We start from the raw sequence: 72,089 nt of genomic DNA on the forward strand, positions 1-72,089 counted from the left end.
TTTCTATAGGTATGAGAAATGAGGCTAAACTGTAACACATTGGTCAATGACTATACAGATCACATTGAGAAGGATCTGTAACAGAAGCCTAGACATGCTCATTGACATAAGGCAAGTACTAAGTAGCAGATTCAATGCATATGACACAAGAAATTTCAGTCAGGTAGTTGAACAGAGCTGATATGGGAAAAGTGTTAACTAACTAAAGAAATTAGCCCAGGTATATGGTCAGTTTCTTGGGGGAGTTTGTCAGCAGGAGGATGAGAACCATAGGATTGAAGTTTAAAGTTATGATAGTATTACTATAGAGGAGAGGTATATGGATATCAGAAATATTTCAATATAAAAGCACAATCATGGGTTTGGGAACAAGACAGGGACTGTCAAGGGATCTGTAATTCAAGTTGATAGCTTGGTCATGTAAGAAGCTGAGATGAGGAGATGTTAAAAGGATCTATTGAGATTTTATTTTGATAGGAAATCCCAGGACTATATGAATCCTGACCTATCCAAACTATCCCTCCTTTCAGTGAAGTCCCTGAGGTAGATATAGGCACAAAGAAAATAAACAAAAATGCTTTATTGTTAGCTGAGAACTTGGAACCAAATATTAAATAAGAACTCTAGTAGACTGGTGTGAGTCACATAGAAAAACCTCTCTCTCTCTCTCCCTTCTCCCTCACTCCTTCTCTCTTTTAGCCTAAAGAGTTAAGTGGCTTCCTTCCAAGCCCAAACCAGAACCTCTGATGTTACCTTCCAATAACATGAAAGGCCACATCTCCCAGTTTCTTCAACAAATGGTGGTGGGAAAATTGGACAGCCACATGCAGAAAAATGAAATTGGACCATTTCCTTACACCACACACAAAAATAGACTCAAAATGGATTAAGGACCTCAATGTGAGAAAGGAATCCATCAAAATCCTTGAGGAGAACACAGGCAGCAACCTCTTCGACCTCAGCCGCAGCAACATCTTCCTAGGAACATCGCCAAAGGCAAGGGAAGCAAAGGCAAAAATGAACTATTGGGATTTCATCAAAATCAAAAGCTTTTGCACAGCAAAGGAAACAGTGAGCAAAACCAAAAGACAACTGACAGAATGGGAGAAGATATTTGCAAACGACATATCAGATAAAGGACTAGTGTCCAAAATCTATAAAGAACTTAACAAACTCAACACCCAAAGAACAAATGATCCAATCAAGAAATGGGCAGAGGACATGAACAGACGTTTCTGCAAAGAAGGCATCCAGATGGCCAACAGACACATGAAAAAGTGCTCCATATCACTCAGCATCAGGGAAATACAAATCAAAAGCACAATGAAATATCACCTCACACCAGTCAGAATGGCTAAAATCAACAAGTCAGGAAATGACAGATGCTGGCGAGGATGCGGAGAAAGGGGAACCCTCCTACACTGTTGGTGGGAACGCAAGGGGTGCAACCACTCTGGAAAACAGCATGGAGGTTCCTCAAAATGTTGAAAACAGAACTGCCCTATGACCCAGCAATTGCACTACTGGGTATTTACCCTAACGATACAAACGTAGTGATCCAAAGGGGCACATGCACCCGAATGTTTATAGCAGCATTGTCCACAACAGCCAAACTATGGAAAGAACCTAGATGTCCATCAACAGATGAATGGATCAAGAAGATGTGGTATATATGCACAATGGAATACTATGTAGCCATCAAAAGAAATGAAATCTTGCCATTTGTGAAAACGTGGAAGGAACTAGAGGGTATCATACTTAGTGAAGTAAGTCAATCGGAGAAAGATAGCCATCATATGACCTCCCTGATATGAGGAAGTGGAGATGCAACATGGGGGGTTAAGGGGGTAGGAGAAGAATAAATGAAACAAGATGGGATTGGGAGGGAGACAAACCATAAGTGACTCGTAATCTCATGAAACAAACTGAGGGTTGCTGGGGGGAGGGGGGTTCGGAGAGGGGAGTGGGGTTATGGACATTGGGGAGGGTATGAGCTGGGGTGAGTGCTGTGAAGTGTGTAAACCTGGCGATTCACAGACCTGTACCCCTGGGGATAAAAACACATTATATGTTTATAAAAAATTAAAAAAATGGAATATGTGGTATATTTATAGAATGTAGTATTATTTGGCCATGAAAAAGAATGAAATCTTGCCATTTGCAATGATGTAGATGGAACCAGAGGATATTATGCTAAGCAAAATAAGTCAGAGAAAGACAAATATATAGTTTCACTCAGATGTGGAATTTAAGAAACAAAAGAGATGAACATGGGGGAAGGGGAGGAAAAATAAGATGAAAACAGAGAAGGAGACACACCATGAGAGACTCTTAACTCCAGGAAACAAACTGAGGGTTACTGGAGGAGAGATGGGTTGGGGGAGGGGGAAACTCAGTAATGGGCATTGAGGAGGGCACTTGATGTAACGAGCACTAGATGTTATATGCAACTGATGAATCACTAAGTCACCTCTGATTACATGTTATTTAAATTGAATTTAAATAAAAAATAAAACCTAGGTGAAGTGATCAATAGGTTAATTAGCTTGACTGTGGTACTAATCTCTCAATATGTGCATATATCAAAACACTACATTGTCTACATTCAATTATGCAATTTTTATTTTATCAATTGTACCTCAATAAATCTAGAAAAAAATCTTGTGAACTGTATTGCCTTATATAAATCACTTAACTTTCCAAAGTTTCAGTTTCCATATCTGTTGTCAATATTGATTTAAAAAATCTATATCATAAAGTTGCTATGAAGATTAAATTTTACACTTGAAACATAAAGGATTCTCAACAAATGGTATTTATTATTTTTATATTGTAGTTGTTTCCAAACATACATTTATAGAAATACCTTAAAGAGGCCTGGTAAACCTGCCTTTGTTAATCATTGGAACTCCTACCAGTAGAAATCTCTTTCTTTTCTCTAATTATGAAAACCATCATTTTAAAGGAAAAATGCTATTAGAGTTCTGCATTCCTCTGGTGTATACTTTCTGCCAGAGAAAGAGCATACATCCATACAATTTCAACCAACTTTTTATGAGGAGAACTCAAATTGTCATCTCTCTGGAATATAGGCTGCATTGTGAATGAAGTGAAGTCATATAAAGAAGAATAAACAGCAACCACTAGAAAGTGTTGAAGGGGAAGCAGTGTAATTTCAGAGTGTTAGTTCCAGAAGTGGAGAAATAAAATAGAAGTTCCAAGGGGCAAGGGAAGAGTTTTGGGAGAGAACACAGTAGAATAATACACAAAGCAATGTGTAGCACACGGGCACATTTGTCAATATTTCTTGATATCGATAAAGATTGCCTCTATGATTTCACTCATACGTGAAGTTTAAGAAATAAAATAAATGATCATGGGGGAAAAAAGAGAGACGCCAACCAAGAAACAGACTTATACAGAGAACACACTGTTGGTTTCCAGAAGGGAGATGGGTAGGGAGATGGGTGAAATAGGTGATGGATATTAAGGAGGGCACCTGTGATGAGCAGTGAGTGTTTTATGGAATTGTTGAATCACTACATTGTACACCAGAATTTAATATTCACTGTATGTTAACCAACTGAAATGAAAATAAAAACTTAAAATAAGAATGTGCAGTATATCTGAAAAAGTATGCAAAGATAGAGAATGAAAAAGAAGAACCAATAGAATATCCAAATAAAGAGTATTTATAGGGTCATATTTGCTCTTTACTTTAGCCAGACTATGGTTACTGTGATTATGCTCAAGCCAACAGAGTCTGAGGTTTTATTCTCTGGAGATGTTTCTGAATTGCAGCATAAAAGGCACATACCCTCACCCTCACCAAACCTAGCTCTAAACCTAATCCTAACCCAAACCAAAACCATAACCATAACCACTAACCCCTAACCCCTAAACCTAGCCCTACTATAACTCTAACCCTAAACTTATCTCTCTGCAGAGTCTCTCAACTATAGGATAATAAGCACATATCATCACCCTGGCCCCAAACCTAATCCTAATCTGTATTTTAGCCCCAAACCAAACTCCAGTCTTGAATCTGAGAGGGGAAAAAAAAGATTTGGCACATATGCAAAGGAATACTACTCAGCCATAAAAAAGAATGAAATCTTACCATGTGCAATGACATGGATGGTGCTAGAAAACATAATTCTAAATGAAAACCTAATCCTAACCCTAACTCTAATCCTAAATTTATCTCTGTAGAGCAGTATCTGAACTGCAATATAATGGGCATATAGCCTCACAGTGGCCAAAACCATAACCCAAACCATTATTCTGGCCCTAAAGTGAACCCTAATCCTAAATTTGAGGGAAAAAAAATTGGTATGTATGTACAATGGAATATTACTCAGCCACACAAAAAAGAATGAAATCTTGCCATTTGCAATGACATGAATGGAGCCAGAGAGTATTATTCTAAGTGAAATAAGTCAGTCAGAGAAAGATAAATACCATATGATTTCACTCACATGTGGAATTTAAAAAATGAAGCCCATGAACAAATGGAAGAAAATAAAAGGAACAAAGAGGCCAACCAAGAAACAGACTCTTAACCTTAGAGAACACATTGATGGTTACCAAAGGGAGGTGGCAGGTGATTAGTTACACAGGTGATGGGGACTAAGGAGGGCACTTGTTGTGGTGAGTACCGGATGTCGTATGGAAGTGTTCAATCGCTAAGTTATCCACCAGAAACTAATATTACACTGTATGTTAACTAACTGGAATTCAAATAAAAACTTTAAGAAATAAAAAATAGCCATATAAAATTTAAAAAAAAGAAAGGCTGCTCCAACTTAACTCCCATGATGTCTGTTTATTTATTCATTCAACAATAAAATATAATAATGAGGTAGAAAGATATCCTATGCGGGGAAAATGAAGCAAAATGAGGATAGAATGGTGAGTAATGCTGATTTAGGATGGTCAGGGAAGGCCTTGAGGAATTGAGATTTGAGTGGACTCCTGATTTAAGTGAAGGACTGGACCATGTAGCATGTATGTAGTGCTTTATAACCATGATGGAAATTATGAATCTGATTGTAAGAAAATGGGAAGATCATTGGGTATGTGCCTTGCATGCTGCAATTCAGAAACATCTCCAGAGAATAAAACCTCAGACTGTTGGCTTGAGCATAATCACAGTAACTATAGTCTGGCTGAAGTAAAGAGCAAATATGACCCTATAAATACTCTTTATTTGGATATTCTATTCAAGATCATTGAAGGATTTTATGCAGGAGAAAGACAAGATCCAGGCTTCAGTTTTAGAACAATCACTCTCGTTTCTCTGTGGAGATTAGACTCTAGGGGAGGGGTCAAGAGTAGAATCAAGGAGCTCCTGCGGTTCAATGAAGGAGATAAGGGTGGATGAAACCAGGTAGTCACAGTGATAATGGAGAGAAGTATTTTATTTTGAGTGTAGAGCTAACAGGATTTGTTGGCCAACTGATATGAGAAAAAGGTAGGAGTCAAAGATACCTAAAAATGGTTGGCTTGAGTCATTCGAAGAATGGAGTCATAATTTCCTGAGATGGGGGAAACAGAGAGGAGCAATTTTCAAGGGTATAGAAATCATTTATCACTGAAATATGTTGTTTTATATTACTATTAAACTTTTAAGTGGAGATTTTAAGAAAACAGTCTGGAATTCAGAGGAGAGGTTAGGGCTAGAGATATACATTTGGGAGTTGTGAGTATATAAAAATGGTGCTTAAATGCAGGATACGTGATGAAATCATCAAGAAGGTGAGTATAGATAGAGAAAAGAGGAAGATTAAGAACTGAAATTTTGGGCACTCTAATATTTATAGTTTAGAGAGATGAAGAAGAACCATAAAAGGACTTGGAAAAGGAGAGATCACTGAGGCAGGAAGAGGACTAGGAGAGTATCATGTGCAGGATGGCAAGTAAAGAATATATTTCAGAAAGGAGGGTGTGTTGAAAATCTTTAATGCCCCACGTCACATGCTCCTGGACCACATCTTTTTCGGGACACTGCTGTAGCAGCTGTATGCAGGGGCAATTTGATGCTACCTCATTCAGCTATTTCTTAAACTATTTCTTCCTGCCTTGGGGCTTCTGTGCTATCACCAGGTAGAACACCTGCAGGGTTTCACCTGCTCAGTGATTCTAGTTCATGAACAAACCTGCAAGTGCCAGTGAGTTAATATTCTCTCAGATTACCCTTGGTCAATGGAAGATAAAATATGATGGATAAACACCCATCTCTTTTATATCTGATGGAAAATTCTAAAGTATATCTCTACAGTTTCAAAGGTAGTCCTCATTGGGAATAATCCACAGTTGCCTACATTAGTAAACAAATTAATAACATATCTTTGAATTGATGTTACCTCCTTTCCTGATTCATTCTTCTCAGTCACCTTTCCTGTTTCCTGAGTCAGCTCCGCAAATAAACTAATTGCATGCAAGTCTTTATCTCAGATTCCGCTAGGATTTTGGGGGAATGTAAGTTAGGATAGAGGGCATGATCAGCTGGGACAAGAGCTACTGACAAGTTAAGTAAGATGAAGACTGAGAATTGGATTTAGGAAGGTAGAATCATTCGTGACATCAATAAAAGCCATTTCAGTGGAAGGCTGGTCCAAAAAGCCTGGCTGGAGAAGTTTCAGGGGAGAGTGTCTCTATTTTCTCAATGATATGTGCCTAGGTCTTAGACAGAGTGAAGGTATGAAGGAGATAGTGGTATTGGATGAGTGATGAGAGAAGTATGAGATAGCCTTTTTGAAATTTGGAAAAGAAACTGAAGAGAGAAATAAAGTAGAAATGTCTGGTGGTACTGAGGGCTCACTTCAAGTTTATGGTTGTGTATTTTTCTCCAAACATATCCCTCTGTTTAGATGAAAATGTGGGACAAGTGGTTTTATTGAACTTAGGTTTAGATTTTTTTATAGCAAGTGTGCTAGGGAGAAAAAAGGTCAAAGGTGTCATGATGGACCAGGGAATGCAAGCTGGGTAAGAAAGGCTTTAAAAATGGGGGCAGGGGAGGTCAATTTTGGATGGTGTTTGAGGATAATAGGAGCAATGGGCCAACACTGAAATTACCGAGAACTCTTTTCATACAATGATTTTTATCAGAGTTAGCTAATTAAGCATACTATTACATATTACATCCAAGTTATGTCTGGATAAATTCTCAGAATATAAGAGGACACCATTAAATATTCTGGGAAACAGGTATCAACTGAGACTGTCCCAGGCAAATTGGAACATCCTATGACTTTACTCATATAGCCATTTTTATTTATACAGAAAAGAAGTAGATTATAGTAGTTAAGAGCACAAAATATTTAGAATCATGGTTTCTAGGTTCAAAACCAGGCACAGAAAGCCTAAGTAACCTACCAAAGGTGGCTAACACATAGTGGAATGACCTATAATTCTTTGGATGAAATTCATCAAAGTTGGCTTCTCTCATCTCATACTGTTTTGTATGTTATTACATTTCTCTTCTGATTCTAAATTCAGTGTTGCTTCTGTACTCTAGCTTATGCTCTAGTCCTTTATGGAGTAATTACCCTTTATTCATTCTCCTCAGGTCCAATCTCCATTCTGTTTATTTCAAGTTCTCTTGAAAGAGATTTCAATGCTCCTACTATTAATGTACAACCAAATTTGACCATTACTTTAGAACTAGAAATAGTCTGATTTCTCATTCTGTCCACATGCTATTTTATGCAGCTCATTCTAGGTTTTTGTGTTAATTGTTGTTGGGCAAAATACAAGCACTTCATCGGCAGTGTAGAATAGCAAGGAGCTTTCTGCATTATATTTGCTAGGATATCATAGACCCCTGAAACATGGCTTCTAACAACCCACATTTTCCTAAGCATAAGTCACCATGTCTTAATTACCTGAAAGGTAACCCTGCCTGAAGCAGGTCTTGATTATAAGCTCCCATCACTATACTGTTAGGCATCTTGATTCCTTCAAATTCCTTGTGTCTCTGCCTCCCCCCTAAAAAGGAGGTATTTCAAGATGAAATGATGATATATATATACTAAGTAGACTTTTAAAAAGATTTTTAAATTGTACTTGAAAGAGAGAGAGAACAGAGGAAGAGAGAGAAGCAGGCTCCCTGCCTAGCAGGAATCCTGATGTGGGACTTGATCCCAGCACCCTGAATTCATGACCAGAGCAGAAGACAGACGTTCAACCAACTAAGCCACCCAGACGTCCCTACTAAGTAGATTTTTAAAGCTAGTTTGTAATGTGACATATAGAAATACCTACTTTAATCATGGCTTCTTTTTAATTTATTAGTATGGCTGAAATACAAGGATAAAGGAGTGCTTTGTTAAATAAATATATTTTTGTATTAAAAATAATTTTCAAATAAATACTTAAAAATCATTGGCAAAAATGAATGATGCATTAGGAATGTGCATTATACTTTCAAAATAAGGAAGACACAAGAGGTCCATTTTATAAATGGTACAGAATTCCATTTTTACCAAATAAACAAGTAGCCAGATGTATGACTCCTAGGGGAATAGAAGGGGCCTCTTCTGGAAATTCCTAATACCTGGGGTGGATAAGACAGGAATGGGTCTAGAACTCTGTGCTGGGGCCCTGGAATTCAGAAAATGTGTTCCTTGTGGTTAATTCTCTGTCAATCTGGGGATACTAGTATATCCAAATAATCTACTTCCTCAGATCAGTCAAATCAGGAAACGTCTTCCCTCCTGTCTTGCTTCTTTAGCAGTAGCTCCTCCTAACTGGAAGCCCTCCCCTTGTCTTTCCATGCATCTGTCTGCCTTTCAGAAGAGACAAGGTTTTTTTTGTTTTTGTTTTTGTTTTTAATCCCTTCCCTCCAACGCCTAACTGTCCTCAGGAATAGAAACCCTGGGCTAGTTCAGTCCTAAGGCCATGTTGTAGTTGACTGACTATAAGAAGTCCAGATATCTCACTACTTTTATATTTTTTTTAAAATTCCAATTGCAGTAAGGGAAAGAGAAAGAAAAGAATGAACTCTCTCATCAACTCTGAGTTTCTTGTCACTGACACCAGGTTAAGTTTAAAGGTACACACAACCCACACAAGAGGTCCTTCTTGATATATGGTATTAGGGTTAGGGTTACAATACCCAATACCCAAACAACTGACTGATTAAAATAGGAAACAACTTGTTTTATAGACTCAGCTTCACATATGTGTTGTATATTAATTCCCTCAAGTACAACATTCTTCCATACTTTCACAGAACCTTGTATATTAGAGATTTGTCTGTTTAATGACTCTCACAAAATCTCTAGGATTTATTATCTTCATTTTCCAAATGAGGAAAGCAAAGGTCCAGAAAGCACAAGACAGAAAAAGAAGTAGTGTAGTATGAAGATAAGGCCTCTGGCCTAAGAGTCAGCAGACTTGGGTTTTCATAACTCCTAACTTTCTTTCTAACTCACTGTGTGGTCATAATTAAGTCACTTCCCCTCTCTGAGTTTCAGTATCTGCATTTGTAGAATGAAGTGATTAGGCTTTCTCAACACTGTTTGCATATTATAATCACCCAGGAGCTTTAAAAAAATCCTTTCTTCAGCCCTACCTCCACAGATTTTTATTTAATTGGTCTCAGGGTACTATGATTTCCACAATACCATATTGACTTAGAAGAAGCCAATCCAGGGAAAGCCACAAATCCAGTCTAGTATTTCTGAAGGAAAGAAATCTCCTCATTTAGTGTAAGATCCAGGTACTCTGGTACAAGTCCTAGAAGGGAGTTTGAAAGGCTGAGAGTGTTAATGGGCATACTCTTAACTTAGAACCTCTAGGGGAGAGCTCAAGCTCCATCCACATCTCTCTCTCTCTCTCTCTCTCTCTCTGTCTCTCTCTCTCACACACACACACATGCACACATGCACAGACACAGAGAATCATTCCAGCAGATGTGCTATGGGAGCTTGAAAAAGAAAGAAGAGTAATGATAAATAAAAGTCAAGGACCAAAAGGAGTTCAAGAGACTGGTGAAATGGAGTTTTAGGTGAGAGAAACAAACTGATTATAGAGCTTTTTTTCTTTCATATGGCTCGTTTTCTTAATCTTTAAAAAAATTTTCTCAACCCATGTTTAGTATTACTCCTCACTACAGTTTCTTTCCCTACTTTAATATAGCTCATGTATTAATATAGCTGGAGACTTCTACTTGGAAGGCCTTCACTCCCATTGGGAAATGTCTCTTTCTTAGAGTAAAATTGTTACCAACTAATTTCTGATATTATAAAAATTAGTATTCTTTTCCTTGTATTTCCTTTTTAATTTTTTGTTTGCTTATTTTGTTTTGTTTTTGTCATCAGAGTGGTAAGAATTTGAAGGTAAGACTAAAGTGTGGACCTAAGATAAGATGGCCAATTGAGTCATTCAGTGTCCCTTTAGTTTAAGCATTAGAACATATGTTCAAAATGAACCTTCAGAATGCTTGTATAGTTCACCTCATCATGTCACAGTAGGAAAACATACGGGTGACTTGAGGTTAAAACCCTATATTAATAAACCTAGGGTGTTTGCCCAAGTGACTGTCTCTGTTTTCTTTCCTTAGTAACCTGCATCAGCGGTGTTTGTTAGTTCCTAAAGGCCTTGGGGGCTTCCAGATCCTTATCATCTTTGGCTTTTACCATCAGAGACAGGACAATTATATGGTATAATCGAAAGAGTTGCCTGAATAGTTGGAGAATGACAACATGTGGGTCAAGATTACTACTTTTCTAGTAGACTGGCCAGTAATACATTTGGGAGCAACATACATAACTTTGATTGTGATGATATCAAGATCTCTAGACAATGAGCGGTGTCATTCCCAAGATGCATGTCCTTGAGGGCCATGTGTCCTGTCATTCTGGCCTTTGAAAGCAGCAAGACTAGTAGAGTGTTGATCAATTTGAGGGTCAAGATAAGGATGTGGGCCTAGATTAGGATAAAGGTACAAAGGATTTTAGTCTTATCAAACCTTAGGCCAGAGGTTCAAAAGGGTACTAATGACCACATGCTAAATCATCAGAGCAAAAGGCTAATTGAGGATTTAGAGGTTGAGAATTTCAGCTACATTTATAACTAATAAAATGCCTAGTGGATAAATACAAAGTTTTTTTTAATCTGAGCAACTGTAAATTTGGAATTGGCATTTAAAAAGATATGAAATGCTGCAAAAGTCAGGTTTCAGGAGAGAAAGATTAAGAGCTTCATTTGAACATATTATGTTTGAAATTCCTACTAGATATCAGAGTAGAGATGTGAAATAGGCAGTTGGATATGAGTGGGAAGTTCAAGAAAGTAGTCCAGGCTGGAGATAGAATTTTGAAAGTCATCATGTAAATGGTACCCAAAGAGCATATTTCAAAGACCAATCACTGGGTTAGTTGAATATGAAGAGGTGAAGAAAGTGAGGGAGTCCAACAGAGAATACAGAGGAGGAACAGAGAGTGAAGTAGGAGGAAAACCAGAAGAATGTGGTATCCTGGAAGCCAGGTGATAAAATGAGCAACTCTATCAAATGATATTGTTTGTGGTGATAGCATGATCCCATTATGTACCTGGAAGACTTCTTCAGAATTTTCCTATGCTTATCCTTTCTTACATGAAAAAAAAAATTAAATCAGTGGAATGCATTCAATGCTTTTATGACATTGTCCATAGATATGAAACCATACCAATGGGATGTTTTTGTTAACTAGATGCATTGACTTCATGTAAGAATGGTCTATAGGGCACAGGGAACTATTGTATAGTGTAGCACTTAAAATGTGTCTACGTGATATCATCATAATTAGTGGCTGAAATTATACTGAACAATGGTCATCAGTGGATTGCTTACATTTGAATCAGTATAATCAATGAATTTAAATGTTAACAGTTCCAACTAATCTCAAATTCTAAAAATAGTTTTAGTTCTACTTTCTGCAGAAACAAATCAAATAGTTTTCCTGGCCCTATAAAGAAAAGGTCACACTCTTAAAAACTCTTCCCTTCTCCTGCACAAGTGAAAATATTTCTCTAGTAGCTACTGTAAACTGTCTGAGAAGTGGTAACTGGCTGCAAACATGTTTTCGAAGGGAGTAGTGGAGAAGTTTCTAATGCCGCCATCTTAGGAGACAAGACAGCTAATATACGATATCTGTTAACTATTGCTTCACTGCTAACATAGGAGCCCATTTGTCTCAACTCTTAGGCTGCAGAGGGTAAAGGACTATTCACTGTTTGAGGCTTGTTTTACACCAGAAGGATATACATTATGTTCCAGACTTCTATAGCTAACTTTGGAGCCCAGACTTTGGACTCAGACAGTCTAGGTTCAAATATTAGCTCCTTCACTGACAAGCTTTGTTACTGCTGGCAAGTCAATTAACCTCCCTGTGCTTCAGTTTTCTCATATGTAATGTAGCAGTTGTAATTATACCTACATCTTAAAGTTAGTGTGAGAATGAAATGAGCTCATATAGGCAATGCATTTATAATAATGCTTAGCACATAGTAAGCACTATAGAAATGTTCACTATATTTATTATACCCATCGTGATGAGGGAAGATGAGCTGGAATCAAAGGAAAACTCTTGACTAAGCCATGTGAAATAAATATATCAAGGAACAAATATGTGGAAAGTAGTAGAATTAGGGGGTAACAGATGACTTAATTGCAAAAAAATGCTAAGCAGGAAACATCCTCTAAATATTCCTACTTATACAGTACATGACACAAGGTAGAAAAATAATGAAAACAGACGCTTTCTGCAGGATTTAGACTTCTTTTATATATATTTTAAATATACATGTGCAATACATTAAAATATATAGAGATGTGTGAATATATATATTTACACACACACACACACACACACACACATATATATATATACACACAAACATATATGTGTATACATATATATACATAAAATTTCACAGAAGGGTACATATGCACACTCACACTTCTGTACACATACCCCAAAAGGACCCATCTATACGTAAACCAGATGCAGCCCGTATCAGGCCAACTTGGACACAAGGCAAAGCCCTGACTCAGCAGCAGATTGCACATGGCAATTGCATTTGAGTAACCCTTCAGTTTCTTCTACCAAGTGTAAGGCCATTTAGAAATACACTGAGAAGAGCTCTTCTGGGTGTATGGCAGAGCCCAGGGCCCCTCTGGCAGTGCACAATTTGCCTGAGTAAGGACTGCAGGATTGGGATATCAAGGAGCTATGAAGGAGGAGGGACTTGTGTTGTTTGGGGCCCTGAAACTAATAAGCAAACATCCATAGAATAACTTTAGCTCCAGGAACAATGCACTAGTGTCATAGAACCCTTATATATCTCAGCTCTAAGCAAATTTCAGGCATAAGCGGGGAGAAGGGTGTGTTGCTACTCATCACCATCCAGCTGGATCCAGCCAGAGAGCTGGGCACAGCTTTTAGGAGTAGATAAGTCAAAGTTCAATCAGGCAGACTCGTTAAGATTTTAAAAAGTTACTTAAAATGGAAGGATCTGAAAGCAACTTAAGAGGTTACAGGTATTGGTTTGGGTTTATAATGTTCCAAGAAGCCAAACCTTATATATGGCACCATTTGCAGCAGTATCATTAACATTATTAATAATCATCATAACATATTTATATATACAAAAATAGAGCAAAGCAATTCTAGAAGAGGAGGCGAAAGTGAAAGCATGGGGCTGTGTCAGTACACTTCAGGAAGATTCAGAACCAACACAAAGTGAGTGGCACATATTTCTATAGCATATATCCAACAAAGGGATGTGGATGTTCCCTTCTTCCCCCTGTGTATGACTATACATTTCTCCCACCTCGCCGCTCTGCAGTACACATCCATGCACACTTTAAAAGAGATGATCTATAAAGTTGGAGTCTGGAAGTCTTAAACTAAGTTGGAGCACCTTGATTTCAAGCAAGTGCCCTCAATCTCTGAATTCCTCAGTGAATTTTGGATTCACTTACAGAGGGAAACTGGATCTAATTCTTGAGTCTTCAGGAGCCTGCCATCCCCAGTGCAGCCTTTTCCCATTGAAGTGGATTCACAACACAGGCTCTTGGTATATTTTTAAAAGAGAAGTCAGTTCTCTGCTTTATATGTCCTTCATCTCAGTTTTCCAGCTGCTGAAATTTAGGTTCTCAGGCAATTGCCATCGCAGACAAAGCCAGGAGCGAGTACGACATGTGCAGCAAAAAGTAGGCGAAGATAGAGCTTGGTTAGGGATTCCTTGTTTTGTTTTGCACACTGGCGCTTCTGCAGGTGACAGAGTCAAAGGAGATGTCCACTGCGGGCAGCCTCAACACCTGATAGTTAATTAGCTACCCACTATGCACTGCATAAAGACCACCACACTAACTTGGCGTGGTTCCAGAAAAATTGAATGACAATGGCTTTCTGTCACTGTTAATAGAGTCCTAAGAGAAAAGTCCCATGACCTAATGTGATGTAGAGTACAGAATATTGAACTAGAAGTCAGAAGACTTTTTTTCCAGTCTCAACCCTGCTATGATCTCAGTGTGTGGCCTTGGGAACAATCCCTTCCTATCTCCAGGCCTCAGTTTTCCCATCTGCAAAATAAGGGCATTGAACTAGATTAACAGTTAAGATTCCTTCCAGCTCTAAAGTTTTATGACTTTTTATGTCCATAATTAAGGCCTGAGCCATGCAGTCTAAGAGAGAACAGACCTCTGTAATGTCCCTTGCTTTGTTCATTTAGCTATAAAGCACGTCTGCCTTTGGCACTTGGGTCAGACATACAAAGTTATGAGCATCCTGATTTACTATCCTACTCTGCATGCTAGTGGAATCTGTCAGTACTATAAGTTGATTATTGGGAAAGGGAGTAAAACTCCAGCTCGTTAAACCTGGAAATGTAAGATTAATTTTTGCCTCGTGTGTTCACAAACAGGTGAGTGTGGTTATGAGCACACACACACACATGTCAGGATATAGACTATTGCTAGTGATCAGTTCATTACAGTAATCCATTTCCCTTAATAAAATTTAGTAAATAGTATAGCATAGCAAAGTTTGGCGTCAAAGGAAACACCTATGGAAAAACAGCACTTTTGGACATAGTTGAGAAAGGACAGGTAGAGAGAGACAAAGACAGATCAAACAAGATGGAGATACAAGTAGAGAATGGGTCAGTCTGAAAGAGAGAGAGGAAAGGAGTAGAAGGGAGGGAGGGAGAAAGACACGGAATGAAAAGTCAGAATCAAGCTGGAATGAAGGGGGAAGGAACAAAGAACAAGAGGAGAAGAGAAGGGCAGTAAACAGGGGGAAGGGGTCGGATTCCCTGGAATATCGAACTGTTCCACATGCACCCCTGAAAACCGTCTTAGAAGAGAGTTTCCAAAGGCACTGTGGACAGTGGAGGGATGCTCAGAGCCTGCATCAAGAGGCATTATGTTGGGGAGCCCCTAACCCTCCATGTTGCTGGCTCTGTCAGTCCTCCGTGTCCGAATCTCTTGCCTATGTATCACCTGAATTTGCCAGGACAGCCACATGGCTAAAATGGCCAGGTGTAAGAAGTTTGAAGAGAAGTGGGATAGATGCTGTGAGAAAGAACAAGACATCCTGCGCCAGGATGTGCTCGGCCATTCCCTGACACTGCAGGAGCAAAACTGGTGAGGCCCTAACTTTGGCTGCTTTACTCCTTCTCCCCCTCCGCAGAGATGAGGCCCGCACTTTCCTAACGGGCGCAAGAAGGAGAAAGCTCTGGCTCCGTGTTGGGGGAAGGTCATACGGACTTCTCCTGGGCCTTGGGGAATGGTGCACTACCAGAAGAGATCTTTCTGCACACAGTGTTGGTGTGCCTCTTACAGCGGCAGCCGGGTCGCCGGAGGCTGTCGTAGCCCTGCTGGCACAGACGGAGGCATCCCCGGGTAGGCAGGTAGCAGCACAGGCAAGGGAGGAAGAGGGAGATGAGGCTCATGGCTGCCCAGCGGACGAAGCACGAGCTGGGCCCGCAGGAGCAGGGCTCGTCGGCGCAGTTGTCTTCGTCGTCGGTGGAGCAGTGGTAGAAGAGGCCCTTCACGCAGCAGAGGCAAGTGCCGTAGTCGAGGAGGCTCTCGGCGGAGCAAAGGCAACGTTGGTTGCACAGCCAGCAGGAGGGGAGGGGACGAGCCGCTGCGCAGAGGACGCATTTGCAGCGCCCACACTCCTCGCAAATGAAGAGGTGCTCCCCGGAGTGCCCCGCGGAGTGCTCAGCTTCTGCCTTCAGAGCACCGTCGAGCTTCGGGTGGGGCCCCGCTCCGGGCTGCGTTCGCACGGTGGACTGGCCTGAGGGGGAGGGCGTGAGGCCGGCCAAGAGCCTTTGGTCGGAGGCGGTGGTGCTCTGGGACGCGGAGCTGGCGATGCTGGACTGGCTCAGATGCTGAGGCAAGGGCTGCAGCTGGTGGCACTGGCTGAGACTGCGGGGAAGCGCAGGGGGCACGGCGGCCAGGGACCAGTCGGACTTGTGCGTGTGCGCTGCAAGCGAGGGGCTGGAGAGGGCCTGCTTGCGGGGGGCCGGGGGCCGCTCCACGTAATCATTGCTAGCGTGAGTCGGGCGCAGCTGCTCAATCGGGAGGATCTGCTGGAAGTCGTCCGTCCCGGCAGCATCCATTTTCCTTCGATTCTTGACTTCTGAGTGCTTTGGGGTCCGGGTGGCACTTGTGGTGATAAATAGCCCTTCCAGTTACATGGACCTTAGGGCACATCAGAAAGCCCTAGGAGAGAGGAGGCGGACACAATACATGAGAAGACATAGGAGGACCACTTTGCAGGCAACTACCAAAGCTCAGGCCCTGACTCTACCACGACCTTCAATCACTTCAGGGTTAGGGCTCGGGTTAGGGTTACGCCTCTGTTCTGTAGTTGACCTCACCGACTTCTGTACAAGCAAATCTGCTCAAAGCATCTGAACTATAAAGCTCTCTGGGAGCAAAGCTCACATCATTGATTCCTTTTGTATTTCGTCACAGGAGCAGCTAGATGCGTGCTAAGGGAGAAATCTAGGCCCTGAGCCTCAGAATTCTAATAAAACTGGAAGCTAATTTCAAATGCAAAGGCTACATCCTGTAGTAATGCTAATGTAAAACAAAAAGAAAAAGCCTCAAAAGTCTTCCATGAGAAGTTGCATGTGTATATGTATGAGACATTTATACACATGTACATATATTTTTTTGATTGATGGGATCTAGGGTTATTCTCCTTTCAGTAAAATTTCTGATAAGCATAATAAACAGATGAGAAAGAAATTGCTTGATTCAGTGACTACAAGCAGGCAGGATGCAGTAACGGCAGTGATATGGCAGAGAAACCGAGAGCGAAAATCGGGCTATTTGTAGAATAACGGGAAAAAACCACCCCACGGTGTATGGAAGCCAAGACTAATTGGCCTGCAGTTCTCCTCACCTTCAGTCTGCTTTAACTCCTTGAGGAGATAACTCTTTCTAAGTGGTAGTGCAGCACCAGAATCAAACACTAGGGATGGGAGAGCAATGTAAGATGATCCCTGAATTATTTGAAATGTCACCTGTAACAGTACCTATTTATTTATTTATTTGTTTGTTTATTTTAAATATTTTATTTATTTGACAGAGATCACAAGCAGGCACAGAGGAAGGCAGAGAGAGAGGGTGAAGCAGGCTCCCTGATGCCGGGCTTGATCCCAGGACCCTGGGATCATGACCTGAGCTGAAGGCAGAGGCTTTAACCCACTAAGCCACTCAGGCGCCCCTAACAGTACCTATTTAAACCAAGTTGAATATCTAGAAAGCACCTACTTGTGTCTCCACGGACCCACAATCAGGAAGAGTTGGGCGGTCATTCCCTGAAGGATTTGATGGAGCTTAAAACGGATAATGGTGACTATGAGGAAAATATGATACAAACAGTAAATCACTGTACCACACCTGGAAGACTGACCGGCCAAAAAGGTATATACAAGAAAACCTAAGCACAATTTCAAGAGTCATCCTGGAGGCATTAGGACCTAGGAAACACTAGCATGAATAAAGCATATATTTGAAATCCATCATATTTCAGGCCTCCTCAAAATAGATCGATTACTCACACTACTGTATGGAATGCAAAGCTTGAATGAGTAATAGAAATGAACAAGTGAAAGAGGATAGTGCTTGATTAGGTTTCCATAAGCAAGCAAACATGACACCGAAATGTGCCCAAAGCTCAATAACAGGAAAGAGAAGGGTGCCGCTCACAAAGGACTCAGTGGCTAATAATATGACCGGCCTCATTGCCTTTTGAGGCTATATCCCCGTGTAAACCTGTTTAGTTGAATTTACATCTGTTCGTTTTTTGAAAAGAAGATTTAATTTGGTTAAAAATAACTTTCTGGCACATCACAGAAAAGAACCAGTCTGACTATAATTTTACTTTTTCGCTAGTTGTTTTGGTGTTATTTAATGCAGCACAGGGGAATGCAAATAAACTCCTTGGACATTCTAGGACTCAAATATCTATGAAAGTTTTGTCAAATCACTTGCTTTGTTTGGGCCTCAATTTCACTATCTATATAATTATAGGGGCAAACTAGGTGATTTTGAAGGACCCTGCCCCATTATGGTCTTTAGTTCTATAACTACACAATTTGACAAAAATTTATCTTCATCTACACCTTCTATATCTTCAATCCTTGAGGGTAAATTAAGGAACATGCCCTTTTTCATTTCAGCATTCAAAAGCAAAATTTATGTCTCTTTTTTAAAAAAATATTTTATTTATTTATTTGACAGAGAGAGAAAGAGACAACAAGAGAGGGAACACAAGCAGGGGGAGGGGCAGAGGGAAAAGCAGGCGTCCCACTGAGCAGGAAGCCTGATATGTGGGGCTCAGTCCTAGGACCCTGGGATCATGATCTGAGCTGAAGGCAGCCGCTTAAAAACTAAGCCACTCAGGCACCGCACGTCTCTTTTATTTACTTGGACTCACAGCCCCCTGAAACCTTCTATATCTACCTTTACTGAACTTAGTTGAGATTCATAATCTCAGCATTGGAAAGGAAAAAGTAGTTTTCATTGGAAGACCTAAATAAACAAAGACACAGGACATCTGGGTGGCTCAGTTAGTTAAGGGTCTGCCTTTGGCTCAGGTCAGGATCCCAAGGAGCCCCGTAAGAGCCCCCCACGGGGGCTCCTTGCTCAGTGGGGAGCCTGCTTCTCCTCTGCCTGCCACTCCCCCTGCTTATGCTCAATCTCTCTCTCTGACAAATAAGTAAAATCTTAAAAAAAAAAAAAACAAAGACACATTGTTCAGCTCACTTGCAGATTATGGCATGTGAAAACTTTGCATCAGGAAGAGTCTTTTGGCAAATTTATAATAGTAGATTTATTCCCTATTGATCAGATAAAGAATGCATGGGGCCCTTTGTGTCCTTTATAAGAACAGTAACAAACACACTGGAAGCATTTTAGACTCACTGATTTCCCAAAGGAAATTAGACTCAAAACATATTGGAAATTCTAAGAATCAATAACTCAAAGGAAGGCGTACAAGGTCTCAAAGTTACAAAAGATAATCCTCTGGGATTCCAAAGATATCACTAGGTATCTCAGGGACATGCCCAGAAGGTTGAAAAGCTAAGCTTGGAGGAATCTAGGTCATAATAGAAATGACTCAGAACCATGTTCAAAGGGGATCCTGTCTTGGCAGCAGAAGGGTATATGGTGCTTAAGTTGTGAAGGTGTATCTGGATATTGATTAGATTGCTGTAAGACTGAAAAGTTGCAATGCTGGTTGGATAAGTAAAAGAAACTTTGGGCATTGGTCTGGGATGATGAGGTATTATTGCCTTGTTTACAAGAGGCTTAACAGAATGAACTCCTGCCCTACCAAATCTTTTATCAGAATGGACTGTGGAAAATCTGCAATATAGGCGGAAGGAGGACCTGGGCAAAATTAGAAGAATAAAACAGGACTGAATGACAATAAAATGTTTGCTGATTTGATCCGGCTAACAGGAGGAACCCAAATAGATACCATAGGGGAAGGTAAGGGGTGGGGGGACTGAGAAGCAAATAGGCAAGAGAGACTGTTACAGCACACAGATTAGATGAAAAACTACAACTGCATGTTTATGATTCAGAAATCCTCCCGCTAAAGGGCAATTCATTGTGAGCAAAACCAGTTAAGAAACTGTGCTGTTGGTCAGTTCCATATTCTATTAAATGAGAGATAGAATATGCATATCACATATTATTAAATAGGAGCCAAGGTGATTACAAGTCTTGGCTGCACATTGGTGGGATCTAGTGATTTCTGTCACGTAGTGCCTCTGCAGTAATGAATGATGCATTGTAAACCCACTCCCATCTCAGTCCCTCTGGCCAGGTGCTCAGAGCTTTCTCAACAGTTTTCCTGTAGCCCTGAAATTTTCTGTTCAATCTAAACAGAAATTTCTTTTCTTATGCCAACTTAGGGACTAGAGAGCTAAACCTATTCAAGAAATTCTGTTTGTTAATGAAAGGAAAATGTATTTACTCCTTGGAACCCAAAATCTGCCATGTTGAAACCAAAGTTGAAAACTTCCCTAATCTAAAGTACTACTATGCTAACAGCCTTAGACAGTTCTGATTTTTCTGGTAAATCCTTTCTGATACAATATGACTCAACTTCAATTTCAAAGAAGAGGAGGGCAGAGAAGGAGAGCTTGGCTCCTGTTTTATCCCACTCCCATGGGTTCAATGCTGTTTTGTACCTTACTGTGTAACAGCTCTGGGGTGTGTTACTTTTTTCTGTGCTCTGCTGTTACATACACTCCTTCTCAGAATAACTGAAAGCAAACATAGGGGGAATTTCTGCTATGGCTTTATATGTTTTCTTAGTTCTACTGTTCCAAAGTCTGCTCTCCAAAAATCCCTCTCTGTGCAAAAGCATTTGCATCTCTATCAAAGCACTTCCCCCTTACAAATACCAAGTTGTATATAGTTTACATTACTAACCTCTCAGCCACTGACTGGGCCTCCCTCCTACCACATACATCTTGCTGGAGCTGCCAGGTTCTCACCACATTTAACTCTTAACTTGTCACTTTGCTACCCTAGCTCTATTCATTACTTTAATAGTTTCATTAAGACTCAAACTAGAGTCTAGCAGTTTAAAGACCTTGCATTTTTAAAGATGTAGGTGTTTTAGTGATGAGCAATACAGGGAAAATTGTAATATCGAATGAATTCACATACTTCTAATCCTGAAGAAAATGCTAGTTGTTCACTTAAGAAGTAGGGATTTTCTTTAAACCCCATACCCTTTTACAAGATACGTGAAATTTAAGTTCCAGTCTTAACTGCTTTGTTGTGTGCCTGTGGGCAAACGACTTCTATCCCAAGCCTCAGTTTATCTGCAAAATGAGAGGCACGAAAAGGGGGCTTTTAAGGCTCCTTCATGTTTTGATGCTCTACATTTTTTATACTGGGTTTGTTGGTTGTATTTCTCTGTCTCAAAAAAGTCTTTCATGAAGAATTAGTCTCCTTCCTTCAAGTTTTTTCATTCCTCACTACCCAACTCCTCTACCCTGAGTAAAAACCTTCTAAATCCAAGTCACTCAGATCACTATCTAGATTGTTTCACAGCTAGAGAGACCTAAAAACAGAACACAAAGAAACCAAAATGCATAGAATAAAGTCTTAGTAAATGTTTATTTAGAGGTACAGGGAACAAGACTAATACTCCCTTATGGATAAAATGCTAGTCAGTACCTTATTGGTTATGTATATATGCAGCTGACTTGTTGGGAGCATGATTTAACACCTGGTATATCCAAATTCATGTCATAGCACATTATGTTACAACGGTTTTAATGTACCCAAAAAAGCAACAATAGTTTGCATTTCAAAATAGATTTTCTGTTTAAGAGTTCGAGGTCTGTTTTCTGTTCATCCAACTTGGTTTGCCGCACGCAGAGGTGAATGCTAATTATACTTGGCTAGAGGAATGGAAGGAGTGTAAAGCACTGTACTAGGTCCTATCAAATGCCTATTGGTTAACTGGACATGGTCACAGGTTCTCACTTTCGACAAAATTTCTGTATGCCACACGGAGACATGTGCACATACACCCAGGCATGGATCCAGAGATTTCTAAATCATTGCTCTGACTCAGTGTAAGTAGGGGGTTATGCCGTGTCAGCTTGCGCCATTTCTACCCAGGGCAAGGTGATGTGATGAAATCTGAACGATGCACAGCCCAGACTTGTGAGCCAATAGCAGACTAGCCCCACGCTGACAGGATGCCCGCTGGGCAGCCAGACTGGCCTCAGCACGGGCTCTCCCTACGTCCTCAGCTTGGGTGGTTAGGCTGCGCTATAAGGGGCTAGGCACGAACCAAAATTCATTTAAAGGTCAACAGGCTAAAAATTAAATTGACATTTGGCTAGGAAAGGGTTATTTTGAAGTTCCATTTTGATTTATGAATTTCTAATATGGAAAAATTTTTGCAAAAGCTGATTCATTAAAATGTCATTTAAATGGTTTTCATTTTATTTTACCCATGCGTTTGCTCTTGTACGCGCGCACACACGCGCGCGCGCACACACACACGAACGCGCGCGCGCACACACACACATACACACACACACACACACACACAGAGGATGGCTGGAATGAATGGCAATATATGCATTGCACAGAAAGAATTCTAGGGTCTTTAAGAGCTAATCTCTATGGCTTACCTTGAGGAAAGGGTTTATCCATGCTGAGGAAAGCAGAAGAACTAAAGCCCCATTTGGCTCAAAAGAGCTCTTCTTCTCCTGAGTCTTTAGGGTTCTCCACCTCTCTTCGGAAAGTCTGAATGAAAACTCCTTCACTGGCAGTGGAGCCAGAAACAGATAGTTCTGTGTCGGTCTTTCTGACACAGCAGAGAAAACGGAAAGAAAAAAAAAAAAAAAGAAAGAAAGAAAGAAAGAAAGAGAGAGAGAGGAAAAAAAAAAAAAAAAGAAACGGTGGTGCGGGGTGGGGGGTGGGGAGGAGAGTCAGACCTGTAGTGGCAGATACTTTGTATAGATTTTACATGGAGATCTCAATCTTGATGCACGTATTCCCCAAAGAAAGCTCAGCGGGGTAAGTTGTTCATCTCCTCCTCCTCTTTCTCCTCCTCCTCCTCTTCTTTCTCCTCCTCCTTCTTCTATTTCTCCTCCCCCTCCTCCTCCGCCTCTTTCTCCTCCCCTTCTCCTCCTCCTCCTCTTTCTTTTCCCCCTCCTCCTTCAGCGTTTTCCTTCCCCTCCTCTTCCCTCCCCCTTCCCTCCCCCCCTTCTTCCTTCTTTACCTCCTCCCCCTCTTTCTCTTTTGCCTCCGCCTCCGCCTCCGCCTCTGTCTCCTCCAATCTGACGGATGAACCGAAGCAGCAGAAACTGCAGTTGTAGACACAGGGTATCTCAACAGAGCAATAGATACCGCTAGTGTGTGATTATTTATACAGCTCAGGGTGTGCTGGTATATAATCTGCAGAGACGGGGGGAGGGGAGTGAGACTGCAGTGTGTTCAGCTCAGCTAGCCGGCTGTTTTGTGAATGTAGGTGATTTCTGAAGGTCTTGTGAATGGATTATAGGGGAGGATGGGAGGAAAGGGATTTATTGCTCCTTGTTATAATTTCTTTCTCTCCCTCTCTCTGTGTCGTTGGCTTTCCCGGAGCCGTAGCTCTTAATGCTTAGCTAAGTGGCGTCATCCAGCTGAAATTGAATCGACCCATTAGAACTCCCCATAGGAATCTCTGTATCCGGTCCCTGGGTAATGACTGAAACAAAATTTAAAGGGGAATAGGGGGTGGGATGGAAAGTAACGATTTTAAGGAGGCCTCATTTAAATATCTCTGCCGAGTGATTGCAGCTTCTATCAGACAGAGCTTCTCCTTTGTTTAAGGGTTTCTCCCACCTCCTACCCACATTCATTCCCACTAACCCTAATAATGATTATCCATCCATCATCCGCTGGGAAACCATTACCCACCTTACTTTGCCTTCCTGCCTTTAGTATGCCATATAGTCAACAACAACAAAAATGTACCTTCTTTTGCGCTGGGTATTGTGGATTCAATAAGGAAGACAAAATCCCTGCCTTCATGCAGCCCCCTTAGGGCTGCCAGTCTTCTGAAAATAAAGCAGCTTTGGACAATTTCTCTTAAAGGGAAGGACAAAGTTTTCCGTAAATTATCCCCAGTCCACTATTTAATTCAGTAGAAACGGGTCTTTGTTTTGGGCATCGAGACAGAAGCACTTGGTTGAAAACAAGTGTCACATTTAAAATAAAAGATCTGATTTCAAGTCCTGCTGCAAAGGACAAGTAGCAAGAGCTCGATCATCAACATTCTTAGAATGCCTTGCTTACCCCATCTATAAAATTGAGATGGTAAATGGTGACAGTTCAGAGTAAAACAAACCTGTGTGAGTCATGAACCTGAGATCCTTAATCTATCTTACTCTAACTCCTTGTGTGACCTTTGCAATTTACTTTCCCTCTAGTGTCTCAATTTCTACATTTACATGAAAAGATCGGATAATTGCTGGTAATTGCTAAGGTCCCTTCTAGCTCTGACATTCTGTTATTTCCACCCTCTCAAGAGGATTAAGAAAACAGAAGAAAGCATGGGATTAAAAATATACATGCTTGTGTGGGTCTACATACTCATATGTGTCTGTGTGTGTCAAAGGTTCTCCAAACTCTTTTACTGATACGTAGGTATGTATAGTGTATACACACACACATACACATGCACACATATGTGTGCATGTGTGTGTGTGTGCATATAATTTCTAAGCAAATCCAGATCTCTTCCTACTCAGAATTTCTAGAGCCAAGAGATTTGCCTATGTAAATTGTTCTCTTTCATGGCTCACACATTTTCTTTACTCTTAATATTGACTTGAGGGTATCAGGATCATGAAAAACATTAATCTGTAGTTTCATCAGCAGAAGAGGATAGATTTACTGATAAATTCATTCACCCATTTTTTTCAACAGGTATTTATTGCACATCAACTATGTGCCAACTACTGTACTAGCTAGATTTGGGTCAAACAGATCAGGGTTCAAATTTTTGCTCCTAAATTTATGAGCTATCTGACTTTGGGCATGTCACTTTACCTCTCTGAACCTGTTTCCTCCATTCGTCTATAAAATGGAAAAACAATAGTCCCCACATCACAGGATTGTGCTATTTCCTATCAACTGAATAAGGTCTTGCATTTGAAAGGTTTATCATGTGTCTGGCATATAGTAAGTGCTCAATGAAGAGTGAATATGAAAATTAAGAAGTTGTTCTCACCCCAATGAAGCCCACAGGAAAGGCAGGAGATGATTTCAATGATTGAAATCCTTTTATTACTTTAAGCTCCAGGTTTTTTTTTAAGATTTTATTTATTTATTTGACAGAGAGAAATCACAAGTAGGCAGAGAGAGAGAGAGGAGGAAGCAGGCTCCCTGCTGAGCAGAGGGCCCAATGTGGGACTCGATCCCAGGACCCCGAGATCATGACCTGAGCCGAAGGCAGCGGCTCAACCCACTGAGCCACCCAGGCGCCCCTCCAGTTTTAAATTTAAGCAGATATATGCCAAATATATCTTTCTTAAATGTGACTTATTTTCATACTTTATTCCTTTGTTCAAAAACTTATTTCTAATTCCTACAGCATTAAGTTTAAATTGCTTTGCTTCTCAATCAAGTTATTCTCTGACTCTATACATTCAATCACTTCTCAACATATCTTTGAACATAAGAAAAGTTGAATGTTTCACTCTTCTAAAATACCAGCGCACATGGCTGCCAATCCAGCTTTCCATATGTATCCTTCACATGATTGTATATATTTATTCATTTTCTACATCAGGGTCCTAATTCCTCTGCGAATACTTCCCTGACTCTAAGGCTCCTTTCTGTTCTAAAGCTCTATGATAGTTTTTACTAATACCCTAACTTACTTCTACATTTGCAACTCCTATAACACTTTCATTTATGTCCTGTCCTGGTTATTCAGTAGACTTTGTTAAATACTTAACCTTTTTCTCAAAATCTTTTTGACTTAGCTGTCATATCAGAAATGATTTGGGGCACCTGGGTGGCTCAGTGGGTTAAAGCCTCTGCCTTTGGCTCAGGTCATGATCCCAGCATCCTGGGATTGAGCCCCACATCAGGCTCTCTGCTGAACAGAGAGCCCCGCTTCCTCCTCTCTCTCTCTCTCTCTCTGCCTACTTGTGATCGCTATCTGTCAAATAAATAAATAAAATCTTAAAAAAAAAGAAATGATTTGGACAACCAGTTGTTGTAAGTATGGAAGAGTGTATTTAATTAATCATAAAACTATAACTTAGAGATTTCTCAAACATAGTAGTAAGGATGATATTTGGAGGGCAGAGTGATTTATCTGGTGTTCTTCAAGGTTACTTATTTTTTGAAATTACTGGCTTTTAGATGTAGGTGTGTACTAAGACAGTATGTCCAAATTCAGCTGGATTTGAGTTAATGTCAACAAGGTATCTATAAAGAGAAAAAAGGCATTGGACTGGGAGACAGGAGGACCTGTGTTTGCTTCTAGGCCAACACTTTCACTAACTAGTTGTATAATTTTAGACAGTTCAATGAATATGTCTAAATGTGTTTCCTGAAAAGCACACCATTAACTAAAGAGCTAAGAAAGCATGTTTCCTGAAATACACTGATTCTAACCAGTTTGTAAATCAGGTTGTCAGATCACATAGTGAATTTTGTAATGTCTCAACACCAGTTTCTGTATATAATTGTACTATCCCAATATCTTTTAAAAAAATCATGAAACTGCAAACAATCTTTCAGAAACACAACAGCTTAAAGCACAAATAAAAATATTTATGTTGATTACCAAGAGTCAGTTATTTATTCATTTAATAGGCAATAACTGAGTGACCAAGTGTGCCAGGCCCTGGGGATATAGCAGTGGAGACAAATATGTTGTGTTATATCTACCTTCAAAGAGATCACTGTCTAGAGTGGGAGACAGATAATTATAATTAAGGGTGATAAAGAAAAGGACAGATACCTAAACAGTATATAATGACCTGGAATCTTCAGGGATATCAAGTAATTTGGAAAAGTTAGAGCAAAAATCCTTGAAGAGATTTACAGATGAGAGGGTTCTCTGGTGTAGTGATTAAGAGTGTAAACTCTGAAATGAGTCAACCTGAGTTGAATTCCAGATCAGCCACTTGCCAGCTATATATCCTTGGCCAAGTTACTTAATCTCTTTGGGCCTTGTTTTCTTATTTGTAAAATCAGTACAACTTACAAAGATACTTCATAGGGTTGTTGTGAGAATTATAATGGGTTAAAACATGTGAAATGCTTAGAACAGTATCTGGCACAGAACAAACATCTTTCCCTACCCACTTGAGTGTCAACTGCACAAGAGTAAGAAATTTAGTTGTTGAATAATCAGAACTTAGTGAGTGGCCCATAGAAGGCACTGTTGAATGAATGATCATTAACCTAATTACCATTTTTTATGGGTATCATCCTAAGAGATGAGAAGTTTGAATAATCTCAGTTATTTTCATTGATGCCTTAATATAGGCTCACAGTATAATAATATAGTAATAAATTAATATATAGAATAAGTTAATTCTACGTTATTAATATAGATACTAGGTTATATATGCTATTAATTAATAATAATTAGTCAATGAATCCCTGGTCTCAAGGGGTTCATAATTTAGTAGGAAAGGTGGCAAACAGACAAGCATAATAAAGGATAAGTGTTATGTAAGGGAGCAGAGAGGAAATACACCCAATCCAATATTGAGGGTGTTATTGAATGCTTCCTGGAAAAAGTGATATTTAAATATAAAATTGAAGGATGGGAAGGACATTAGAGCCAGAGGGAATATCATGTGCAAAAACCAAGAGGTAAGAGAGGGGATGACAGAATGAAGTGCAAAAAGAACCATCACTGAATCTCCCAAATTTAGCATAATGCCTGGCACAGAGTAGATGCTCAGAAAATATTTGATAAATAAAAGGATGAATGAAAACAATTACAAGCAGATATAACAGAACTAATGAAGATACAAAGGTGTGAAAACAATGTTTTATAAACCATTTTAAGAGGGTCCGCTATACTCATAGTCTGAACAAATTAGGAGTAGAAATTTTCTCTAGAAGGCATGGCCCACGTGTTTTCTTCATATTCCTAGAGTGTACTGAGCTTATTTAGGTTTCCTACTTAGGTTTTACTAAATTGTAGCAAGAAGATATAGATTATACATAAAGAAACAATTTTGTATGATGGTCCAATACAGTGTCTAAAATAATCGTTATCAGAATCTTCATCCATAAATCCAATAAAATATCAATTTCTCTCACTTATAATTATAACCCATACTCTCTTAGTTTCTCTACATAAAACACATATTCTACACAAATTCTGAAAGTCTTTCCTCATTCTGTTTTTCCAAGACTGCAGCTAAATCCATTTGAGAGCCTGTAAGTTCCTACATAAGGCCAGTTTTATCCATACCCTATTGAAATCAGGAGGAACTCTTTATAAATGCCAGACGAAAAGCTGACCTATGGTCATCCTGATTCAGCAGTGATGATGCCAGAAGTAAACAATGCCAAGGAAATACAGATTCTTAACCGAAAAGCCTATAAGGATAGTGATAATTATTTTTCCCCATTGAAGCTGGAAAACAAATATAGGAGCAATATGACCAATAATGAGAGAATGGTACAGAAAAATTAGAGACAAAAAAAATAATGTGGAAGAGCATAGAGGGGCAGGAGGTAGGTACAAAGTTGTTCTGTGGAAAGAAAACTTGACTAAGAGTAAGGAAATGTAAATTTTAGTTTCTTAGCCTTTGCAGTTTTGGCAGGTCATTTTTCTTCTATAGGCCCATTTTTTCTCATCTGTAACATAGTACGTTTCAATGTAATTCAGTAAAACAAACATATACTGAGCACCTACTTAATGTCAAGGAATACACTAGATGTGAAAGATACAGAGATGAATACATACTGGTTGAATGAGTAAATGAGTGATCTTAGCCTCTCATTACTCGTAGTCTGATAGAATAAATGGACATGTAAACATATAAACTACAACACAACCTGTCACTAAATCAGATGAGAGATAATTGTGGCCTGACTCAAGGTAGGGGAAGTGTGGATGAAAAAAAATGGATGATATGCAGACTATAGAATAAACAAGATTAAGTGACTTATTAGATGTGAGCTATTAATCATGTCATATACTGAAATATGGAAGGAACATTAAAAAAATTAGGTTTGAGAATGTTGGGTTTGAGGTCCCCATGTAGTACATAAATGGTAATCCAGGCAGAATTATACATGGATTTTGACTTTATAAGAAGATATAGATCAATTTGATACTAATTTTAGGATTTTTTGTACCACCTCTGTGAAAAATGTTGGTGGTATTTTAGTAGGTATTGCATTTAATGTGTAGATTGCTTTGAGGTAATATAAACATTTTAACAGTATTTGTTCTTCCAACCCATGGGCTTGGAATGTTTTTCCATTTCTTTGTGTCATCTTCAGTTTCTTTCATGAGTGTTCTATAGTTTTCAGAGTACAGCTCTTTAGCTTTATTCCTAGGTATCCAATGGTTTTGGGTGCAATTGTAAATGGGATCAATTCCTTGATTTCTCTTTCTGCTGTTTCATGATTGGTGTATAGAAATGCAACAGATTTCTGCAGATTAATTGTGTATCCTGCAGCTTTACTAATTTGTGCATCAGTTTTGGCAGTTTTTTGGAGGAGTCTTGGGTTTTCTACATAGAGCATCATGTTGTCTGCAAAGAGTGGAAGTTTGAATTCTTTCTTGCCAATTTGAATGACTTTTATTTCTTTTTGTTGTCTGATTGTTGTGACTTGGACTTCTAGTATTATGTTAAACAACAGTGGTCAGAATGGACATCCCTGTCTTGTTCCTGACAGTAGAGGAAAAGCTCTTAGTTTTTCCCATTGACGATGCTATTAGCTGTGGGGTTTTCATATATGGCCTTTATGATGTTCACATGTTTCCTCTACCTCTACTTTGTTGTGGGTTTTTAATAAAAAATGGATGTTGTACTTTGTCAAATGCTTTCTCTGCATCTATTAAGGGGATCATATGGTTCTTATCCTTTATTTTGCTAATGCGGTATGTCATGTTGATTGATTTGTGAATATTGAACCACCCTTTCAACCCAGGAATAAACCTCACTTGAACGTGATGAATGATTCTTTTGACATACAGTTGTATTCAATTTGCTAGTATTTTGTTGAGAATTTTTGTGTCCATGTTCATCAGGGATATTGGACTGTAGTTCTCTTCTATTATTGGAATCTTTGTTTAGTTTCAGAATCAAGGTAATGCTGGCCTCCTAGAATGAGTTTGAAAGTTTTTCTTTCATTTCTATTATTTCATTTCTTTAAGAATAGGTACTAACTCTTTACATATCTGGTAGAATTCCCCTGGGAAGCCATCTGGCCCTGGACTTTTCTTTGTTGGGAAATTTTTTATTATGGATTCAATTTATTTTTTTTAAACTATTGTGTTATGTTAGTCACCATATAGTACATCATTTGTTTTTGTTGTAGTGTTCCATGATTCATTGTTTGTGTATAACACCCAGTGCTCCATGCAGTATGTGCTCTCCTTAATACCCACCACCAGGTCACCCATCCCCCCAACCCCTGCCCTCTAAAACCCTCCATTTGTTTCCCAGAGTCCATAGTCTCTCATGGTTTATCTCTCACTCTGATTTCTCCCCCTTCATTTTCCCCTTCTCCTAACGTACTCCATGCTATTCCTTATGTTCCACAAATAAGTGAAACCATGTGATAAATGAATTTCTCTGTTTGACTTATTTCACTTAACATTATTATGTATTCAGTTTCTTTGTTGGTTATTGATTGGTCTTTCAAGTTTTCTATTTCTTCCTGTTTCAGTTTTTCTAGTTAATATATTTCTAGGAATTTATCCATTTCTTCCAAGTTGTCCAGTTTGTTGGCATATATTTTTTCATAATACTCTCTCATAATTATTTGTATTTTTGTGGTTTTAGTTACTGTTTCTCTTCTCTCATTTGTGATTTTATTTATCTAGCTCCTTTCCTTTTGATAAGCCTGGCTAAGAGTTTATAAATTTTATTAATTTTTTCCAAGAACCAGCTCCTGGTTTTGTTGACCTTTGAATAGACAAAGAAAAAGAGAATGAAAGCTGGGGGCATCACAGTTCTGGGCTTCAGGTTACATTACAAAGCTGTAGTGATCAAGACAGTATGGTATTGGCACAAAAACAGATACATAGATCAATGGAACAGAATAGAGAGCCTCAATTCTATGGTCAACTAATCTTCGACAAAGCAGGAAAGAATGTCCAATGGAAAAAAGACAATCTCTTCAACAAATGGTGTGGGAGAAACTGGGCAGCCACATGCAAAAGAGTGAAACTGGACCACTTCCTTATACCACACACAAAAATAAACTAAAAGTGGATGAAGTCTAAACACGAAACAGGAAGCTGTAAAAATCCTAGAGAAGAACAAAGGCAGCCAACATCTTTGACAGCAGCTGTAGCAACTTCTCACTAGATATATCTTCTGAGGCAAGTGAAACGAAAGCAAAAATAAACTATTGGGACTTCATCAAGATAAAAAGCTTCTGGGGGCGCCTGGGTGGCTCAGTGGGTTAAGGCCTCTGCCTTTGACTCAGGTCATGGTCCCAGGGTCCTGGGATCAAGCCCCGCATCAGGCTCTATGTGAAGCGGGGAGCCTGCTTCCCCCTCTCTCTCTGCCTGCTTCTCTGCCTACTTGTGATCTCTGTAAAATAAATAAAATCTTTTTTTAAAAAAGATAAAAAGCTTCTGCACAGTGAAGGACACAGTCAACAAAAGTAAAAGGCAATCTACAGAATGGGAGAAGATATTTGTAAATGACATATGTAATAAAGGGTTGGTATCCAAAATATAAAGAACTTACACAATTCAACACCCCAAAAAACAACTAATCCAGTTAAAAAATGGTCAGAAGACATGAATAGACCTTTTTCCAAAGAAGACATCCAGATGCTAACACAGACATATGGAAAGATATTCAATATCACTCATCATCGAGAAATACAAATCAAAAACCACTATCAGTTATCATCTCACACCTGTCAGAATAGCTCAAGTCAGTAACAGAGGAAACAAGAGATGTTGGCAAAGATGTGGAGAAAAAGGAATCCTCTTGCACTGTTGATGGGAATGCAAACTGGTGCAGCCACTCTGGAAAACAGTATGGAGGTTCTTCAAAAAGTTAAAAGTAGAAGTACCCTACAGCCCAGCAACTGCACTACCAGTTATTTACCCAAATGATACAAAAATACAGATTCAAAGAGGTACATGCACCCTGGTGTTTATAGCAGCATTATCAACAATAGCCAAATTAAAGAAAGAGCCCAAATGTCCGTTGACTGATGAATGGACAAAGAAGATATATATGTGTGTGTGTATACACACACACACACACACACATACACATACACACACACACACACACACATATATATATATATATATACACACACACACACACATATATATACACTTATCTTCACAAAAGCAGGAAAGAATAAAAGAATATCCAATGGAAAAAAGTTTCTTCAACAAGTGGTGATGGAAAACTGGACAGCCACGTGCAAAAGAGTGAAACTGAACAACTTGCTTATACCATACACAAAAATAAACTAAAAATGGATGAAAGGCAATGGAATGGAATAATATTGAGCCATAAAGAAGATGAAAAAAATGCCATTTGCAACAATGTGGATAGAGTTGAATGAATTATGCTAAGTGAAATAAGTCAGTCAGAAAGAGACAAATATTATATGATTTCACTTATATATGGAATTTAAGAAATGTAACATGAACATGGGGAGGAAAAGAGGCAAACCATAAAATGGCGCCTGGGTGGCTCAGTGGGTTAAGCCGCTGCCTTCGGCTCAGGTCATGATCTCAGGGTCCTGGGATCGAGTCCCGCATCGGGCTCTCTGCTCAGCAGGGAGCCTGCTTCCTCCTCTCTCTCTGCCTGCCTGTCTGCCTACTTGTGATCTCTCTCTGTCAAATAAATAAATAAAATCTTTAAAAAAAAATGGACTCTTAACTATGGAGAACAAATTGAGGGTTGCTGGAGGGGAAGTGGATGGGGGGATGGGTTAAATGGGTGATGGGGATTAAAGAGGACACGTGTTGACTAGCACCAGGTGTTGTCTGTAAGTGATGAATCAATAAATCCTACACCTGAAATTAACATTACACTGCATGTTAACTACCTAGGATTTAAATAAAAATTTGAAAAGAGAAGATATGGATCAGGAATGGCTATATGGTCACCAGTAGTACACAAATTTAAGTCATGTGAATGGATGAGCCTAGTAGGATAGTGTGTGGAAGAATGACAGAAAGGAAGTCAAACTTTGGAGATCATACATATTTAAGGGACTGGCATGAAAGAAGTCCATCAAATAGACTGAGATGGGATGGTCAGAAATATGGCAGGAGAATCATGACAGTGTGATGCCTGGAAGCCAGGGAAGTAAAATGTTTGAAGTTGAGTGATCAACTATCAATTCCAACAGAGTGGTCAAATGAGATATATAAAGTATTTGCTGGTTTGGCATTGTGGAGATTACTAGAAAATTTTGTGAAGGTGCATGTATCTTTCAAGCAGCGGTTCTTAACCATGACTGCACATCAGTATGATATGTGGAACTTTATCAAGCTATATATTCAAGATCTTGGGTGAGACCAACAAATCTGTGTTTTCAAAAACTCCCACATGGTCCTTGAATATACCATGTTTTCCCTTACCTCTAGACCATTACAAACACTATTATCCTTTCTTATAGTAATGGAAACTCCCAAATATGATCCAGAACTCCTAGATGAACTCTAGATCCAGATATCTAACAGTTTATCAGGAATCTCCACCCATCATCTTTCTTTATCCAATAAACTTGATATAGTAAGGCGGCCACTATTTGATGTATGGTAGTCATGGAAAGTCTTTCTCATTAGATGGCATTAGATAAGTCTCAAAAAAAAGTGAGAGAAAAAGCCATTTAGCTATATGGGCACAGCATCTCCCACATGGAGGGTAGAGTAATGCAAATCCCAAAGCCAGAATGTTCTTGGAATGTTCTAGGAAGAGCAAGAAGGTCAACATGCCTAGACTGAAAGAAATGACGGGATACTGGTAGCAAAGGAAACCGGAGAGGTAGGAGAGGGCTGGATCCAGAGGAGTTGAAATAATCTGACTTGTAATATTAAAAGGCTCACTCTGGCTGCCGTGTGGAGTACATATTCAGGATAGGGCCTTAGGGTGCAAGCTAAGAGGCTGTTGAAACAGTCTAGACTAGAGAAGGGTAACAGTGGAAGTGATAAGATAAAATTGAACCTTAGAATTCTGGAATTCTGCTTGTATTTTCTTCCATGGGTGTACCTGCCTGGCTCAGTCTGCAGAGCATGTGACTCTTGATTTTGGGATTGTGAGTTTGAGCCCTGTGTTGGGGGTACACTTTGCTTTTAAAGTAGATCTCCCATTGAAATACCTGTTTTATCTCAGGGTTTTTTTTTTTCCATTTCAGTGATCACCTATACTTTCCCAACACAGTGAGTGTGTGTGTGTGTATGTGTGCGTGTGTGTGTGTGTGTGTGTGTGTGTGTGTAAATGCACTTTAAGTCTCTGTCTTTTCCTAATGTAGCCTGACCTTGGCCTGTCTGCCATTGTGTATGCATGACCTCTCCACAGGACTTATCTCTATGCCACTTATAGTGTACCTCAAGTATATCCTTCTACATGGCCTATCATACTTCCTTCTGGGCCCCTATGTTCACATTCATGTATTGTAAGTATACCATGGAAGTAGCAAATATTGTATTAAGCATCTGGCCACATGGTGTTTAGATTCTGGTTTTTATTTAGCAGGACACATCCCTGCCCCACATATATACTAACATATATTTCACTTTCTCCAGCTATGCTACTTCCCCCCGCATATTAATCAGAAGTTGAAGCTTTAAAACTTGATAATGGAGTAAAGCAAGTCCTTGTCAATGTCAGGAACTCTGAGGTAGCTGATGTGTCCATGTTCCTCATTCCCCTGGAAGGGAGGCCAGCTTGCTGCAGGTGACAACAGCACAGAGGATTACATTTGGTTCTGGGAGCAGTTTATTTTCAGAACTGACATCCTACCCAGTACTAAATATAGCCAGTCTCTTCCTTTCAAACAAGGTTTCTTTTCTGTTAAACTTCAATAAAGCTCTTAGCCCTGTATTACAAGGTCGGCCTCCCTCCTCTCTTGTTCTCTCTCTCTCTAGCCCCCCAAGCTCATGAACCTTATTCTTGTTCTATTCCCTCTCCCCAACTACCTTATTTGCTCTCTCTGGCTTCCTCAGTTTCTTCTGTTTCTAACTTTCTTCTCTTCCTTATTCCTCTTTTCTGCTTTCTTGGTGTCCTTCACTGTCTCCTCTGGGCAACTTTCCTCTTCATGTCTCCAGGTTTGTTTGTTTGTTTTAAAAGAACATTTTTTACATAGCTGTCCAATTTTCCCATTTAGAATGGCAAAGATTAACAAGGCAGGAAACAACAAGTGTTGGAGAGGATATGGAGAAAGGGGAACGCTCTTACACTGTTGGTGGGAATGCAAGTTGGTATAGCCACTTTGGAAAACAGTGGAGATTCCTTAAGAAATTACAGAGATACCCTATGACCCTGCAATTGCACTACTGGGTATTTACCCTCAAGATACAAATGTAGTGAAAATAAGGGCCACCTGTACCCCAATTTTCATAGCAGCAATGGCCACAGTTGCCAAACTTTGTAAAGAGCCACGATGCCTTACAACAGACGAATGGATAAAGATATGATCCATATATACAATGGAGTATTATGCCTCCATCAGAAAGGATGAATACCCAGCATTTGTATCAACATGGACGGGACTGGAGGAGATTATGCTGGTGAAATAAGTCAAGCAGAGAGAGCCAATTATCATATGGTTTCACTTACTTGTGGAGCATAACAAATAACATGGAGGACACTGGGAGAAGGAGAGGAGAAGTGAGTTGGGGGAAATCAGAAGGGGAGATGAACCATGAGAGACTGTGGACTCTGAGAAACAAACAGAGTTTTAGAGGGGAAGTGGTGAGGAGTTGGGTGAGCCTGGTGGTGGGTATTAAGGAGGGCACGTATTGCATGGAGCACTGGGTGTGGTGCATAAACAATGAATCTTGGAACACTGAAAAATAAAATAAAACTACAATTTAAAAAGATTTACTTATCTATTGTGGATGCAATTTCCCTATCAGATAGATGATTTGAGAACATTTATCCCATTCTGTGTGCTGTATTTTCACTTTCTTGATGATATGTTTGGTAGCAAAAAAAGTTTTGATTTTGGAGAAGTACAATTTATCTATTTTTTCTTTTGTCATTTGTGCTTTTTTTGTTTAATCTAAGGAAGTTTTGCATAATCTAAGTTCATAAAGATTTACTCCTGTGCTTATTTCTAAGAATGTTTGTGTAGCTTTAGCTCATAAATTATTTTGATAATCCATTTTGAGTTGATTTGTGTATATGGTTTGAAGTAGATGTCCAACTTTATTCATTTATGTGTAACTATTTGGTTGTCCCAGTGCCATTTGTTGAAAAGACTATTTGTTTCCCCCATTAAATTATCCTGACACTCTTATAGAAAATCAATTGACCATAAATGTAAGGGGTTACTTCTGGACTCCCAATTCTACTGCATTGATATATATGTCTATTCTTATGCTACTACACTGTCTTGATTCCTACAGTTTTTGTAGTAAGTTTTGAAGTTAGAAAGATTGAGTACTCCTATTTTGTCCTTTATAGGATTTTTTTTTTTTTTTGCTATTCTGTGCCCCCTTGAATTTCCATATAAATCTTTGGATTCATCAACTTCTGCAAAAAATCCAGCTAGGATTTTGATAGGGATTGTGTTGAATCTATTGGGGAGTATTGCCATCTTAATAAGACTAACAAGTCTGATAAGAAGACTTATTAGGTCTTCTGATCCGTGAACACGGACTGCCTTTCCATTTATTTAGATATTCTTCAATTTTTTCCAACAATATTTTGCATTTTCCAGGATATAAGTCTGTGCATTTCTTTTGTGAAATTTAATCCTAATTATTTTATTCTTTATGATGCTATTATAAATAAAATTGTTTTCTTAATTTCATTTTCAGATTCTTGATAGCTAGTGTGTAGAAATACAATTTATATATTGATCTTACATCTTGTCATCTAGCTGAATGTGTGTGTGTATGTTTGTGTGTGTGCATGTGTTTTAGATAAAGAAGTTTCTCAGGAAGTCTGTTACAAATAATAATCATGGGCTGTTGGGTAATAGTAGTGGAGAAAAGTAAGTCATTTGTATTGTTGAATTGTAATCCATTGTACGGTTATAACCACTCCACCACTCATCCCCTGTAATTGGTACAGATTTGCAATAAAACTAAAAATTATTTGGGTCCTGATGAACTCACATAGTCTAACTGGAGAATAAAGAGATTATCAGTGCCTTATATTCAGAATTAGTAAAAAAAAAATAGTGAAAGCAAAACCCTTTCCAATTCTTTCCTGTTTAACTCCAGTTTTTCTGAATTCTTTCATATTTTGCTTTAGTAAAAGCAAAAGTTAAAAAGAGTACAATCTTCTCAGTCAACTGAAAGCTACTTTAGATGCACTTACTCTTCCCATTTTTCCTTCCCTCTTTATTTGCTCCCCTTGCTCCCTCTTTATTTACAAGTCATGCAATAGATATCAGTCCTACTCTAGGGAAGAGGTATGGCATGGAAGTTAAGTGTGTAAGTTCTGGAACCAGATTGCCTAGGTTCAAATCTCATTTATGCTATGTATTTGTTGTTTGACATGAGGTAACATTGCTTTAATTCTCTTGGCCTCAGTTGTCCCATCCTAAAATGGAGATGATTTTGGTGTCTTAATGTGGAGGATTTTTATGAGGAATATATGTATGAAGTATTTAGGACAATGGTAACAATACACTGTTAATGCTCAATAGATGCTAGTATTTCATTAATATTATATGTCAGTTTACACATAATGAGACAGACATAGTTATCTTCAGGCTAGGAATATTTAAAAATGAGTAAATAAAATAACCCATTTAAGAATCTTAAAACCCATTTAAGAATCTTAAAATCCTGCCTACTGAGGCAGGAGTTTCCTAAAAGATTCTTTTTTATTTTTATTTTTATTATTTTTTCAAAAATTTTATTGTGTTATGTTAGTCACCATACAATACATCATTAGTATTTGATGTAGTCTTCCAAGATTCACTGTTTATGTACCACACCCAGTGCTCCATGCAATCCATGCCCTCCTTAATTCCCACCACCAGCCTCATCCATCCCTCCACTCCCCCCAAAAACCCTCAGTTTGTTTCTCAGAGGCCACAGTCTCTCATGCTTCATCTCCCCCTCCAATTTCCCCCAACTTCCTTCTCCTCTCCATCTCTCCAGTCCTCTGTGTTATTCCTTATGCTCCACAAATAAATGAAACCATATGATAATTGGATATATTTTTACCAAGATCTATTTAGGATGCACCATTCTTTCCATTCTTCCTTCTTGAGATTGGTGGGCTACATATTTATTTAACATATTTTAAAAATTTTAATTGCAGTATACAGTGTTATATTAGTTTCAGGTGTACAAGATAGTGATTCAGCAATTCTATACATTACTCAGTGCTCATCATGTTACATGCATTCTTAATCCCCTTCACCTATTTCACCTATCTCCCCTCCCCTCACCCCTCCCTCTAATAACTGTCAGTTTGTTCTCTATAGCTAATAGTCTACTTTTGGGTTTATCCCTTTTTCTTTTTCTTGTTTGTTTTCTTTCTTAAATTCCACATATGAGTGAAATAATATAGTATTTGTATTTCACTGAATGATATAATTCACTTAGCATTATACTCTCTAGATCCATTCATGCTGTTGCAAATAGGAAGATTTCATTCTTGTTTATGGCTGAATAGTATTCCATTGTATATATATATATATATACCACATCTTCTTTATCCATTCATTTATCAATGGACACTAGGTTGCTTCTATAATTTGTCTATCGTAAATAATGCTGCAATAAACATAAGAGTGCATATATCTTCTTGAATTGCTGTTTTTATATTATTTGGGTAAATACCCAGTAGGAGAATTACTAGATCATATGGTAATTCTATTTTTAATTTTTTGACGACCCTCCATACTGTTCTCCAGAGTAGTTTCACTAGTTTGCATTCCCACTAACAGTGCAGAAAGGTTTCACCATCCTTGCCAACATTTGTTTCCTCTGTTTTTGATTTTCACCATTCTGACAGGTGTGAAGTGATATCTCATGGTGATTTTGATTTGCACTTCTCTGATAATGAATAATGTTGAGCATCTTTTCATGTGTCTATTGGCCATCTGTATATTTCCTTTGGAGAAATGTTTGTTCATGTCCTCTGCTCATTTTTTAAAAGATTTTATTTTATTTATTTGACAGATCACAAGTAGGCAGAGAGGCAGGCAGAGAGAGAGGAGGAAGCAGGCTCCCTGCTGAGCAGAGAGCCCGATGCGGGGCTTGATCCCAGGACCCTAGAATCATGACTTGAGCCAAAGGCAGAGGCTTTAACCCACTGAGCCACACAGGCACCCCTCCTCTGCCCATTTTTAATTAGGATTATTTGTTTGGGAGATGTTGAGTTGTATAAGTTCTTTATAAATATTGGCTACTAACCATTTATTAGATATATCATTTGCAAATATTTTCTCCCATTCAGTAGGCTGTCTTTTAGTTTTGTTGATTGTTTCCATCACTGTACAGAAGTTTTTTTTTTTTATTTTGATATAGTCCCAATACTTTATTTTGCTTTTTTGCCTATTGTTTCCTTCGCCTCCGGAGACATATCTAGAAAAATGTGCCTATGGCTGATGTCAGAGAACTTACTGCCTGTGATCTTGTCTAGGATTCTTATGGTTTCAGGTCTCACATTTAGTTCCTTAGTCTGTTTTGAGTTTATTTTTGTGTATAGTGTAAGAAAGTGGTCCAATTTTATTGTTTTACATGTAGCTCTCCAATTATCTTAAAAGCATTGGGTGAAGAGACTTTTTTCTGGGCATATTTTTGCCTCGCCTGGGTGGCTCAGTGGGTTGGGCTGCTGCCTTCGGCTCGGGTCATGATCTCGGAGTCCTGGGATCGAGTCCCGCGTCGGGCTCTCTGCTCAGCAGGGAGCCTGCTTCCCTCTCTCTCTCTGCCTGCCTCTCTGTCTGCTTGTGATTTCTCTCTGTCAAATAAATAAATAAATTCTCTGTTGAAGATTAATAAACCGTATAATCCTAGGTTTATTGCTTTCTATTCTGTTCCATTAATCTATTTGTCCGTTTTTGTGTCAGTGCCATACTGTTTTCATGACTACAGCTTTGGTATACCTTGAAATCTGGGTTTGTGGTACCTTGTTTTGTTCTTCTTTTTCAAGGATGCTTTGGCTATTCAGGATCTCTTGTGCTTCCATACAAACTTTAGGGTTGTTTGCTCTAACTCTGTGAAAAATGCATCATTACTTTTATAGAAATCACATTAAATCTGTAGATTGCTTTGGGTACTATGGGCATTTTAACAATATTTGTTCTTCCAGTCAACAGGCATGGAATATCTTTCCATTTGTGTCATCTTCAGTTTCTTTCATTAAAGTTTTATAGCTTTCAGACTACAAGTCTTGCACCTCCTTGGTTAAGTTTATTCCTACAAATTTTATTTTTTGGTGCAATTGTAAATGGAATAGATTCCTTAATTTCTTTCTGGTACTTCGTTATTAATGAATATAAATGCAATGGATTTCTGAATATTGATTTTGTATCCCACAATCTTCTGAATTCACTTATTAGTTCTTGTAGTTTTTTGGTGGAGTCTTTAGGATTTTCTATATAGAATAGTATGTCATTTGCAAAGGGAGATTGTATGTTTTCCTTACCAGTTTGGTATTTCTTTTTGTTGTCAGATTGCCATGACTAGGACTTCATATAATATGTTGATTACAAGTGGTGATAGTGGACACCTTCATCTTGTTCCTGACCTTTGGGGCAAAGCTCTCAGGTTTTCATCATTGAAACCCATGATGTTACCCATGGGTTTTTCACATCTAGCCTTTATTATGTTGTGGTATGTTTCCTCTAAGCCTACTTTGTTGGGGATTTTTATCATGAATGGATGTTGTACTTTGTGTAATGCTTTTTCTGCATCCTTTGAAATGATAAAATGGTTTCTCTTTTTTATTTATTATTTTTATTAACATATAATATATTATTTGTTTCAGGGGTACAGGTCTGTATTCATCAGTCTTACACAATTCACAGCATAATATGGTTTCTCTTGTTGATGTGATCTATCACATTGATTGATTTGCAAATATTAAACCAGACTTGTATTCCAGAATAGATCCTACTTGATCATGGTGAATGATTTTTTTTAATGTATTGTTGGATTCAGTTTGCTGATATTTTGTTGAGGCGTTTTGCATCTATGTTCATCAGAGATACTGGCCTGTAGTTCTCTTTTTCTGTAGTGTCTTTATCTGGTTTTGGTATCAGGGTAATGATGGCCTCACAGAATAAATTAGAAAGCTTTTCTTCCTCTTTTATTTTTTGGAAAAGTTTGAGTAGAATAAGTGTTAACTCTTCTGTAAATGTTTGGTAGAATTCCCACATGAAGCCATCTGGTCCTGGGGTTTGTTTGTTAGGAGTTTTTTGATTACTGATTCAATTTTATTGATAGTATTCTGTGTGTTCAAATTTTCTATTTCATCCTGATCCATTTTGGAAGGTTATATGTTTCTAGGAATTTGTCTATTTCTTCTAGATTGCCCAATTTGTTGCCATAAAATTTTTCACAATATTCTCATAATCCTTTGTATTTTTGTGGTATTGATTTTTATTTCCCCTCTTTCATTTCTTATTTTGTTTTTTGAGTACGATCATTTCTTTATGAGTCTGCTTAAAGGCTTATCAATTTTAAAAATAAAAAATACTGGGAGATCAAAAAAAATAGACATCAATTTTGTTGATCTTTTTGAAGAACAAGCTCCTGGTGTCATCCATCTGTTCTATTTTTTGTTTTAAGTTTCTGTATCATTTATTTCTACTCTAATCATCATTATTTTTTTCCTTCTTCTTGTTTGGGGTTTTTGTTTGTTCGTCTTTTTCTAGCTACTTTAGTTGTACAATTCAGTCTTTTGAGATTATTTTTGCTTCTTGAGGTAGGCCTGTATTGCTTTAAACTTCCATCTTAGAATTGCTTTTGCCGCATCCTGAAGATTTTGGACTGTTGCGTTTTCATTTTCATTTGTCTCCAGTAATTTTAGATTACCTCCCTGAGGTCTTGTTTAATCCGTCTACTGTTTAATAACATGTTACTTAACAGCCATGTATTTGTGTTCTTTCCAAATTTTTTCATGTGTTTGATTTCTAGTTTCATAGCATTGTGATGAAAAGATGCATGGTATGATTTTCATCTTTTTTTATTTGCTGGGACTTGTTTTGTGGCCAGATGTGTGACCTATTACAGAGAATGCTCCATGTGCAATTGAAAAGAATGTGTATTCTGCTGTTTTAGGATGGACTATTCTAAATATATATTAGACCCATCTGGTCCAATGTGTCATTCAAAGCCACTTTGCCTTGTTGAATTTCTGATTGGATGATCTGTCCATTGATATAAGTGGAGTGTTCAAGGCCCCTACTACTATTGGATGACTATCAATTAACTCCCTTATGTTTCTTATTAACTGCTTTACGTACTTGGGTGCTCCCATGTTGGCTTCACATTTATAATTGTTATATCTTCTTTTTTAATTTCTTTTCAGTGTTCCAGAATTCATTGTTTATGCACCACACCCAGCCATACAATACATGCCTTCCATAATAACCATCACCAGGCTCACCCAACCCCCACTTCCCTCCCCTCCCAAACCCTCAGTTTATTTCTCAGAGTCCACAGTGTCTCATGGTTCATCTCCCCCTCCAATTTCCCCCAACTCCCTCTCCTCTCCATCTCCCCAGTCCTCCGTGTTATTCCTTATGCTCCATAAATAAGTGAAACCATATAATTGACTCTCTCTGCTTGACTTAATTCACTCAGCATAATATTCTCCAGTCCCACTCATGTTGATACAAAAGTTGGTTATTCATCTTTTCTGATGGAGGCGTAATATTCCACTGTATATATGGACCATATCTTCTTTATCCACTCATCTGTTGAAGGGCATCTTGGTTATTTCCACAGTTTGGCAACTGTGGCCATTGCTGCTATGAACATTGGGGTACAGATGGCCCTTATTTTCACTACATCTGTATCTTTGGGGTAAATACCCAGTAGTGAAATTGCAGGGTCATAGAGAAGCTCTATTTGTAATTTCTTAAGGAATCTCCACACTGTTTCCCAAAGTGGCTGCACCAGCTTGCATTCCCACCAACAGTGGAAGAGGGTTCCCCTTTCTCCACATCCTCTCCAACAACATCCTCTCCAACAACCTGTTGTTTCCTGCCTTGTTAATTTTGGCCATTCTAACTGGTATAAGGTGGTATCTCAATGTGGTTTTGATTTGAATCTCCCTGATGGCTAGTGATGACGAACATTTTTTCACGTGTCTGTTATATCTTCTTTTTGGGTTGTCCCCTTTATGATTATGTGACCTTCTTTGTCTCTTACTTTTTTCTTTGTCTATTTTGTCCAACATATGCATTGCTGCCCCAGCTTTATTTTCACTTCCATTTGTGTAGAAAATGTTTTTCATCCCTTTGCTTTTAATATACAGGTGTCTTTAGTTTTAAAATGGGTCTCAGGGTACCTAGGTGGGTCAGTCAGTTGAGCATTCAACTCTTGGTTTTGGCTCAGGTCATGATCTCATGTGTTGTGTGATTGAGACTCACATCAGTTTCTGTGCTCAGTGGGGAGTCTGCTTGAATATTCTCTCCCTCTGCCCCTCCCTCTATTCTCTCTTTCTCAAATAAACCTTTAAAAACAATCTAAAATAGGTCTCTTATAAAAAATAAATAAAAAATCATAAATAAAATAAAATAAAACAAAATGGGTCTCTTGTAGGCAGCATAGAGATGGGTGTTTCATTTTTTTTTTTAAGATTTTTATTTATTTATTTGAGAGAGAGACAGTGAGAGAGAGCACGAGCGAGGAGAAGGTCAGAGAGCGAAGCAGACTCCCCATGGAGCTGGGAGCCCGATGTGGGACTCGATCCCGGGATTCCGGGATCATGACCCGAGCCGAAGGCAGTCGTCCAACCAGCTGAGCCACCCAGGCGTCCCGGGTGTTTCTTTTTTATCCACTTTGTTACCTATGTCATTTGATTGGAGACTTTGGTCCATTTATATTTAAAGTAATTATTGATAGGTATGTATTTATATTTTTACATACATATTTATACACACATACATACATTTATATTTTTATTTCTTTTTTATATATAAAGTTTTAAAATATTTTTATATAATATATATTATATATTTATATTTATATTTAAAGTAATTATTGATAGGTATGTATTTATATTTTTACATACATATTTATACATACATTTTTATTTTTATTTCTTTATTTTTAAAATATTTTTATATAATATATATAATATATATTTATATTTATATTTAAAGTAATTATTGATAGGTATGTATTTATATTTTTACACACATATTATACATACATACATACATACCAAATACATGCATATTTATATGTATTATAGGTATGTATTTATTTATTGGAATTTTGTTTCTTGTTTTGTGGTTGTTTTTGTAGTTCTCTGCTCCTTTCTTCTCCTACTCTCTCTTCTCACAGTTTGTTGGTTTTCTTTAGTGATATCGTCAGATTTCTTTCTCTTTATTTTTTTGCATATCTATTACTGGTTTTTTATTTATGCTTACCGTTATATTTGCATATAACATTTCATGCATATAACAGTCTATATTAAATTGATGATTGCTTAAGTGTGAGCCCCTTATATACTCTTCTCCGCACCTCCATGTGTTAGGTGTATGGTATCATATTTTATATACTTTTATTTTGTGAATCCCTTGACTGATTTTTATAGATATACTTGTTTTTACTGTTTTTGTGCTTCTTTCTTTTCTTACTCCTACTTATGGTCTTTCATTTCCACTCAAGGAGTCCACTTTTGCATTTCTTGTAGAGCTGGTTTGGTGGTTATGAACTCCTTTAGTTTTTGTTTGTTTGGGAAACTCTTTATCTTGCCTTCTATTTTGAATGATAGCCTTGCTGGATCCGGTATTCTTTTGGCTACAGATTTTTCTCTTTCAGTACTTTGAATATGTTATGCCACTCCCTCTGGCCTGCAAAGTTTTGATGAAAAATCAGCTTATAGTCTTATGGGGGTTTGTATGTAACTATCTTCTTTTCTCTTGCTGTTTTAAAATTCTCTCTTTATCATTACTTTCGCCATTTTAATTATTATGTGTCTTAGTGTGGAACTCCTTGGGTTGATTTCCTTGGTCACTGTCTGTGACTCCTAGATCTGGATTTTTGTTTCTTTCTCCAGATTCAAGAAGTTTCCTGCCATTATTTCCTCAAATATAATTTCTGTTCCCTTTTCTTTCTCTTTTCCTGAGATTTGTATAATGTGAATATTATGCTTGCTTGTGACACTGAATTCCCGGTCTGTTTTCATTTTTAATTTCTTTCTCTCCTCTCTTCAGCATGATTTCTTTCCATTACTCTAACCTCCATTCACTGATCTGGACCTGGTTCCTCTAGTCTACTATTTATTCCATCTAATTTTAATTTCAGTTATTGAAAATAACTGAAATAAAAATAACTAATAAAAATTAAAATAAACAATCTCTTGATTGGTTCTCTTTTTACATTTTCTATCTCTTTGTTAAGGGTCTCACTGAAGTCCTCCACTCTTTTCTTAAGTCCAGTGAGTATCTTTATGATTATTAATTTAAATTCTCCATTAGGCATATTACTTTTGGTTTTGTTTAGCTCTCTTGCTGTGATTTTGTCCTATTCTTTCATTTGGAACATATTCCTCTGTCTCCTCATTTTGTCTAACTCTCTGTGTCTGTTTCTATGTGTTCAGAAAGTCAGCTATGTCTCCTGCTCTAGAAAGTAGTGACCTTATAGAGAAAAGGTCCTGTATTGTCCTGCAGTATAGTGCTCTGAAGACCCTGGTGCTTCAGGAGTATCTACTATGTCCGCCCTTCTGTTGTGGCTGAGCTACATTTTCCTTTAATGCAGCCATCTGAAATGACTCTCATTGCTTGTTGTGGGCAGGGTTTGGTCTCCATGTTGTTTATGGGCCAGTCTGGGGTTGCCTTGGGCTTGAGTTTAGTCAGATCAGGCATTTGCTATACATCCGGTAACACTGTACTGCAGGGCATTTTCCCTGAGAAGCTTTTGCTGGTGGGTGGGGCCTGCAGTCAGATGTCTGCACCTAGCCCACTGCTTGGGCTACAGTCAGACTGGTGTGTGTGGTTATCTTCCCCTCTTCCCAGAGTAGGAGTCACTTTGGCATGATGTTGGCCCCTGTCAGGGTTGCTTGCACACTCCAGGCTTGTGACACTGCTTTGGATGGGCTCTGGCCAAAGGCATATTGGAGGGGACAGGTCTGCAGGAAAACATCGGGGTGGGGCACATGGTGCAATTAAGGTCTATTTCAGTCTGCTGTGGGATGGGACCTGCAGCCACTGGGAACCAAGGCAGGCCAGGTTGGAGGGGGCAGGTCCACAGAATCATGCACATGGACAGGACATATGGTATTAGCAAGGTTTGTGCAGATCTGCGGTGTGAAGGGAACTGGAGCAGCTTTAGAAAACATAGAGCCAGAGGGAGCATGTCCACAGGAAGACTTGGGAATAGGGTACACTTTTAACAACTTAGGTAGTGAGTGTTGGCACTGTGCTGGTTCCTGCAGGTTCCTGTATCAAGGTAGGGGGCTGGAGAAGGAAATGGCACTGCCAGTTCCTGGAGAAGTCTCCCAGTGATCCCTGTTCCTCCAGCACATGTTCTAAAATTAGTAAATAAATCTCCTTTCCATACCCCCCAGGTGTTTTTCAAACTGCTGCTTCTATGATATATCTCATTAGGTCCATCTGTTGTGTTATCTCTTTAAGGGTGGGAACTCAATTTCATATCACCCTCCCAGCTCTCCCAGAGCAAAACCCCACTGATTTTTAAAGTTCCAGGTGTTAAGCCCCACTAATTATAAGAACTCCTGAAATTTGGCCCCTCTGATTTTCAAAGCCAAATGTTATGGGGATTTATCTTCCTCCTGTGGGTTCCCCATGTCTGGGGTGCCTGGACTGAAGGTCTGTTTTTGTTTCATCTCTATGCCCAAAGCATCCCTCCTTCCTATGGGCAGTCTTAAAAATCTATTTAGCTCCTGACTGTATCTCTGCCCTTCCTACACTCTTTGATGGGGTCTCTTCTCTACATTTATCTATGGGGAGTCTGTTCTGCCAGTCTTTGGGTCATTTTCTGGGATAGTTACATTGATGCAGTGTTATCTAGTTGTAGCCACGGGATGAGGTGAATTTAGGGTCTTCCTGCTCCACCATATTCTCTAGAAGTCCCCTGATGGACCTTTTAAATCTGAAGATATAAGACATTCTTCAATTTAAGGACATTTTAGTATATAGTATTTCTTTGATTCCTTCTTCCTTCCTTTCCCTCTCTCCTTCCCTTTCCTTCTTTCTCTTCCCTTCCCTCTCCCCTCCTCTCCTTTCATTTCTGTCTTTCTGTCTTTCTGTCACTGTCTCTCCTTCATCTTTCCTTCTGTCCCCTTCCTTTCCTTTCTGGAACTCTTGTTAAATAAATATTGTGATTCTCATAAAGATCTGCGTGTCTCTGAATTTTTCTTATCCTTTTGTTTTTTGCTTTTTTGTGTTGCATCTTGGAAGAATCTCTGTGTTCAATCTTTAACTAAAATATAACTCTAGTTTTAGTTGTATGCATACTCATTCCTTCAGAAATGGGTAAATTTTTGACAATTTTGTTTTTAATTTCTAAAAATATGTATAGTAAATGTTTGTATATTGTGTTTGATCAGCATATTACAAATGGCCTTTTGATATTTGGGAAATTCTTATATTATAATTTTTACCTATCAAATACAAAGCCAAAATTCAAACTTCTAGTCTGTGTTGAAACTAAGATGTAGGAATATGACTTAGGGTCTACCAATTAGATGCCCTGGCATGAGAGTTTGATTTGGAATTGCAATGAATAAAGCGGTAAGTGTGGTTTCTATTTTCTGGAATAGGTAGTATTGGAGGAACTTGGCTTTGAAGGATGGCAGAGAATGCAAGGTCAAGTTCTTAATAAAGTAGTGGCATCAGGGCTGGCAGCAGTAGCTGTTGCAGTAAAGTCAATTTGTTGGCATATAATGCAGGAGCAACAGTTTTTCAAATCAGGCCAGTTCTGTAGCATTGGCCCTGGGCAATTGTTTCTGGAAACTGAGTCTTAAAATTGGTTTTCCGGCTTTCCTTTAATAAATAACTTCACTAGGTATACAGCCTCAATTTAAACATCCCCCTTCTCAAGCCATTTTCCCTCTATTTTTCCTCACTCCTTGTAATACCTCAATTTCAACTTTTTCTTGACCCTTCTGGGAACTCCAAAGCATTGACCTTTTACTACTACTTTCCTTTTTATAATTTTATATTTCATGGTCCATTATTATAACAACTCCCAGGCATATACCATTTACTCCTTTGCTCTTTTCTCCATTCATTATACTCACCAGAAAAAAGTAATCTCAAACCTGTTTAAACCAAATTCTTCATTTCTCTGTTTTCATTTTAACTGGTTTGATCTTCCTTTAGGTAGCAGTGGAGTAGGAGGATCCTATGCTCACCTCATCCCACAACTCGATAACTATCAAATCATCTCAAATTCTCCAGAAATCGACCTGAACACTGACAGAAAAAACTCCATAACTAAAGGTAAATAAGAGGCTATATCAAGGAGGTAGGAAGTGCAGAGACATAGTTTGGGAGAAAAATGAATCATGGCCACTGCAGTGGGGAGGGATCTTCAATCATGAAGGTGTAGTGAAGACCAGCACACAGGGAAGCACATGGGGAAAATTAATCCCCATAGCAATTGGCTTGGGAAGCAAGAGAATTTCATGGGTTCTTACAATGAGCTGAGCTTAAAGACCCGAGTTTTAAAGGTCAGCAGGCTTGGCTAGGATAGAACCCTGAGGGCATTATGCTGCTCTTGGAGAAGGCAGCGGAAACAGCTCACAGACATTGTGGAAACAGCAATTTGAAGAGCACAAGGACACAGTGGGGAGGTAATTTGCACATCTTGGAGCACATCCCAGAGAGGCAGCATTTAAGAGTGACTCCTCTGGGGAGAAAGGCTGGCCAGAAACAGTTCCCTCTTACCCTTCAGCATAAGCACAGACAGGGCCACCTGTGGGAACCAGTGTACCCCTGATGCTTACTACTGAACTTGCTTATACCAAGCCCCAACTACCCAATCTCTGGGCTCTCATGGAGTTACCCCTCCCAGTTAGTTTGCCTCAGTCCCAGCATGTAGGCCCCCTCCCCAAGACTGGCCCAAACCTCTGTTCATACTACATCTCTTGGTTAAGAGTGGAGCCTCATTCTAGTGGGGGTCACAACAGGTCTCATTTCACAAACATACCAGAACACACCTAGTTAAAATGTACCACATTCAGACCAGGAACAAAACACTGCCCATAGCAGTCAAAGAGATCTTCTGCAGATGACTGGCCTGAGGGAAAAAACGTCCAGAACAAAGCAGCAGAGCACATGCAGCATACATTAGAGACACTCAGAAGCTCCAGACCCTGGCAAAGACGGAACACTACATGGTAGTGTACTATATGTCCTCTTCTTCATAAGTCCATTACCCTCAAGAACAGGAGACTTAGCTGACTTTCCTAATACAGAGAAACAGGCACAGAAGCTTAGAAAAAATGAGAACACAGAGAAGTTTATCACAAATGAAAGAACAGAATAAGGCCACCACCAGAGATCTAAGTGAAACAGGTATAAGTAAAATGCCTGATAGATAATTTAAAGTAATGATCATAAAGACACCCACTGGATGTGAGAAAAGGGAGGAAGACATCAGTGAGACCCTTAAGACAGAGATAAGGAAAAGCATAGCTGAGATAAAGAGCTCAGTAAACAAAATAAAAAACACATAAGGGAATGTACGCAGGTTGGAAGAAGCGAGGAATGAATTAGTGACCTAGAGTACAGAGTAATGGAAAGTGAGTTGAACAAAAGAGAGAATAAAGAACTGCACAAAACAATAGTAGACAAGGAACTCAGTGATTCCATCAAATTTAATAATTTTAATAATATAGGAGTCTCAGAAGAAGAGAGAGAAAAAAGCAGAATATTTGAAGAAATAATAGGTGATAACTTCCTTCATCTGGTGAAGAGAACAAATACCCAGATCTAGGAGGTACAGAGAAATCAAAATCAAGAAAAGCACATGCACCAAGATATATTGTATTTAAATTGGCAAAATATAGTGATAAAGAAAAAAACTTAAAGGAAGCAAAAGAAGACAGTGACTTATAAGGGAAAACTCATGAGGCTTACAAGAGATTTCTTGACAGAAACTTTGCAAGGCAGATGGGAGAAGCACAATGCTAAATGAAAAAAATCAGCACCCAAGAATACTCTATGCAGCAGGTTATCATTCAAAATAGAATAAGAGATAAGAGTTTCCCAGACAAACAAAAACTAAAGGAGTTTATGACCACTAAACAGCTCTGCAAGAAATATTAAAAGGGGAGAGGGAGGAGTCAAGATGGCGGAGGAATAGCAGACTGAAATGATATCAGGTCCCAGGAGTTCAGCTAGATAGCTATCAAACCATTGTAAGTGTAAGAACACTTACAAACTCAACAGGAGGTAGAAGAGAAGAAGAGTAGGAATTCTAGGAACAAAAAATCGACCACTTTCTGGAAGATAGGAAGGGCAAAGAAGTGAATCCAAAGCAACGGGAAGATAGGGCTGGCTCCTGGCAAGTGGTGGAGAAGCAGAACACAAAATCAGAACTTTTAGAAGTCTGCTCCACTGAAGGACATCACTCCAGAGGCTAAGCAGGGGAGAGGAGCCCTCTCAGGGGCAGTTTCGTCTTGGGACCCGTGGGGTCACAGAAAGACCAGGGGTGTCTGAGTGTGGCAGAGCTGCCAGGTATTGGAGTGGGGAAGCTGACTACCGAGAAGGAGTTAAGGAGTGAGCTCTCAGATCTGGGTTACCTTAAACTGTGATCCAAGGCACAGTTAGGACACTGCTCTTTGAGCAGGGACACCACAAGCGGCAGATCCGGAGCGACCCCCTCCTTCCTCCTCCAGGAGGAGCAGCGTGGAAGCACACAGCAGGAATCTGCTGGGTTTGGAGACTCCAAATGGGCCATGCACCAGAGATAGAATGCTCACTCACAGGCTGGTGAACTCAGAGAATGGCCAGAGACCAGGGAGATGGGAGGGATTGACTGTTTTTTTTCTAAGGGCACACTGATGAGCGGGGACCTGAGCTCTTGGCTCCCCTGGGCCGGAGATTGGGAGGCCTCTATTTTCATTCCTGTCCTCCAAAACTGTGGGGAAAGTTTTCAGGGAACAAAAGCTCCCGAGAGCAAACCCAAGCAGATTACTTAGCCTGGCCCCCTGACAAGGGTGGCACAATTCCGTCTTGGGCAAAGACACTTGAGAATCACTGGAATAGGCCCCTCCCCCTGAAGATCAGTAAGCACATCCAGCCAAGACCAAGTTGACCAATCAATGAGAACTACAGAACTCCAGAACTAAGGGAAAGCAAGTCTTGCAAAGTTAAAATTTTTTAATTTTATTTTTTGTTCCATTTATTAAACTTTTCCTCTTTTCTCTTTTAACATTTTTAACTAGTTCATCTTAACAATAACTTTAAAAAATCTTTTAAATTTTTTATTTAGTCATATATTATACCTTCATTGTATTTAGCCTTATTTTTTGTATACATACAGGTTTTTTTTCTTTAAAATTTTGGGATACAATTTCTTCTAATAGATCAAAATATACCCTAAATCTAGCATGTGGCTTTGTTCTAGTCTCCAGCCTGATCATATCTCTCCTCATTTTTTTTCTTTTTCTTTCTTCTTTTTTTCCCCAAGCAACTTATCTTATCAATTCCTTTTTTAGAATCTTTATTTAATTTTTATCTTTATAGTCACATTCCATCCCTTCATCATGTTTTCCTTTATTTTTGTATATATATAAGTTTTTCTTTCTTTAAAATTTTAGGAAGTAGTTTCTTCTAAGATACCAGTATATACCCAAAATCAAGTGGGTGGCTCTATTCTATTCAATGGCTATATATATATATATATATAATTTTTATTTTTCATTTTATTTTTCCCCTTTCTTTTCCCCCAGTTTTGGGGTATCTTTGGATTTGGTTGGCATACATTTTTCTGGGGGTCTTTGCCACCATTTCAGTATTTTATTCTCTTGTTCATATATTCTTATCTGGGTAAAATGACAAGGCAGAAAAACTCACCACAAAAAAAAAAAAAAGAACAAGAGGCAGTACCAACAACTAGGGACCTAATCAATAAGGACATTGGTAATATGTCAGAACTAGAGTTCAGAATGATGATTATTAGGGTGCTACCTGGGCTCAAAAAAGGTATGAAAAATATGAGAGAATCCCTTTCTGGAGAAATAAAGCCCCTTTCTGGAGAAATAAAAGAACTAAAATCTAACAAAGTTGAAATTTAAAAAGCTATTAATGAGGTGCAATAAAAAATGGAGGCTCTTGCTGCTAGGATAAATGAGGCAGAAGAGAGAATTAGTGATATAGAAGACCAAATGATGGAGAATAAAGAAGCTGAGCAAAAGAGAGACAAACAACTACTGGACCACAAGGGGAGAATTCGAGAATAAGTGATACCATAAGATGAAACAATATTAGAATAATTGGGATCCCAGAAGAAGAAAGAGAGAGATGGGCAGAATGTATATTGGAGAAAATTATAGAGAATTCCCTTAATATGGCAAAGGGAACAAGCATGAAAATCCAGGAGGCACAAAGACCCCCCCTCAAAATCAATAAAAATAGGTTCACACCCATTCATCTAATAGTAAAACTTCCAAGTCTTGGTGACAAAGACAAAATCCTGAAAGCAGCTCAGGACAAGAAGTCTGTAACACATGATGGTAGAAATATTAGATTGGCAGCAGACCTATCCACAGATACCCAGTAGGCCAGAAAGAACTGGAATAATATATTCAGAGCACTAAATGAAAAAATATGCAGCCAAGAATACTATATCCAGCTAGACTGTCATTGAAAATAGGAGAGATAACAAGCTTCCAGGACAGGGGCGCCTGGGTGGCTCAGTGGGTTAAAGCCTCTGCCTTCGGCTCAGGTCACGATCTCAGGGTCCTGCGATCAAGCCCCACATCAGGCTCTCTACTAAGCAGGGAGCCTGCTTCCCTTCCTCTCTTTCTGCCTGCCTCTCTGCCTACTTGTGATCTCTGTCTGTCAAATAAATAAATAAATAAATCTTTAAAAGGCTTCCAGGAAAAACAAAAATTAAAAGAATTTGCAAACACCAAACCAGCCCTCCAGGAAATATTGAAAGGAGTCCTTTAAGCAAAGAGAGAGCCTAAAAGTAGTAGACTAGAAAGGAACAGAGACAATATACAGTAACAGTCACCTTACAGGCAACACAATGGCACTAAATTCATATCTTTCAACAATTATCCTGAATGTAAATGGGCTAAACACTGCAAGCAAAAGACAGAGAGTATCAGAATGGGTTAAAAAAAACCAAACTGGCGCGGCTCCCATCCCCTCACAGGAGCCGGAACCCACATGAGACAGGAATCCATCAGAATCCTAGAGGAGAACATAGGCAGTAATCTCTTTGATATCAGCCACAGCAACTTCTTTCAAGATACGTCTCCAAAGGCAAAGGAAACAAAAGCAAAAATAAACTTCTGGGACTTCATCAAAATCAAAAGCTTCTACACAGCAAAGGAAACAGTCAAAAAACAAAGAGGCAACCCACGGAATGGGAGAAGATATTTGCAAATGACAGTACAGACAAAAGGTTGATATCCAGGATCTATAATGAACTCCTCAAAATCAACCCACACGAAACAGGCAAACACATCAAAAAATGGGCAGAAGATATGAACAGACACTTCTCCAATCAAGACATACAAATGGCTATCAGACACATGAAAAAATGCTCATCATCATTAGCCCTCAGGGAGATTCAAATTAAAACCACATTGAGATATCACCTTATACCAGTTAGAATGGCCAAAATTAACAAAACAGGAAACAACATGTGTTGGAGAGGATGTGGAGAAAGGGGAACACTCTTATACTGTTGGTGGGAATGCAAGTTGGTGCAGCCTCTTTGGAGAACAGTGTGGAGATTCCTCAAGAAATTAAAAATAGAGCTTCCCTGTGACCCTGCAATTGCATTCCTGGGTATTTACCCCAAAGACACAGATGTCTTTGTGTCAATTCCCACAAAAAGAAGGGCCATCTGTACCCCAATGTTTATAGCAGCAATGGCCACAGTCGCCAAACTATGGAAAGAACCAAGATGCCCTTCAACGGATGAATGGATAAGGAAGATGTGGTCAATATACACTATGGAGTATTATGCCTCCATCAGAAAGGATGAATACCTAACTTTTGTAGCAACATGGACGGGACTGGAAGAGATTATGCTGAGTGAAATCAGTCAAGCAGAGAGAGTCAATTATCATATGGTTTCACTTATTTGTGGAGCATAACAAATAGCATGGAGGACAAGGGGCGTTAGAGAGGAGTAGGGAATTTGGGTAAATTGGAAGGGGAGGTGAACCATAAGAGACTATGGACTCTGAAAAACAATCTGAGGGGTTTGAAGTGGGGTGGGAGGTTGGGGTACCAGGTGATGGGTATTATAGAGGGCATGGCTTGCATGGAGCACTGGGTGTGGTGAAAAAATAATGAATAATGTTTTTCTGAAAATAAATAAATTTAAAAAAAAAAAACCACAACCAAGATCCATCAATATGCTGTCTACAAGAAATTCATTTTAGACCAAAAGACACCTGCAGATTTAAAGTGAGAGGGTGGAGAACAATTTATCATGCTAATGGAAATCTAAAGAAAGCTGGTGTGGCAATTCTTTTATCAGATAAATTATATTTTAAGCCAAAGACTATAAGAGATGAAGAAGGACATTATATCATACTTAAATGGTCTGTCCAACAAGAAGATCTAACAATTTTAAATATCTATGCCCCTAATATGGGAGCAGCCAACTACATAAGCAAATTAATAAAAAATCAAAGAAACACATTGACAATGATACAATAATAGTAGGGGACTTTAACACCCCCCTCACTGAAATGGAAAGATCATCCAAGCAAAAGATCAACAAGGAAGTAAAGGCCTTAAATGACAGACTGGACCAGATAGACATCACGATATATTCAGAACAGTCTATCCCAAAGCAACAGAATACACATTCTTCTCTAGTGCACATGGAACATTCTCCAGAATAGATCACATCCTTGGTCACAAATCAGGTCTCAACCAGTTCCAAAATATTGGGATCATTCCCTGCATATTTTCAGACCATACTGCTCTGAAGCTAGAACTCAGTCACAAGAGGAATGTTGGAAAGAACTCAAATACATGGAGGCTAAAGAGCATCCTACTAAAGAATGAATGGCTCAACCAGAAAATTAAAGAAAAATTGAAAAAAATCATGGAAACAAATGAAAATGAGAATACAACAGTCTAAATCTGTGGGACACAGCAAAGTCTCTGCTGAGAGTATATCGTGATACAAGACTTTCTCAAGAAATAAGAAAGGCCTCAAGTACACAACCTAACCCTACACCTAAATGAGCTGGAGAAAGAAGAGCAAAGAAAGCCTAAACCCAGAAGAAGAAGAAAAATCATAAATATCAGAGCAGAAATCAATGAAACAGAAACCAAAAGAACAGTAGAACAAATCAACGAAACTAGGAGGTGGTTCTTTGAAAGAATCAATAATATTGATAATTCCCTGGACAGACTTAGCAAAAAGATAAGAGAAAGGACCCAAACTAATAAAATCATGAATGAAAGAGGAGAAATCACATCCAACACCAAAGAAATACAAATGATTATAAAACCGTATTATGAGCAACTATACGTCAGCAAATTTGACAACCTAGAAGAAATGGATGCATTCCTAGAGACATATAGACTACCAAAACTGAACCAGGAAGAAATAGAAAACCTGAACAGACCCATAACCAGATAGGAGATTGAAACAGTCGTCAAAAATCTCCAAATAAACAAGAGCCCAGGGCCAGATGGCTTCCCAGGGGAATTCTAACAAGCATTTAAAGAAGAATTAACACCTATTCTCCTGAAACTATTCCAAAAAATAGAAATGGAAGGAAAACTTCCAAACTCATTTTATTAGGCCAGCATCACCTTGATCCCAAAACCAGACAAAGACCCCATCAGAAAGGAGAATTACAGACCAATATCCTTGATGAACATGGATGTGAAAATTCTTACCAAAATACTAACCCAATAGGGTCCAACAGTACATTAAAAGGATTATCCACCATGACCAAGTGGAATTTATTCCTAGGCTACAAGGTTGGTTCAATATCCACAAATCAATCAATGTGATATGTTAATAAAAGAAAGAACAAGAACCATATGATCCTCTCAATAGATGCTGAAAAAGAATTTGACAAAATACAGTATTCTTTCTTGATCAAAACTCTTCAAAGTGTAGGGATAGAGGATACATACCTCAATACCATCAAAGCCATCTATGAAAAACACACAGTGAATATCACTCTCAATGGGGAAAAACTGAGAGCTTTTCTCCTAAGATCAGGAACACAGCAGAATGTCCACTATCACCACTGCTATTCAACATAGTACTAGAAGTCCTAGCCCCAGAAATCAGACAACAAAAAGAAATAAAAGGCATCTGAATCAGCAAAGAGGAAGTCAAACCCTCACTCTTTGCAGATGATATGATATTTTATGTAGAAAACCCAAAAGATGCCACTCCAAAAGTGCTAGAACTCATACAGGCATTCGGTAAAGTGTTAGCATATAGAATCGATGCACAGAAATCAGTTGAATTTCTATACACCAACAGAAAAACAGAAGAAAGAGAAACTAAGAAATTGATCCCTTTTACAATTGCACCCAAACTGTAAGATACTTAGGAATAAACTTAACCAAAGAGGCAAAGAATCTGTACTCGGAAAACTATAGAATACTCATGAAAGAAATTGAGGAAGACACAAAGAAATGGAAAAACTTTCCATGCTCATGGATTGGAAGAACAAATATTGTGAAAATGTCTATACTACCTAGAGAAATCTATACATTTAATGCAATCTTTATCAAAATACCATCAACTTCTTTCAAAGAAATGGAACAAATAATCCTAAAATTTGTATGGAACCAGAGAAGACCCTGAAGAGCCAGAGGAATGTTGAAAAAGAAAACCAGAGCTGGTGGCATCACAATTCCAGACTTCAAGCTCTATTACAAAGCTGTCATCATCAAGACAGTACGGTACTGGCACAAAAAACCAGACACATGGATCAATGGAACAGAATAGAGAGCCCAGAAATGGACCCTCAACTCTATGGTCAACTAATCTTTGACAAAGCAGGAAAGAATGTCCAATGGAAAAAAGACAATTTCTTCAACAAAGGGTGTTGGGAAAATTAGACTGCCACATGCAGAAAAATGAAACTAGACCATTTCCTTACACCACACAAAAAAATAGACTCCAAATGGATGCAAGACCTCAATGTGAGACAGGAATCCATCAAAATCCTTGAGGACAACATAGGCAGCAACCTCTTGGACCTCAGCTGCAGCAACTTCTTCCTAGAAACATCGCCAAAGGCAAGGGAAGCAGGGGCAAAAATGAACTATTGGAACTTCGTCAAGATAAAAAGCTTTTGCACAGCAAAGGAAACAGTCAACAAAGCCAAAAGAAAACTGACAGAATGGGAGAAGATATGTGCAAATGACATATCAGATAAAGGGCTAGTATCCAGAATCTATAAAGAACTTATGAAACTCAACACCCAAAGAACAAATAATCCAATCAAGAAGTGTGCAGAAGACATGAACAGACATTTCTGCAAGGAAGACATCCAGATGGCCAACAGACATATGAAAAAGTGCTCAACATCACCTGGCATCAGGGAAATACAAATCAAAACCACAATGAGATACCACCTCACACCAGTCAGAATGGCTAAAATTAGCAAGTCAGGAAATGACAGATGTTGGTGAGTATGCAGAGAAAGGGGAACCTTCTTACACTGTTGGTGGGAATGCAAGCTGGTGCAACCATTCTGGCAACCATTCTGGAAAACAGCATGGAGGTTCTTCAAAAAGTGGAAAATAGAGCTACCCTATGACCTAGCAAATGCACTACTGGGTATTTACCCTAAAGACACAAATGTAGTGATCCAAAGGGGCACGTGCACCTGAATGTTTATGACAGCAATATCCACAATAGCCGAACTATGGAAAGAACCTAGATGTCCATCAACAGATGAATGGATAAAGAAGATGTGGTATATATACATGTGGCATATATATGTGGTATATGTATATCAGACATTTAACAGGAAATATTGAATATCAATATTGAATATTGAATTTAACAGGAATTTATTGTGATGTGATATATATATATATGATATATATATACCACATCTTCTTTATGTGTATGTGTGTGTGTGAATACTATGTGTTGTCTATGCAGCCATCAAAAGAAATGAAATCTTGCCATTTGTAACGTTGTGGGATAGAACTAGAGGGTATTATGCTGAGCGAACTAACTCAATCAGAGAAAGACAATTATCATATGATCTCTCTGATATGAGGAATTTGAGAGGCAGCGCAAGTGGTTTGGGGGGTAAGGAAGGAAAAAAATAAAACAAGATGGGATCGGGAGGGAGACAAACCATAAGAGACTCTTAATCTCACAAAACAAACTGAAGGTCGCTGGATGGTGGGGGGGTATGGAGAGGGTGGTTGAGTTATGGACATTGGGAAGGGTATGTGATATGGGAATTCTGTGAAATTTGTAAGCCTGATGATTCACAGACCCGTACCCCAGGGCAAAAATACATTATATGTTAATAAAAATAATTTTTTAAAAAAGAAATATTAAAAGGGATTTCTTGAGTGTAAAGGAGATATCAAAAATGACAGTATAGAGATAGGAAATACAAAGCAGTGAAAATGAATATTTCTGGAAAAAAAATCAGTTGAGGACCTCACACAAGAAAGGATATAAAATACGGGTGCCTGGGTGGCTCAGTGGGTTAAGCCGCTGCCTTCGGCTCGGGTCATGATCTCAGGGTCCTGGAATCGAGTCCCGCATCGGGCTCTCTGCTCAGCAGGGAGCCTGCTTCCTCCTCTCTCTCTCTGCCTGCCTCTCTGCCTACTTGTGATCTCTCTCTGTCAAATAAATAAATAAAATCTTTATAAAAATAAAAAATAAAAAAAATATATAACAGCATATACATAAAATATGGGGAGAAGAAAAGAGAATGGGTTCACCTTAAATGACCATCGAACTTAATACAGATTTATGCTATATGCAGATGTTATATATAACCTAATAGTAACCATATATCAAAAACCACTAATAAATATGTAAAGAATAAAGAGAAAGAAAATTATATCACTAAAGAAAATCAGCAAATCAGAAAGACAAGAAAAGATCTTTCTTCAGAAAACAACCACAAAACAAATAAGAAAATGACACTAAATACATATCTATCAATAATTATTCGGAAAATAGACTAAACACTCCAAACAGAAGACAGGGGGTGATAGAATGAATAAGAAAAAAAGATCCATCTATATACTATCTACAAGAGACTCATTTTCTTTTTTTCTTTTATAAATAACTTATTTTGTTTAAATTTAGTTAACCTGTAGTATATCATTAGTTTCAGATGTAGAGTTCAGTTATTCATTAGTTGCTTATAAGACCCAGTTCTCATTACATCATGTGCCCTCCTTAATCCCCCATCACCCTGTTTCCCCATCTCCTCACTAACCTCCCCTCAAGCAACCCTTATTTTTGTCCCTATAGTTAGGAGTCTCTTATGGTTTGTCTCTCTCTCTCTGATTTTGTCTTATTTTATTTTGTCATCCTTTCCTTTCCCCTATGATCCTCTGTTCTGTTTCTTAAATTCCACTATGAGTGAAACCATTTGATAGTTGTCTTTCTCTTATTGACTTATTTTGCTTAGCGCTATGCCCTCCAGTTTCACCCACATCATTTTAAATGGTAATATTTCATCCTTTTTGATGGCTGATTAATAATCCATTTTATATATTTCCACATCTTCTTTATCCATTAAAACTAAAGACATGTAAAGGATAAAAGTGAAATGATGAAGAAATATTTACTGTGCAATGGATATCAAAAGAAAACTGGAGTAGCAATACTTATTTTGGAAAAAGCAGACATTAAAACAAAGACTGTAACAAGAGACAAAGAAAGACACCATATAATAATAAAGGGGATAATAAACATATGACAGAAAATATAACAATTGTAAATATGTATGCATGCAACATAGGAGCAAAAAATACATAATATGATTAAAACAAACATAAAGGAACTAATAATAATAAGGCAAAAATAATAGGGTACTTTAACACCCCACTTACATCACTGGACAGATCATCTAACCAGAAAACCAACAAGGAAACAATGGCTTTGAATGACACACTGGAACAGATGGATTTAACAAATATATTCAGAACATTCCATCCTAAAACAGAATACCCATTCTTTTCAACTGCACATGGAACATCCCCCAGAATAGATCAAATGCTAGCCCACAAAACAAGCCTCAACAAATTCAAGAAGATCAAAATCATGCCATGCACTTTTTGTGACCACCATGCTATGAACTAGAAGTCAACCACAAGCAAAAATCTGGAAAGATCATAAATACATGGAGGTTATATAACAGGTTACTGAACAATGAATGGCTGAACCAGGAAATAAAAGAAGAAATTAAGAAATATATGGAAACAAATGAAAATGAAAATATAATGGTCCCAAACCTTTGGGATGAAGCAAGTGTTCTAAGAGGGAAGTTTATAGAAATACATGACTACCTCAAGAATCAAGAAAAATCTCAAATATGGGACGTCTGGGTGGTGCAGTTGGTTGGACGACTGCCTTCGGCTCAGGGCGTGATCCTGGAGTCCCGGGATCGAGTCCCACATCAGGCTCCCAGCTCCATGGGGAGTCTGCTTCGCTCTCTGACCTTCTCCTCGCTCATGCTCTCTCTCACTGTCTCTCTCTCTCAAATAAATAAATAAAATCTTTAAAAAAAAAATTAAAAAAAAAAAGAAAAATCTCAAATAAACAACCTCACATTGCACCTAAAGGGATTAGAAAAATTAAAAACAAAGAACCCAAATTCATCACAAGAAATGAAATAATAAAGAGCAGAAACAAATGATACAGAAACTAAAAAAACAGACAAACAAAAAACCCCAATAGAACAGAGCAATGAAACCAGGACATGGTTCTTTGAAAAAAATCAACAAAATTTATAAGCCTCTGGCCAGACTTATCAAGAAAAAGAGAAAGTAATCAAATAAATAAAATCACAAACAGAAAGGAGAAATAATCCACAAAAATACAATTATCAGAATATTATGAAAAACTCTTTTGAGGTTTTATTTGTGTGTGTAAGGTGCAATAAAGTGGTCCAGTTTCATTCATCTTCCTGTTGCTGTCCAGTTTTCTCAACTCCATTTGTTGAAAAGACTGTCTTTTCTCAATGTGAGACAGAAACCATCAGAATCCTAGAGGAGAATATAGGCAGTAATCTCTTCGATATCAGCCACAGCAACTTCTTTCAAGATATGTCTCCAAAGGCAAAGGAAACAAAAGCGAAAATGAACTTTTGGGACTTCATCAAAATCAAAAGCTTCTGCACAGCAAAGGAAACAGTCAAAAAAACAAAGAGGCAACCCATGGAATGAGAGAAGATATTTGAAAATGACAGTACAGACAAAAGGTTGATATCCAGGATCTATAAAGAATTCCTCAAACTCAACACACACAAAACAGACAATCATATCAAAAAATGGGCAGAAGATATGAACATTATATGTTCTCCAATGAAGACTACAAATGGCTATCAGACACATGAAAAAATGCTCATCATCACTAGCCATCAGGGAGATTCAAATTAAAACCACATTGAGATATCACCTTACACCAGTTAGAATGGCCAAAATTAACAAAACAGGAAACAACATGTGTTGGAGAGGATGTGGAGAAAGGGGAACCCTCTTATACTGTTGGTGGGAATGCAAGTTGGTGCAGCCTCTTTGGAGAACAGTGTGGAGATTCCTCAAGAAATTAAAAATAGAACTTCCCTATGACCCTGCAATTGCACTCCTGGGTATTTACCCCAAAGATACAGATGTAGTGAAAAGAAGGGCCATCTGTACCCCAATGTTTATAGCAGCAATGGCCACGGTCGCTAAACTGTAGAAAGAACCAAGATGCCCTTCAATGGACGAATGGATAAGGAAGATGTGGTCCATATACACTATGGAGTATTATGCCTCCATCAGAAAGGATGAATACTCAACTTTTGTAGCAACATGGATGGGACTGGAAGAGATTATGCTGAGTGAAATCAGTCAAGCAGAGAGAGTGAATTATCATATGGTTTCACTTATTTGTGGAGCATAACAAATAGCATGGAGGACATGGGGAGATAGAGAGGAGAAGGGAGTTGGGGGAAGCTGGAAGGGGAGGTGAACCATGAGAGACTATGGACTCTGAAAAATAATCTGAGGGTTTTCAAGGGGTGGGGGGTGGGAGGTTGGGGTACCAGGTGGTGGGTATTATAGAGGGCACGGATAGTATGGAGCACTGGGTGTGGTGCAAAAATAATGAATACTGTTATGCTGAAAATAAATAAAAAATAAATTTAAAAAAAGACTGTCTTTTTCCCATTAGATATTCTTTCCTGCTTTGTCAAAGATTAATTGACCATATAAAAGTGGTCTATTTCTGGGTTTTTTTGTTGTTGTTTTGTTCCATTGATCTGTGTCTGCTTTTGTGCCAGTACCATACTGTCTCAATGACTACAGCTTTGTAATACAGCTTAAAATCCAGAGTTGTGATGCTTCCAGCCTTACTTCCCTTTTTCAGGATTGCTTTGGCTATTTGGGGTCTTTTGTGGTTCCATACAAATTTTAGGATAGTTTGTTCTAGCTGTGTGAAATATGCTGTTGGTATTTTGATAGAGATTGCATTAAATGTGTATGTTGCTTTAGGTAGTATAGACATTTTAACAATCTTTGCTCTAATTCATGAGGAGGGAATAATTTCCATTTCTTTGTGTCCTCTTCAATTTCCTTTTTAAGTGTTCTATAATTTTCAGAGTACAGATCTTTTACCTCTTCAGTTAGGTTTATTCCTAGGCATCTTATTGTTTTTGGCACAATGCAAATAGGAACGATTCCTTGATTTCTTTTTCTGCTTCTTCATTACTGATGTACAGAAATGCAACAGTTTTCAGGGTGCCTGGGTGGTTCAGTTGGCTAAGTGTCCAACTCTTAACCCACTGAGCCACCCAGGCGCCCAGTGTCCAACTCTTGATTTTGGTTCAAGTCATGATCTCAGGGTTGTGAGATCAAGCCCCACATCTGGTTCCCTGTTCAGCATGGAGTCTGCTTGAGATTCTCTCTCTCTTTCTCCCCAGTTCCTGTGCTCTCTCCCTCTCTCTCATAAATAAATAAATAAATAAATAAAATCTTAAAAAAGAAATGCAATAGATTCCTGTACATTGTTTTTATATCCTGTGACCTTGCTGAATTCATGTATTAGTTCTAGCAATTTTTTGGTGGGATGTCTGGATTTTCTTCATACAGTATCATGTTGTCTCAAAATAGTGAAAGTTTGACTTCTTCCTTGCTAATTTGGATGCTTTTTATTTCTTTTGGTTGTCTGCTTGCTGAGGCTGACTTCCAGTACTATGTTAAACAGTAATGGTGAGAGTGGACATCACTGTCTCGTTCCTGACCATAGAGGAAAAGCTCTGTTTTCCCCCATATATGTCCACAAATTGGAAAACCTAGAAGAAATGGATAAATTCCTAGAAACATATAAACTACAAAAACCGAAACAGGAAGAAATAGAAAATTGGAACAGTCTAACAACCAGTAAAGAAATTGAATCAGTAATTGAAGAGAACCCAATAAACAAAAGTCCAAAACCAGATGGTGTCACAGGTAAATTCTACTAAACATGGAAAGAAGACTTAATACCTACATTTTTCAAATTATTCAAAAAAAAATAGAAAGAAAGGAAAACTTGCAAATCTATTCTATGGGGTCAGCATTACCCTCATACCAAAACCAGATAAAGACACCACTGAAAAAAGAGAACTGCAAGCCAAACTTCCTGGCTAACATATAGAGAAAAATTCTCAATAAAATTTAGCAAAACAAATTAAACTCTACATTAAAAGAATCATCACCATAATCACATAGGATTTTTTTCCTGTTCAGTATTCACAAATCAATTAATGCAATACACCACATCAACAAGAGGAAAAATTAGAACAATATGATCATTATAATAGATGCAGAGAAAACGTTAATCATAGTACGTTATCCATTCTTGATAAAAACCCTCAACAAAGTAAGGATAAGAGTAAACATACCTCAATATGATAAGGCCATATATGAAAAACCCACAGCAACCATCATCCTCAATGGGGAAAAACTGAGAACGTTTCTCCTAAGGTCAGGAACAAGACAAGGATGTCTTCTCTCACCATTTTTATTCAACATAGTACTGGAAGGTCTAGCCACAGCAGTCAGAGGAACAAAAAGAAATAAAAAGCATCCCAATCAGCAAGGAAGAAGTCAAACTTCCACTATTTGCAGATGAAATGATACTCTATGTAGAAAACCCAAGAGACTTCACCAAAAAAGTGCTAGAACTGATCAATGAATTCAGTTAAGTGGCAGGATACAAAATCAATGCATAGAAATCTGTTGCATTTCTGTACACCAATCATGAGGCAGCAGAAAGAGAAATTAAGGAATCAACCCCATTTACAATTGCACCAAAAATAATAAGATACCTAGGAATAAATTTAACTGAAAACCATAAAGCACTGAGGAAAGAAATTGAAGACATCACAAAGAACTGGAAAGACATTCCATACTCATGGATTGAAGAACAAATATTGTTAAAACATCTATAGTATCCAAAGCAATCTACACACTTAATGCAATCTCTATCAAAATACCAATAGCATTTTTCATACAGCTAGAACAAACCATCCTAAAATTTGTATGAAACCAGAAAAGACCCTACAAACCTATAGTAACAAAAGCAGTATGGTATCAGCATAAAAACAAGACACATACATCAATAGAACAGAATAGGAAGCCCAGAAATAGACCCACACTTATATGGCAAATTTATCTTCGACAAAGCAAGAAAGATATCCAATGGGAAAAAGACAGTCTTTTCAACAAATGGTGTTGGGAAAACTGGAGAGCTACCTGCAAAAGAATAAAACTGGACCACTTTGTTACACCATACACAAAAATAAATTGAAAGTGATTAAAAACCTAAATGAGAAACCATAAAAATTCTAGAAGAGAACAAATAGAGCAACTTCTTTGACATCATCCATAGAAAGTTCTTTGCAGATATGTCTCCTGGGTCAAGGGTGTTTAAACAAAACCAATAGTAAACTATTGGGACTTCATAAAAATAAAAAGCTTCTGCACAGCAAAGGAAACAATCAGAAAATGAAAAGGCATCCTAAAGAACTGGAGAAGATACTTGCAAATGACATATTCAATGAAGGGTTAGTATCAAAATGTATAAAGAAGTTTATAAGTCAACACCCAAGAATGAATAATCCAGTTAAAAAATTATAAATGGCAGAGGACATGAACAGACATTTCTAAAAAAAAACATTCAGATGAAAAAAAAAACATTCAGATGGCCAACAGACACATGAAAAAATGTCCATATCACTTACCATCAAGTAAATGCAATAGATGCAGAATGAGATATCCCATCAGAGCTGTCAGAATGGCTAAAATCAACATAGCTACCAGAATGGCTAAAATAAACAACACAATCAACAACAGATGTTGGCAAGGATGTAGATAAAGGGGAATGCTCTTGTACTATTGGTGGAAATGCAAACTGGTATAACCACTCTGAAAACAGTATGGAGTTAACTCAGAAAGTTAAAAATAGAACTATTCTATGATCCAGCAATTGCCCTTGGATATTTACCCACAGAATACAAAAACACTGTATTCAAAGGAATACATGCACTCTTATGTTAAGAGCAGAATTATTTACAATAGTCAAGATATGGAAGCAGCCCAAGTGCCCATCAACTGATGGATAGATAAAGAAATGTGGTATGTATATATATATATATACATATATACATATATATGTATATACCATATATACATATATTATATATATATATAATCTACAAAAAAGAATGAAATCTTGCCATTTGCAATGACACAGGTGGAGCTACGGAATATTAATTTGAGGCAAAACAGGTCTGTTAAAAAATGACATATGATTTCACTCCTATATGGAATTTAAGAAAAGAACAAACCAGCAAATGGGGGGAAAAAGAAACAGAGAGACAAACCAAGAAACATACTGTTAACTGTGGAGACGATACTGATGGTTACCAGAGGGGAGAGGAGTTGGGGGGATGAATTACACAGGTGATAGGAACTAAGGGGAGCACTTGTGATTAGCACCAGGTGTTGTATGGAAGTATTGAATCACCATATTGTACCCCAGTAGCTAATATTATGCTATATGTTAAATAAAAACTTTAAAAAAAGAATTTGTAGTATTTCTGAAAATAAATGTGAACATAGAGATCAAAAGAGAAGGGACAATTGAATATCCACTTAAAGAGTATTTAGAATGCCAAATTCCATCTTTAACTCAGCTGGGTGGATGGTTGCCATGTTTATTCTCATGCCAAAGTCGACTGAGGTTTTATTCTCTGGAGAGGTCTCTGAACTGCAGGACAATAGGCCCATACCCTCACACTGACCCTAAAGCTAACCCTGACCCTTATGCCAGCCATATGTCAAGCCCTACTCCAAGATCTGAGGAAAGAAAAGACTTGGTGTATATAGACAATGTTATATTACTCAGCCATGAAAAAGAAATCTTGCCCTGTGCAATACATGGATGGAGGTAGAGCATAAAAACCTAATCCCAAACCAAACCCTAACACTAACCCCAAACTGCTAACCACTAACTCCTAACCCTAAGCTCTCACCATGACCATAACCCTGCCCTAAACTTAGCCCTCTGTAAAGGTCTCTGAACTGCAATACAATAGGCCCATACCCTCACCACAGCCCTAACCTGAACCCTTACCCTTATTCCAGACCAACACTGAACCCTACTCCAAGATCTGAGAAAAGAAAATATGTGATATCTATATATCTATATATATCTATATATACACACACACACACACACACACACACACAATGGAATATTATTCAGCCATCAGAAAGAATGAATACCCAACTTTTGTATCAACATGGATGGGACTGGAAGAGATTATGCTGAGTGAACTAAATTAAGCGGAGAGAGTCAATTATCATATGGTTTCACTTACTTGTGGAGCAAAAGGAATAACATGGAGGACATTGGGAGATGGAGAGGAGAAGGGAGTTGGGAGATATCGGAGGGGCAGATGAACCATGAGAGACTGTGGACTCTGAGAAACAAACTGAAGGATTTGGAGGGGAGGGGAGTGGAGGATTGGGTGAGCCTGGTGATGGGTATTAAGGGGGGCATGTATTGCATGGATCACTGGGTGTGGTGTGTAAATGATGAATTCTGGAACACCAAAAAGAAATTAAAAAAATTTTTAAGTACATAAAAAATTTTTTTTAAAAAGACTTTAATATCTAGTATTCCATTCTCACCCTCAACAGATAACCCTATTTAACAAATTATCCTTAAGTTTACAATAACCTTCATATTGCTAATATCAAAGGTTAATTATTAGTCTTCACCTCAGTTGACCTGTCAGTATTACCTACATTGTCAATTACTCTTTCTTTCTTGGAACACTTTATTCATTTGGCTTCCAGGACACCTCTTTATACTTCTCCTATCTCACTGGTTGTTTCTCCTCCATATCCTCTGGTAATATTTTAGCCCCCAGCTGCAAAATAGTGAAGTAACACAAGACTCAATCCTTGGTCCTCTTCTCGTTTCTGACCCCAGTCATTCCTTGGCTGTTATCATTCCAGTCTCATGACTTTAAATGCCTTCTATATAGAGAGGGATGTCAAACTAATATCTATAGCTTAAGATCCCTCCCCTGAACTTCAGAATAATATATCCCATTACCTACTCAATGTCTCCACTTGGATGTTCAATAGATGTCTCCTACTTAACATGTCCAAAACCCCAGTTCTTCATTCTCCAACAAAAATAAGCCAGTTCTCCTGTAATTTTCTCCATTTTAATAAATAGTACCTTTGCTACTCTACTTCCTCAGGCAAAATATTGGAGTTATTCTTGTCTTCTCTCTCTCATTCCCCAAATTTAAGTCACCAGCAAATCCTTTCCATATTTCCTTTTAGATATATCCAGAGTCTGACCGTATATCCTCATTCCCTCTGGTAACACCCTGCTCTAAGCCACAATCACCTCATTTCCATATCACTATAATAACCTGCTAACTGGTCTCCCTACTTATACTCATGCTCCCTCTAGTCTATTGTCTATACAGCCGCTAATGTGAGACTATTAAAATGTATGTCAGATTATGTCAGTCTTCACCTAGTAACCACACAATGGCTTTCCAAATATCTCATACTGAAACACAAAATACAGTGATTTACAAAATCTTATATAACTGGGCCTGCTCTTATTGCTTTCATTTCAACTGTACCACTCTTTATTCAGTGCTGAAGACACACGGGTCTCCTTACTATTAATTGAAAACCCCTAGACACTCCTTTTGCTTAGAAAATTCTTCTTCTATCCTCTTGGCTCATCTTATCAGTTTCTTTAATTCCTGGATCAAATATTACCTTATCAGAGAGGCTTATTCTTGTTGTTCTATCTACAATAGCATACACAATGTGCTCACATACTCACAGACACACATACATATGCCCCTGTCATTTGCTGTCCACCTTATTCTGCTTGATATCACTACCTGAATCATACACTTTTTAAAAAAGAGATTTATCTATTCATTTGAGAGGGGGAGGAGCAGAAGGAAAGAGAAAAGTAGGGCCCAATGCAGGGCTCAGTCTCACTATCCAGAGATCATGATTTGAGCCAAAACCAAGGTCAGACACTTAACTGATTGTGCTATCCAAGAACCCCTTGAATCATACAACTTTGTAGTATTTAGATCTTCACTGAAATATAAGCTCTATAAGAAATGAACTTTGGGGGTGCCTGGGTGGCTCAGTGGGTTAGAGCCTCTGCCTTCAGGTCGGGTAGTGATCCCAGGGTCCTGGGATCGAGTCCCGCATCGGGCTCTCTGCTCAGCGGGGAGCCTGCTTCCCCTTCTCTCTCTGTCTGCCTCTCTGCCTACTTGTGATCTCTGTCAAATAAATAAATTAAAAAGAAAAAAGAAAAGAAATGAACTTTGTTTTACTTGCTGCTGTATCTCCTATCTCCAATTTCTAAAACAGTAGTTGACACATAGTAGCCAAAGCTATATGGATTATATTATATTATATTATATTATTTACAAATAAAAACCCTGATTATTGCCTTTTTTTAAACAGGGGCTTATTTTTATTTTATGAATGTGAATTATTTAATGATGTATTCTAAGAGTGATGAATCTTTCTCTAAATACTATTTAAGCATATTTATAGTTCTTTTCTGTTTTCTCCATTTACTAGTTCCTTGAATATTAGTTATCATGTTAGTTGAGTATGGTGACTCCCTTCAATGTTTTTACTTTTCAGTAAATACTTCCTTCTCCTAATGTCCTCCATGTTATTCCTTATATTCCACAAGTAAGTGCAACCTGATAACCTTCAATGTCAGACTTCATTTTTAAAGGTTTCATCCTGAAGCAATCACCAGTGACAGAGGGGGTCAAATCATGTAACTATTCCTTGGTTCTTTAATTAAATATACCATCTATCATTTTATGGCTCATTCCCTTCTCCTTTTTGCTACCTCTGACCTAAGGTTATTCCAGGGTTCTGGAAAAATTACTTTTTGGAGGGTCTTTCTTTTGCCTGTGTGGTGATGTCACTTCCTGAACTCTGTTTCTGGTGATTACCTAACTGAAAAAAATGATGTTTGATACAACCTGCCACCAGGCAAACATATTTTCCCTTACACATATGATTAGCAAAGATTTGAGAAGCCCTGCTTTAGAGTGTCTCAATAATGCTTTTGGTGTGGTGGCATAGTTTCCTTTCTTGTATTACCTTTGTCTTACTCAGGGTTGGCCTTTATGCCAAGGGACCTGGCTGACTTCCAGGCCGTTGTTTCCACATAGTATAATAGCTATAGCCAGTGAACTGAAAGTGCATTTCCTGCCACCATACTATAAAATTATAATTAATGTAATAGGAGAATGCACTTCTGGTTTTGGCAATGATATTTGGGATGCTGCATCAGGGCTGGTAGCTTTAAAGAGTAGACAATATTTTGGAATATGGATTAATGGAGATAGAACCACTATGAATACTTCCTGTTAAAATGTGCCATACTTGATCCATTTAGAGATAAATGTACATTTTGATAGTACAACATTTTAAATGAAAGTAGGGAAATCTTGGGCTCCTGGGTGGCTCAATGGGTTAAGCCTCTGCCTTCGGCTCAGGTCATGATCTCAGGGTCCTGGGATCAAGTCCCGCATTGGGCTCTCTGCTCAGTGGGGAGCCTGCTTCCCGCCCCCGCAACCTGTCTCTCTGCCTACTTGTGATCACTCTCATTCTGTCAAATAAATAAATGAAATCTTTAAAAAAATAAAGTAGGGAAATCTTATTTTGGACTATAAACTTTCCCTTAAAGAAAACTTAGGGAGGTGGGTCTTATTTTAAGAAATATTTTTCTAACAACTAATAAAATAGTCTTCTTTACCCAGTAAGTACTCAATTAGAGACTGATTTACAAACTATCATTGATACTGCAATAATGCTGAAAATTTGATTAAGCTCTAGGGCCCTTTTCTCTTTTTTTAAGATTTTATTTATTTATTTCACAGAGAAAGACACACCAAGAGAGGGAATACAAGCATGAGGAGTGGGAGAGGGAGAAGCAGTCTTCCCTCTGAGCAGGAAGCCTGATGTGGGGGCTCAATCCCAGGACCCTGAGATCATGACCTGAGCCGAAGGCCGTTGCTTAACGACTGAGCCACCCAGACGTCCCTCTAGGGCCCTGTTCGAAGCAACATTCTGTAATTATGCACTGGGGTAATTTAGGCATCTAAGAAAAGAAAACTAATTTTGAATCAGGAGCATTAAACGTGAGGACTTGTGATTTCCGTTTAATTTAGAGAAAAATTATCTTGTGCTTCAGAAAGGATGCAATGCTGTGGGCAATTAAGGGCTAAAAATTTGCTTGGAACCAGGTAACAACATGATGCCCCCAGTTTAAACAAAACTGGGGGCATCACGTTACCTGATTTCAAGCTTTACTACAAACCGGTGATCACCAAAACAGCATGGTACCGGCATAAAAACAGCCACAAAGACCAGTGGAACAGAGTAGAGAGCCCAGATATGGACCCTCCACTCTATGGTCAAATAATCTTCGACAAAGCAGGGAAAAAATATACAGTGGAAAAAAGACAGTCTCTTCAATAAATTGTGCTGGGAAAATTGGACAGCTATATGTAGAAGAATGAAATGTGACCATTCTCTTGCACTGTACACAAAGACAAATTCGAAA

The 72,089-nt window shown here is 38.4% G+C and overlaps 1 protein-coding gene across 2 annotated transcripts; it reads right to left on the reverse strand.

The window, feature by feature from the left end:
• Positions 1-14,235: 14,235 nt before the first annotated feature.
• On the reverse strand, positions 14,236-24,042 carry SPRY3 (sprouty RTK signaling antagonist 3). Of its 2 annotated transcripts, none has more exons than XM_044235467.1 (3): positions 24,014-24,042; positions 22,684-22,855; positions 14,236-16,720 (listed from the first exon to the last, which is right to left on the reverse strand). In XM_044235467.1, the coding sequence occupies exon 3, from the start codon at positions 16,615-16,617 to the stop codon at positions 15,751-15,753; it is 867 nt and encodes a 288-aa protein (XP_044091402.1). In that variant the 5' UTR covers positions 16,618-16,720; positions 22,684-22,855; positions 24,014-24,042; the 3' UTR covers positions 14,236-15,750. The 2 variants fall into 2 exon arrangements, with proteins under 2 accessions (XP_044091402.1, XP_044091403.1); XM_044235468.1 differs by lacking the exon at positions 24,014-24,042 and adding an exon at positions 23,277-23,300.
• Between the last annotated feature and the right edge of the window lie 48,047 nt (positions 24,043-72,089).

This window comes from Neovison vison, chromosome X, assembly GCF_020171115.1.
Source record: "Neovison vison isolate M4711 chromosome X, ASM_NN_V1, whole genome shotgun sequence".
NCBI classification, from domain to species: Eukaryota; Metazoa; Chordata; class Mammalia; order Carnivora; family Mustelidae; genus Neogale; species Neogale vison.

What these genes read in the sequence shown, in the direction of transcription:
- SPRY3 (XM_044235467.1), bottom strand. Translation starts at nt 16,617, where the DNA reads ATGGATGCTGCCGGGACGGACGACTTCCAGCAGATCCTCCCGATTGAG.